General features: G+C 39.1%; 1 protein-coding gene and 1 pseudogene across 1 annotated transcript; both read right to left on the bottom strand.

Annotated features, from left to right (window-relative positions):
• Nucleotides 1–37077: 37077 nt before the first annotated feature.
• Nucleotides 37078–45354, bottom strand: VCF2 (VCP nuclear cofactor family member 2). The gene is made up of 4 exons (XM_064482838.1): nt 45235–45354; nt 43662–43761; nt 38633–38692; nt 37078–37353 (listed from the first exon to the last, which is right to left on the bottom strand). The coding sequence occupies exons 3-4, from the start codon at nt 38678–38680 to the stop codon at nt 37126–37128; spliced, it is 276 nt and encodes a 91-aa protein (XP_064338908.1). The 5' UTR covers nt 38681–38692; nt 43662–43761; nt 45235–45354; the 3' UTR covers nt 37078–37125.
• A 19053-nt stretch (nt 45355–64407) lies between these two features.
• Nucleotides 64408–70176, bottom strand: LOC116150690 (probable G-protein coupled receptor 160; annotated as a pseudogene).
• Between the last annotated feature and the right edge of the window lie 1913 nt (nt 70177–72089).

The following is a 72089-nucleotide window of genomic DNA, read 5'->3' as shown; positions in this document are numbered from 1 at the left end:
CAAATGGCGTTATGTTGTTGGTTTTTATGGCTGAATGGTATTCCATTGTATAAATATACCACCACTTCTTTATCCAGTCATCTGTCAATGGACATTTAGGCTCTTTCCATGTCTTGGATATTGGAAATAATTCTGCTATGAAAATTGGGGTGCAGATGTCATCCTGAAGTAGGGATATAAGCCCAGGAGTGGGATTCCTGGGTCATATGATAGGTCTATTCTGAGTCTTTTGAGGAATCTCCTTACTGTTTTCCGCAGTGGCTTCACCAAACTGAATTCCCACCAGCAGTGTAGGAAGGTTCCCCTTTCTCCACAGCTTCTCCAGCATTTGTCATTTGTGGACGTTTGAATGATGGCCATTCTGACTGGTGTGAGGTGATACCTCATTGTAGTTTTGATTTGCATTTCTCTGATAAAGAGTGATATTGAGCATTTTTTCATGTGCTTATTGATCATTTGTATGTCTTCCTTGGAGAATTGCTTGTTCAGGTCTTTTGCCCATCTTTGGATTGGGTTGTATGGTTGTTTCTTATTAAGTCGTATGTGCTGCTTATATATTTTGGGGATCAAGCCTTTGTCGGGTTCATTTGGAAAGATTTTCTCCCATTCCTTAGGCTGTCTTCTTGTTTTATTTATGGTTTCCTTTGCTATGCAGAAGCTTGTAAGTTTCATTAGGTCCCATTTGTTTATTCTTTCTTTTATTTCTTCAAGGAGAAAATTTTTGAGATGTATGTCAGATAATGTTTTGCCTATATTTTATTCTAGGAGGTTTATTGTATCTTGTCTTATGTTTAAGTCTTTGATCCATTTTGACTTGATTTTTGTGTATGGTCTAAGGGAGTGCTCTAGCTTCATTGCTTTACATGCTGCTGTCCAGTTTTCCCAACACCATTTGCTGAAGAGACTGTCTTTATTCCATTGTATATTCTTGCCTCCCTTGTCAAAGATTAGTTGACCCAAAGTTTGTGGGTTAATTTCTGGGCTCTCTATTCTTTTCCATTGGTCTATATTTCTGTTTTTGTACCAATGCCATGCTGTCTTGATAACTGTAGCTCTATAGTATTGTCTGAAGTCTAAGAGAGTTATTCCTCCAGCCTCTTTCTTTCTCTTCAGCAATGCTTTGGCAATTCTAGGTCTTTGATGGTTCCATATAAATTTTATTATGATTTGTTCTAGTTCTGTGAAATATGTCCAGAGTAATTGGATAGGGATTGCATTAAATCTGTAGATTGCCTTGGGCAGTGTGACCATTTTAACAATATTGATTCTTCCAATCCAGGAGCATAGGATATCTTTCCATTTTTTAAAGTCTTCTTTAATTTCCCTCATCAATGGTTTATAGTTTTCTGTGTATAAGTCTTTTACCTCCTTGGTTAGATTTATTCTTAGGTATTTTATTACTTTGGGTGCTATTTTAAAGGGGATTGTTTCTTTACTTTCTTTTTCTGATGATTCATTGTTAGTGTAAAGTAATGCCACTGATTTTTGAACATTAATCTTGTAACCTGCTAAATTGCTGAATTCTTCGATCAGTTTTAGTAGTTTCTGTGTGGACCTTTTAGGGTTTTCTATATATAGTAACATGTCATTGGCATATAGTGACACTTTTACCTCTTCTTTTCCAATTTGGATCCCTTTGATTTCTCTCTCTTGCCTGACTGCTGTGGCTAGGACTTCCAGGACTATGTTGAATAGGAGTGGTGATATTGGGCATCCTTGTCTTGTCCAGATTTTAGTGGGAACCCTTTGAGTGTTTCACCGTTGAGTACTATGCTGGCTGTAGGTTTGTCATATATAGCTTTTATTATGTTGAGCTATGTTTCCTCTATACCCACTTTGGTGAGAGTTTTTATCATAAATGGGTGTTGAATTTTATCAAATGCTTTTTCTGCATCTATTGAGATGATTATGTGGGTTTTGTCCTTTCTCTTGTTGATGTGATGTATTACATTGATTGATTTGTGTATGTTGAACCACCCTTGTGTCCCCACTTGGTCATGATGTGTAATCTTTTTTATCTGTTGTTGGATTCTATTTGCTAATTTTTTTTAGTGAGGATTTTGGAGTCTATGTCCATCAGAGGTATTGGCCTATAATTCTCTTTTTCAGTAGTGTCTTTGCCTGGTTTTGGTATCAGGGTGATGGTGGCTTCATAGAATGAGTTTGGTAGTATTCCCTCATTTTCAATCTTCTGGAAGAGTTTGAGAAGGACTGGTATGAGTTCTTCTTTGTATGTTTGGTAGAATTCCCCGGTGAAGCCATCCAGTCCTGTACTTTTATTTGCAGGGAGGTTTTTTATTGGTATTTTGATTTCATTTCTAGTGATCGGTTTGTTCAAGTGGTCAGTTTCTTCTTGATTCAGTCTTGGTGGACAGTATGTTTCCAGAAACTTCTTCAATGCCTCTAGGTTATCCACTTTGGTTCCATATAGTTTTTCATAATATTCTATTATGATATTCTGTATTTCTATTTTGTTTGTTGTAATTTCTCCATTTTCCTTTCTTATTTTGCTAATTTGTGCTCTCTCTTTTTTCTTCTTTGTGAGTTTGGCCAGAGGTTTATCGATTTTATTTACTTTTTCAAAAAAACAACTTTTGGTTTGATTGATTTTTTCTATGGTCTTTTTAATCTATACTTTATTTATTTCCTCCCTAATCTTTATAATTTTCTTCTTTCTGCTGACTTTAGGGGTTTTTTGTTTTTCTTTTTGTAGTTCTTTCAGCTGGTGGGTTAAATTGTTTATTTGAGTTTGTTCTTTTTTGGTGAAGGCCTGTATCACTATAAATTTTCCTCCTAACACTGCCTTTCCTGTGTCCAATAAATTTTGTGTTGTTGTGCTTTCATTGTCATTTGTCTCAAGGTATTTTTTAATTTCAGCTTTGATTTCCTCATTGACCCATTGGTTTTTTAATAACATATTGTTTGATCTCTATGCTTTCCTTTTGTTCTCCTTTGTTTCTCTGTTGTTGATTTCTAGTTTCATGGCATTGTGGTCAGTAAAGATGCTTGGGATAATTTCTATCTTCTTAAAAATTTTGAGGTTTCTTTTGCAACCAAGTACATTATTAATCCTGGAAAATGTTCCATGTGCACTTGAAAAGAATGTATATCCTATTTTTGGAGGGTGTAATGCTCTGAGAATATCCACCAAGTCTAATTTTTCTATTGTATTATTTAATATCTCTGTTGCCTTATTTATTTTCTGTCTGGAAGGTCTGTCTAGTGATGTTAATGCAGTGTTAAAGTCTCCAACTATGATTGTATTCCCATCAATATCCCCCTTTATCTTTGTTAGTAATAGTTTTATGTACTTAGGTGCTCCTATATTGGGTGTATATATAGTAACGAGTGTAAAATACTCATCTTGTATCACTCCTTTAATCATTATAAAATGTCCTTCTTTATCTTTCTTTATGGCCTTTGTTTTAAAGTCTATTTTGTCTGAAATCATTACTGAAACACCAGCTTTTTTGGCTTTTCCATTTGCATGGAATATCCTTTTCCATCCTTTCACTCTCAATCCATATGTGTCCTTCTCCTTAAAGTGGGTCTCTTGTATGCGGCATATTGAAGGTTCTTGCTGTATTATCCAGTCTGCCACTCTATGTCTTTTGACTGGAGCATTTAGTCCATTAGCATTTACAGTAATTAATGATAGATGTGTGTTTATTGCCATTTGGAACTTATCTTTGCAGTTCATTTGCTGTTTCCTCTTTGTTCCTTTCTTCTTCCTTTTGTGGTTTTGTAATCTTCCTTTGTATTATCATGGCTTTTATTTAGTTTCTGTGACTCCGTTGTAAGTTTTTGACTTGTGGTTACCCTTTTCTGTAAGTCTATTAGCCCATTACTATATCTCGAACCCATCCTACCGCAAACAAAAAATTTAAGAAAAAGAAAGAAGAAAAGAAAATACTCTATATTTTCTTGCTTCCCTCACCCACTCTTAATGATTTAAATGTCTTCTTTTACAATTTCGTGTTTATTTATTTGTAATTCATGAGTTATCACCTTTCCAGTTATGAGTTTCTCATTTCTGTAGCATCCTGCTTCTTTTCTATTTAGAGTAGACCTTTCAATATTTCTTTTAGCATGGGTTTAGTGTTACTGAACTCTTTTAGTTTTGCTTGTCTGTGAAATTCTTTATCTCTCCTTCTATCCTAAAGGGTAGCCTTGCTGGATAAAGTAACCTAGGTTGCATCTTTTTTTCATTCAGGACTTTAAATATATCTTGCCACTCCCTTCTGGCCTGTACTGTTTGTGTAGAGAAATCAGCTGAGAACCTTATGGGGGTTCCCTTGTAACTCACTCTTTGATTTTATCTTGCTACCCTTAGGATCATTTCTTTATCCTTGACTCTGGCCATCTTGATTATGATATGTCTTGGTGTAGGTCTGTTTGGTTTCTTCCTGTATTTGGATATCTGATTCCTTCTTTAAGTTTGGGAGGTTTTCAGTCATGATTTCTTCAAACACGTTTTCAATCCTCTTTGATCTTTCTTCCCCTTCTGGGACCCCTATTATGAGAAGATTTGCATGGTTTATTTTATCCCATAGGTCCGTTATGTTGCTTTCATTTGTTTTTATTTGTTTATCTTGCAGTTGTTCTGATTGGATGCTTTCTGTTGTCCTGTTTTATAGGTCACTAATTCATTCCTGTGCATTATCTACTCTGCTTTGCACAGCCTTTAGATCTATTCTCAACTCAGCCAATGAGTTTACCCATTCTACTTGGCTCTTCTTTATAGCTTTGATTTCATGTTTGATATATTTTATGTCTCTAAACACTATCTCTTTTAGTTCCTTAAATTCTTTGATCCCTCCTTTTTTGAAATCTTGATCTAGTAGGCTATCGATGTTTATTTCATTGATCATTCCTTCAGGGGATTTCTCTTGTTCTTTTAATTGGGAGTGGTTTCTCTGCTTCTTCATCTTGCTCATATGTCTCTGGTACTGTGGCTTCTGGAGTATCAGTTATCTATTTTGGTCCTTAAAGGGGTTTATTTATTGATCTATATAATGCCTATGTAGAAATAAAACTTAAAAGGTAAAAAAATAAAAAAGGAGAGAGAGAGAGAGAATTTTAAAAGAAGGGAGGAAAAAAGTTTTGAAAACAGTGTATAATCAATTATAGAAGCACAATTTGAATCGGACTAGCTTTTGAGTTGAGACTTTTTTTTTCCCTAAAAACCCTTAAAAAAAACAAGGAAAAAAGATCCAAAAATGATATTTGAAACCTATTTATAATCTATAACAGGAGATCAAAATTGAAAGAAATGAAAATGAAATCAGGTGAATTTTGTTTTTTTTTTAAAAATAATAATATAACTACTTTAACAGAAAAATTTAAAAAGGAATTAAAACTAGAATCATATACAATTGTTTAGAAAGTAGAAAGTAAAAAGGTAATAGAAAATTGAACAGATTAAAAAAAGGTAAAATAAAGGGATATTTTAAGAGAAGGGATGAAAAAAAAGGCCTGAAAATAGTGTATAGTCAATTATAGAAGAGCAATTTGAATTAGACTAGCATTCGAGTTAAGGTCTTTTTAAAAACCCTCAGAAAAAAAAAAGGAAAAAAAGATTAAAAAAAAAGACACCTGAAACCCATTTACAATCAACAACAGGTCAAACCCAAAAGAAGTGAAAATGCATCAAGTGGATTCTCTTTAAAAAACAACAATATAACTACTTTAAGAGAAAAACCCAAAAGGAATCAAAACTAGAAGCACACACAATTGTCTAGAAAGAAAAATTCAAAAAGGAACCAAAACTAGAACCATACACAACCGTCCAGAATTTAGAAATCAAAAAGGTAATAAAAAATAGAACAGACAAAAAAAAAGTTATGATAAAGAGAGAATTCCGAAAAAGGGGAGGAAAAAAAAAGGCCTGAAAACAGCGTACAACGAACAACTGAAGAGTAAGCTGAAGTAGAACAGCAATCGCGTTGAGACGTCTCCCAAAAAGCTCCAAAATAGGACAAAAGAGGAAAAAAACACATTTGATACCTGTGTACAATCAACAACAGGTGATCAAAACCAAGAGAGAGAAAAATGACACGATGTGGATCTTTCAAAATAACACCCATACCATTTTAAAAGAAAAATTCAAAAGGGACCAAAACTGGGAGGTTATACAACTGTTTAAAAAGCAAAAATTAAAAAGGTAACAGAAAATACAACAGGCAAAAACAGATCAAAAAAACTAAAAAGGGGAGGAAGTGTTCTCCTGGAGACTGTGTACTCTTAATGAGATGTCTTTCTGTCTTCGCCCTGTTTCGCGAGCTCGGCTTGTTGTTTCCCGAGGCCCTCTGTTGGCACCCTCATTTGTGTTGCTCCCAGTGCCTGTCCCCTTCCAGCACAGTGTTCTGGCCAGAAAGGCTAGGGGCCGCCCGCCATCTCCAGGCGCTAGTTGCTCTGCAGCTCCAAGCCATCGCGCTCCGCCCCGGGTCAGCACTCTGCAGGCGGGCCCCTGGAAGACTGCAGAACAGCCCTGCCCCTGCTCCGTGTCCAAACTCAGCTCCTTGTTTGTTCTGGTGGCGTGAACTTTGCGAGGCACCAGGGCAGAAGTATCCTATCTGACTCAGGCTGCAAACAAGTCACTGTCTGGCCTCCGAGGCTGCCAAGTCCCCAGGCTTGGGCTCAGGCTTCGCCCCCACCCCCACCTGGGTGCCAAGCGCCGGAGGATATGGCAGCTGTGCTTGAGCCCCGCCTCTCCTTTCCAAAAACCTTCCCTGTGTTTTCAGAGATGGGGGTATGCACCCTTCCCCCAGGGCACATCAGCCGTGCTGTTTCATGGAGGGCCCAGATGGTTCTGCCCTGTGCACGCACTCATCCATGGCACACAGCCCAGTGCAGTCCCCCAGGGCTGTCTCAGTGCAGGTGTCCCTGTCCTCCGTCCATCTCGGCCAGCCTGTCCTGGCCCCCAGCTCCCAGTTCGGGTCTCAGGCTGGGTGTTGCAGGGACCCTCTGTGCCCGTTTAACTTAGTTCTGTCAGTCAAGGGCTGCTCATACAGACCCGAGCCTCAGAGGCTCCCCCTCCGTCCCACTGGCCTCTCTGTTGGAGAGGGGAGACCCAGCGAACGAGCGCCAGTCCTCCTTTGCCGCTCCCTCCCCACGGGACTGGTCCTGCACTGTTTTGCCTTTTCATTTTCCTTTTTTTTTTTTCTTTTCCTACCAGATTTTTGGCATCTTTGTCTTTTGAAGAGGACAATATTCTGTTGGAGTTCCGCAGGTGCTCTGGTTGACTGAGTGGATCCATAGATGTGAGTCTTGGTGTATCTGTTGGAGAGGGTGAGCTACGTGTGTCCTACTACTCTGCCATTTGGCCTCCTCCAGAAATCAACATTTTGAATTGAATGAATGAGTCTCCATCTCCCAGAAGACTGTGAGACCCTTGAGGGCAAGAACCATATTTAATTGGTCTTTGCAGATCTAGCATCTAGTTGGCTGGCATAATCCAGCTAGGCAACACTGAGGGCTCATTGAATTAAGTAATTGATCAGTTGGAAGTGAGACCAACAGGAAAAAATATCCCTTTTCCAACCCAGAGTTTATTTAAGGCATCCTGCATATACTTCTAGTCAGCTGTGAGATTCAAGTACAAGGGTGAGAACCTAACCGATTTTTCTGTGAAATACACACCAAAGCTGGCACAATTCTCAGCAGAGAGCATGACTTAGGATGGCACTTCCCAGAAGCCAGTAATTCAAGGGTCCCTTTTGAGTTGTTGCTTTCCCTGACCCTCAGCTGCAGTGTTCTATGATATCATATTTAAATTAAAATAAAATCTCTTGGCATAAAATAAAATGATAGCATAAAATATTTTAAAATAAAGTGCAGAATAAATATTTTATAGGGCATATAGTTATTTGCATTATTTAAAACTTCTCATGTATTTTCTTTCAATATCCTCCAGACAAAGAAGAGGAGGAACACATGTGAAGTTAAATAAAGCTGCAATGAAGGAAAACACTCAAACTTTGGAGAACCTTGGGGTGTCTCATAAAGAGTGCTAGAAAGTACTTTTGTTAAGGTGATAGATTTCATGTTAAGTGTTGTTACCACCAGAGGTTGTGGGTGGGGTGTGGGGAACCAATCCCACACACAGAAGAAGACAAGGAAATGTTTGGAGATGATGCATATGCTTAATATCTTGATTGTGGTGATGGTATCAAGGGTGTATGCATATGTCCAAACTCATCAAGATGTATATATTAAAAGTGTGCAATTTGTTGCATTTCAATTATATGCCAATGAACTTAAAAACTTAAAATTAAATATCAAGAGGGGATCAAGATGGTGGAGTAGGAGGGCATGGAGCTCAACTCCCCCCTACAAACACATAAAAATACATCTACATGTGGAAAAATTCTCGTGGAAATCTAACTGGAAGCTGTCACAAGAACTCCCATACAACCAAAGCTGCAAGAAAGACCTCCAATTAACCCTGTAGGATGGAGAAAAGTCATCGGGTAGAGACTCTATCCATAGGAGGGATCTGAAAGGCCAAGACAAGGTCGGCACAGTTGGATCCTTACCCTGGGGAGTGAGCAGGTGTAGCTACAATCTGGACATCCCAGTCATGGGGTCCTGCGGAGAAGAGACTATCCCCCTTGCCTACTGGGAAATCCGCTGAGACAGACAGAAGGGCTGTAGAAGCCTAGACTCTTCTCACAAATAGTGCATGGGTGCTGGAGAGAGACTTGCATGGGCAGCTGCCACATTGCCACACTCCCCAGTCTGATGGAGTGAACATATCAGCCCTGCTCACTCCACACTACAGCCTGGCACAAAATCTGGGCCAGCTGGGCCCTCAGAAAATATTGGTCTATCTATGTAGAGAGATACTGGGGAGCATGGGGTGTGGTCCAGATGGGGCCCCAACAGCCATTGTCTGTGTACTCAGGAGTATCCAGTGGTTCATCTCCCAGTGAGATTCCCCAGCTCCACCTCCTCAACAACACAGCTTAGAGATAGATCTGGGGCAGGGAGGTTCTGGAAGAAGACTGCCACAGAGGCAGCCCAGATCACTGGTAGAAATGCGTCCACCTCAGTTCCTTCAGCCACAGTGCCCTGACCCCCAGCCCCAGCCTACACCATACCACAGCCTTGCACTAGATCTGGGACAAGCACAACAGAAGAAGGGACACAATCTTGGGCTACTTCTCAGTGGAACCATAAACATCTACACGGGTGGTGCATTGGTCCTCTTTGAGCTCACAGGCCTCACTTGTTTCACCAATCATCTCCTTTGGGGTAGGGTACACACACAAGGGCAATGGAGCCTTATCAAGCCCCAAATTCAGAGATTCTGCTCCAACAACTAGGGAGCAGATGGTGACTTGGCAGAAGCAGCCACTGAGCAGAGAGGAAGTCCTGCCTCATAACCTGCACTGGCTTTAGATGCTCCAACATGAACCACACCCTCCATCCAGGGAATAATGGTCAGCAAACTTGGAGGAAAGCTGTTCCTGGTGTCTATATCAAAACCAACCCTCACACCAAAGACATTGGATACACACAGTCTAAGCAGGAATACTCCTGCTTAAAAACACCCCTTCAAAATGAAGGTAGATAACTGTTCCTCCTGAGTGATCTGAAAGATGGAAAAATGGAATCGCCCAATCAGAACAATAAACAGAAAGACAAATAAAAAAAAATCACTTACAAGATCTACAGGATAATATAAAATGTGACAACCTATGCATAATATGGATTCCAGAAGGAGTAAAGAAATAGAACGGGATGAAAAAGTATTTAAGAAATTATGGCTGAAAACATTCCAAATTTAAAGGAGGAAATAGATATCCAGGTAGAGGAAGCATAGAGGATCCCAAATAAGATGAACCCAAACAGACACACACCAAGACATAGCATAATTAAAATGGCAAAAATGAAAGAGAAAGAGAGAATTCTAAAGGCAGCAAGAGAAAAATGAAGAGTCAGTTACAAGGGAACCCCCATAAAGAGATCAGTTGATTTCTTTGCAGAAATGTTGCAGGACAGAAGAGCATGAAACATATATTCAAAGTCTTGAATGGAAAAAGAAACCTGAAAACTTAGATACTATGCCCAGCAAGATGTGATCATTTAGAATAGAAGGAGAGATAAAGAATTTCTCAGACAAGCTAAAAGAATTCAGCAATACTAAACCTACCCTAAAAGAAATATTGGAGGCTATTCTTTAAATTGAAAAGAAATAAGAATCTATAAAAATGGGAAAAGCCCAATAGGAAAGGCAAATATGTAGAAACAATTGAAGACTGCTTAAAGAAGCCAATAGGTAGATTTAAAAAAAAATTAAAAATTGTAAAACTGATGATGACTAAAATAAACAGTAAAAAGATAACAATAAAATTAAAATCACAAAATGTGAGGGAGGGGAATATAAATGGGTAGATCTTTTAGAATGTGTTTGAACTTGAATGACTTTCAGTGTAAAGCAAGTAAATATAATTATGGACCAACATACTTGAGCCCCATGTGAACCACAAATCAAAAACATTGAAGGGCAGTGCCAAGATGGTAGAGTAGAAGGATGCTCTTAGCTCACCCTCTTGCATGAATACACCAAGAGATACATCTACAGACCCACCATTCACTCAAAACACCTGCTGAACTTAGGCAGAACATCTCTTACTTCAAAAGACAAGATTCCTCACAAAATCTGGTGGGAGAAAAAGCAAGGAAGAAAAAGGAAATCAGTGAGAGACTTGTTCCACCGGGAGGGATAAGTAAAGGAGGAGGAGCACTCTTACATTGGGACGTGCCCTCTCCAACAGGGAGGTCAGCAAGGATGGAGGGGAACCTCCGAGGCTCAGAGAAGTGCACAGAAGCTGCTTGCCTGACAGAACTGAGAGAAACCAGCACAAAGGGTCCCTGCAACCCTCAACCATAGGCTCAAGCTGGCAGGGGTGGACCGGGACTAGCTGCTGGAGCCCAGGGAGAGGGCTGGGGCCAACAGCTCAGAGGCAGCCTCAGGGGGCTGGAGTATGCTGTGGGCAGTGGCTGGGACTGTGTACAGAATAAAATAGAGAGGGACCTCCATTAAAAAAGCAACACTGCTAGTGCTTGGGGTTGGGGGATGAGCAACACAGCCAGACCATAGCCACTGTCTCCAAAGGACCATGACACCACTGTTGGCACCTTCTTGTGAGAGGAGAGGCAGGGCTTAATCATAGCCATCATACTTGGTGTGTGGCTCCCTGGCTGAGGTGGGTTTGAAACCTGAATACATACTCAGGGGCCCCACAACTTCATAGGTGTGACTGAGATTTGTCTATAGGCAGCAGGGCATATTTGCTCTGTGGGTGCCTTTGTTGACCTGTGCCTCTAGGACAAGAAAGCAAGGAGTAGAGTTCTGCAAGGAGCAGTGTTCTGGCACATAGTGGGGTGGGTGCAGCCTTTACAGCAGACCTGCCTACCATACTTGGACCTGGCGTTCAGGATGGCACTAACCTGGTAGCGCACCACGGATCCAAGTATGTGACTGCATGATCACTGTGGTGGGTCATAGTGCCTGATCTTAGTGGATCTGCACTGGGGGCTCTGTGAGAACATGCCTCTGGGACAAAAGACCAAGGAAGGGAGCTCTGGTTCATGGTGGGGGTGCGTGCAGGTGCAGCTTTTTCAGCAGACCTGTGTACCGAACATGGACAATGGGCAGGGGTCTAGTGATGACCCTGTGGCACATGAGGATCCAGGTGTATGACTGCAGGATCACTACAGCGGCTCCTAGTGCCTGACATTGGCAGATCTGCACTGGTGGCTCTCTGGGCGCAGAACAGAGTACTGACACTCCTGCAGCTAAAGAGGGGCCAAGGGCAGTGTCAACAAAGAGCACTTGAAGTGCTCCAACCCTGCCTACCACACACTGCAGCTCCAAAAAAGTCTGGAAGCCTCCATTCCAACAAAAGGGGAGCAGACTCTACCCCTGTCAATGTGACAACCACAGAATGAAAAGGAAGCCCCTATCAAAAAGAGGGCAGGCTCTGATCACTACAAAACTGACCACACCCCCAATCAAAGGGATAAGAGCCAACACACACAGGAGAAAGACTTGGCAACAATCCATATTAAAAACAGACCTTGTAAGAATATTATTAGATGTGCACAGTCAACACAGGAATGTTTCCACTTAAAAAAAATAAAACAACAACCAGCCCATCAAGACCAAAATAGAAAACTGATACTTCTTAATCCATAGAGCCAGAGAGTTATAAGTAAAATGAAGAAGCAGAGGAACCACTCCCAATTAAAAGAACAAGTGAAGTCCCCTGAAAGGATGATCAATAAAATAGACCTCAAAAACCAACAAGATAATGAATTCAAAAAAGGAGTGATAAAAGCGCTGAATGAAATAAGAGAGACTATGGATAAACATGCAGAATACTATAAAAAGTAAAAAGAAACTATAAACAGGAGCCAATTAGAAACAAAAAATTCTATGATGAGATAAGAGCTGAACTAAAGGCACTCAAGTCAGACTAGATAATGCAGAGGAATGAATAAGTGACTTAGAAGACAGGATAACAGAAATCATCCAATCAGAAGAACAGACAGAAAAGCAAATGAAAACCAATGAAAGCAATATAAGGGACCTATGGGATAATATAAAGCATGACAGTCTATACATGATAGGGGTCCCAGAAGGAGAAGAGAAAAGGGGATTGAAAAGGTATTTGAAGAAATCAAGACTGAAAACTTCTAAAACCTAAAGAAGAAATCAGATATCCAAGTACAGGAAGCACAGAGTGTCTAAAACAAGAAAAATCCAAATAGAACTATGCCAGACATATTATAATTTAGATGGCCAAACTTAAAGATAAAGAAATGATTCTAAAGGCAGCAAGAGAAAAACAAAAGTTAGTTACAAGGGAACCCCATATGGCTTTCAGCTGGTTTCTCATCAAAAACACTACAAGCCTGAAGGGAGTGGCAAGATAGATTCAAAGTCCTGAATGAGGAAAAGCTGTAACCTAGGGTACTCTACCCATCAAGACTATCCTTTAGAATAGCAAGAGAGAGAAAAAATTTCACAGACAAGCAGAAACTAAAATAATTCAGCATTACTAAACCTATTCTAAAGGAAATTTTGAAAGGTCTACACTACATAGAAAAATGGCAGGAAGCTATAGAAAGGAGAAAACCATAATCAGACATGTGCTAACTACAATAAGTTGCAAGAGAATAAACATGAAGATGTAAAAGAAGACATCAAAATAATCAAAGATGGGAGAGGGGAACAATGAAATATAGATTTTTTTCATTCTTTTTAAGGTGTGTTTGAGCTTATATGACTGTCAGTTTAAAGCAAACAGATATAGTAATGGATGAATATACTTGAAAAACAAGGTAACCAGAAATAAAAAGCATATAATAGAGTCACAAAAAAACAAAAATAAAACAAGATAATACTAAAGAAAATCATCAAACCACAAAAAGAAAAAAAAAGAAACTAAGAGGAAATTGCAAATCAATTGGAAAACTAAGTTTAAAACGGCAATAAACAAAGACCTATGAATAATTACCATAAATTCTAATGGACTAAATGCTCCAATAAAAACACATAGAATGGCAGATTGCATAATACAAGAGCCGACAATATGCTGCCTACAAGAGACCCACTTTATGGTGAAGGATAGACAAAGATTGAAAGTGAGAGGATGGAAAAAGATATTTCATGCAAATGGGAATGACAAGAAAGCTGGGGTGGCAATACTCATATCAGACACAATAGACTTTAAGTAAAGGCCATAAAGAAAGATAAAGAAGGACACTATATAATGATTAAAGGACCAATACAAGAAGATATTTCACTCATTACCATATATGCACCCAATATAGGATCACCTAAATATATAAAAAATATGAATAGACATAAAGGGAGAAATTGATGGGAACACAATCATAGTAGGAGACTTCAACAATCCACTGACATCATTGGACAGGTCTTCCAGACAGAAAACCAATAAGGCAATGGGGATATTAAAAGACACAATAGAACTGTTGGACTTGGTTGATATTTTTTAGCACATTACATTCCTGAAACAGAATATACATTCTTTTCAAGTGCACATGGAGCATTCTGTAGGGTAGACTACATACTTGGGCACAAAAGATGTCTCAATGAATTTAAGAGGATAGAAATTATTTCAAGCATCTTTTCTGGCCACAATGCCATGAAACTAGAAATCAACCACAGAGAAACAAATGAGGAAAAAAATTACCACATGGAGACTAAATATGCTATTAAAAAGCCAATGGGTCAATGATGAAATCAAAGAATAAATTAAAAAATACTTTGAGACAAATGACAATGAAAACACAACCACACAAAATCTATGGGATGCAGCAAAAGCAGGCCTAAGAGGGAAGTTCATAGCAATACAGACCTTCCTCAAAAAAGGAGAACAGTCTCAAATAAACAGCCTAACCTACCACCTAAAAGAATTAGAAAAAGAAGAGCAAACAAAACCAAAAGTCACTAGAAGGAAAGAAGTAGTAAAGATTAGGGAGGAAATAAATAAGAGATTAAAAAGCAATGGAAAATAAAATCTAACCTAGAACTGGTTTTTTGAAAGAGTAAACCAAATTGACAAATCTCTGGTCAGGCTTACCAAGAAGAAAAGAGAGAGGACATAAATAAACAAAATAAGAAATGAAAAGGCCGAAATAACAACCAATACCACAGATATGCTAGAAACTGCAAGGTTATAATATGAACAGCCATATGCAAACAAATTGAATAATCTAAAAGAAATGGACAAGTTTCTAGAAACCTACATCCTGCCAAGATAGAGTCAAGGAAAAACATAATTTGAACAGATTGATTACACAAAGTGAAATAAAATCTGTCATATTAAAAAAAAAGAAAGCAAAAAAACCCAAAAACCAAAAAACAACTCACTGCAAACAAATGTCCAGGATGAGATGGCTTCACTGGGAAATTCTACCAAACATACAAAAAAGTATGTGTGCCTATTATCAAACCATTTGAAAAAACTGAAGAAGAGGGAACCCTCCCAACTTCATTCTATGAGGCCACCATCGCCCTGATACCAAAACCAAAGACACTACAAAAAAAAAAAAAAGAGAAGAAAGAAAGAAATTACAAGCAAATATTGCTGATGAATATGAATGCAAAAATTCTCACCAAAATATTAGCAACTCAAATCAAACAACACATAAGAATCATATATCATGATCAAATTGGAGTCATTGCAGGGTCACAAGTATGCTTCAACATATGCAAATCAATCAGTGTGATAGACCACACTAACAACAACAACAACAACAGACAAAAACCACACGATTGCCTCAATAGATGCAGAAAAAGCATGTGACAAAATTCAACATCCATTCATAATAAAAACGCTCACCAAAAAACAAAAAACAAAAAAACTCTCACCAAAGTGGCTATAGAGGGAACATATCTCCACATAATAAAAGTCCATTTATGACAAACCCACAGCCAACATAAAACTGAACAGTGAAAAGCTGAAGGCTTTTCCACTAAATTCAGGAACAAGACAAGGAAGTCCACTCTCACTACTTCTCTTCAATGCAGTATTGGAAGCCTTAGCCACAGCAATCAGACAGGGAAAAGAAATTAAAAGTATCCAAACGGGCAAAAGCAAAAATAAACAAATTGGTTCTAATTAAACTTAAAAGCTTTTGCACAGCAAAGGAAACCATCAACAAAATAAAAAGAGAACCTACAGAATGGGAAAAATATTTGTAAGTGATGTGACCGAGATAGGATTAATTTCCAAAACATAGAAACAACTCATACAGCTAAAGAAAACAAATAAGCCAATCAAAAAAATGGCAGAAGACCTAAATAGATGTTTCTCCAAAGAATACATACAGATGACCAATCAGCACATGAGTAGACACTCAATATTGTTAAATATTAGAGAAATGTAAATGAAACCTTCAATGAGGCACCACCTCACACCAGTCAGAATGGCCATCATCAAAAAGTCTACATTTGTAAATAATAAATGTTGGAGAGAGTATGGAGGAAAGGGAACTCTCCTACACTGTCGGTGGGACTGTATATTGGTGCAATTACAATGGAGAGCAGTATGTAGGTTCCTTAAAAAAAACTAAAAATAGACTTACCCTATGATTCAGCAATGCCACTCCTGGGCATGTATCCAGAAAAGATGAAAACTCTAATTTAAAAGGATACATGTACCTCAATGTTCATAGCAGCACTATTTACAATAGCCACGACATGGAAGCAACCTAAATGTCCATTGACAGATGACCGGGTAAAGAAAATGCAGTACATATATACTTTGGAATATTAGCCATAAAAATGAATGAAATATTCCCACTTGCAGCAGCATGGGTGAACCTAGAGTATACTGTGCTAAGTAAAATATGTCTGACAGAGAAATACATATACTATATGATATCACTAGGATGTGGAACATAAAAACAATACAAATGAGTCTATATACAAAACAAAAACAGGCTCACAGATATAGAAAACAAACTTATGGTTAGCAGAGAAGAAGGGCAGGGTGGGACAAATTAGGAGTATGGGATTAACAGACAAAAACTACAATACATAAAATAGATAATCAACTAGGATTTACTATATAGCACAGCGAATTATATCCAATATCTTGTAATAATCTACAATGGAATATATTCTGCCAAAAAAACTGTATCATGATCCTGTACACCAGAAACTAAAGCAAAGTTGTAAGTCAACTATACTTCAATAAATTAAATTAAATTAAATTAAATTAAATTAAATTAAACTAAATTAAAAATCAGAAATTACCTCTTAAAGTATTTTTTATATGACTTGAGCGTCTGTTAAGTGATTTGAAGGAGGGCTCAAGAAGTGGAGTTTTTCTCTAATTGAACACTGTTAGAAAGTGGGAAATAATTCTATGATTAAGTATCATATTATTTTTTGGTCAACTAATCTTTCACAAAGGAGGCAAGAATATATAATGGAATAAAGACTGCCTCTTCAGCAAATGGTGTTGGGAAAACTGGACAGCAGCATGTAAATAAACGAAGCTAGAACACTCCCTTACACCATACACAAAAATAAACTCAAAATGGATCAAAGACTTAAACATAAGACAAGATACAAGAAACCTCCTAGAAGAAAATATAGGCAAAACACTATCTGACATACGTCTCAAAAATGTTCTCCTAGAACCATCTACACAAGCAATAGAAATAAAAGCAAGAATAAACAAATGGGACCTATTGAAACTTACAAGCTTCTGCACAGCAAAGGAAACCCTAAGTAAAACAAAACGACAACCTACGCAATGGGAGAAAATTTTTGCAAATGAAACTGACAAAGGCTTGATCTCCAGAATATATAAGCAGCACATAAGACTTAATAAGAAAAAAACAAACAACCCAATCCAAAAATGGGCAAAAGATCTAAACAAGCAATTCTCCAAGGAAGAAATACAAATGATCAATAGGCTTATTTATCATTAATTATTAGGGAAATGTAAATCAAAACTACAATGAGGTATCACCTCACACCAGTCAGAATGGCCGTCATTCAAAAGTCCACAAATGACAAATGCTGGAGAGACTATGGAGAAAAGGGAACCCTCCTACATTGCTGGTGGGAATGAAGTTTGGTGAAACCATTATTGAAAACAGTATGGAGATTCCTCAAAAGGCTAGGAATAGACTTACCATATGACCCAGTCATCCCACTCCTAGGCATATATCCAGAAGAAGCCTACTTCAAAAAGACACCTGCACCCCAATGTTCATAGCAGCACTATTTACAATAGCCAAGACATGGAAAGAGCCTAAATGTCCATCGACAGATGACTGGATAAAGAAGAAGCGGTATATTTATACAATGGAATACTACTCAGCCATAAAAACTGACAACATAACGCCATTTGCAGCAACATGGATGCTCCTGGAGAATGTCATTCTAAGTGAAGTAAGCCAGAAAGAGAAAGAAAAATACCATATGAGATCACTCATATGTGGAATCTAAAACAAACAAACAAACAAACAAAGAATCAAACAAACAAAGCATAAATACAAAACAGAAACAGACTCAGACATAGAATGCAAACTTGTGGTTGCCAAGGGGGTGGAGGGTGGGAAGGGATAGATGGGATTTCAAAATTGTAGAACAGATAAACAAGATTATACTGTATAGCACAGGGAAATATACACAAAGTCTTATGGTAGCTCACAGAGAAAAAAATGTGACAATGAATGTATATATGTTCATGTATAACTGAAAAATTGTGCTGAACACTGGAATTTGACACAACATTGTAAAATGATTATAAATCAATAAAAAATGTTTAAAAAAAATACAAACCTGTGCTTGCCGAGGGGGTGGCGGGTGGGAAGGGAGACTGGGAGTACAAAATTTGTAGATACTGACAGGCATATATAGAATAGATAAACAAGATTCTACTGTATAGCACAGGGAAATATGTACAAGATCTTGTGGTAGCTCACAGAGAAAAAAATGTGACATTGAAAATATGTATGTTCATGTATAACTGAAAAATTGTGCTCTACACTGGAATATGACACAAAATAGTAAAATGACTATAACTCAATAAAAAAAAGTTCAAAAAAATATATGTGCATTCAAGAAATAAAAAGATCTGTCAAGCCATGAAAGACATAGAAGAAACTTAAAAGACATTACTAAATGAAAGAAGCCAGTTTGAAAAGGCTACAAACTGTACGATTCCAACCAAATGACATTCTGGAAAAGGCACAGCTACAGAAACAATGAAAAGATCATAGCTTCTAGGGGTTTGGGGAGAAAGGAATGAATAGACGGAGCAGAAGGGTTTTTTAGGGTAATGAAATTACTTTGCATGATACTATAGTCGTGGCTACATGTCATTATGCATTTGTCAAAGCCGATAGAATGTACACCATCAAGAGTGAACCCTAATGTAAACTATGGACTTTGGTTGATAATAATGTGCCCATGTTGGCTCATCAATTGTACCAAATATGCCACACTGATGAGGGATGTTGAGGGTAGAAGAATATATACGTGTGAGTGTGGAGGGCTATGTGGGAACTCTGTATTTTCTGCTCAATTCTGTTGTGAACTTGAAACTGCTGTAAAATAATAAAATCTATTAAATGTTTTTAATTAAAAAAAGAGAAAAATAATATTCTTAGTCTATTAATGTTATGAAACACAGCCGTTTTTGAATGATAATCTATTCTTGTAGCCTTGGTATAATCCTCATATATAAATATTGTGTTTTCCTTTTCCTATAATGAGGAATTTGATTCTCTAATATTGTAATGACTTTTGCATCTGTTTTACTAATCCTACCATTCTATAATAAATAAATAAGAAAATAGATTAAAAAAAGAAAATTAATTTCAGTCTCATTGAATTTGATCTAATTATTTACATAAGTTCAGCAAGAATATTGATTGACCATATAGGCTCTTTTTAATATTTATTTATTTATTTATTTATTTATTTATTTATTTATTTATTTAGGCTCTTTTAACATCTGCTTCTGCTGGAACTTTGCAGCAGGAATCTTAGATTGAACTTTTAAAAGCCTCTCCAGGCTAAGTAGCCAAGAAAAGACTCACTTTGCTCAGACTTTGCCTGGAATACCTATAGATTTGGGTTAATTCCTCTTTTTTTGAGGTCCCCAAGATATTCTGAGGTTCCTGGGCTTGCATGGATGTGACATTCCTTACTCACCTGGTAAGACTGCCAGGGATCCTATAAATTAGGTACATGACTGCATTGTTCAATAAGCTTTAATTGGCTCCATAAAGTCAACATTAATCCCCTAAATCTGTCTGGCCATATCAGATTTTATGCATATGCTCAAATATGACATTTTGGTCAAAGCCTTGGTGGTATGACCACCGTTTCCCATTATGTCCTGTTATAAGGAGAACAGATTCTTATTGAACTTATGCAAATAACTACATTCCCATGAAAATAAGAATACTCAGTAAGTTTCTGAATTCTAGAAGGATCAGATAGGGAGAAAGAACAAATGTTTTGATACTGTTTACAAAGGTATACTTTACAAAATTGTTGAACATCATAGATCACTTAAGGGAAAAGAGAAAAGGATTTCCTTAATTCTGGGAATAAAATAAAACAAAACTATAAGGAATCAGCAATGTTTCAAAGAAAAACGTGTGAAAAATCATAATCATTCTCATCAGTTTATTTAATCCCATGTTATTAACTCTTGTTCTGCTTGAATGGTTTTTCCACTAGTTCTGGAAATTCTGACCCAGTTCAGTCATGTAATCTTAAAGTTTTCCGAAACCTATGTTCCAAAGTGTCAGAGTCCTTTCCATGAACCTCCCTGAAGATGAAGCATTTTGGCAAAAGCATCAGAGTAAAACAATGACTATCTAAAAATGACAAAAAGAGTTTAAAAATACCCTTGGTTAAAGATCTAATGAGAGTTCATTTTATAAGTAAATGTAGTTATTTCTGTGGCATACAATAATTTAGAATAGTAATTGGACAATAGGGGTATTTACAAATTTATAGAACCTTCAAACAATTTCTGGAATACTTATATTAGTTACATATATGCATGCACATATAACCTAAAAAGTTTATCATCACTCTTTATCAGACAATGCTTCCCATGTAATTTAACATACCAAATAAACCTAATTAGTTTAACTTCTCTATTTTACAAGATAAGAGACACAAAAAAAAAATCCTTTGAGATTCTTCCAGGGGCCAGGGAAATTTGAGGTCCATAAGTTACTTGAGGTCCAAAGTTACTTGCCAACCATTTAGAATTTGATTTGGGGAAGTTGTCAAAATGTCAAAATGTTCTAACTTTGAACTAAATAGGATCAGAGATCATATGAAATAACACATATTATCTATTTAACCAAAGTGACCATAGAAGATTTTAAAAGGAAATACAGAAGTTCACATAGTTGTGAACAAAACTTAGCTCTCCCAAAATAGGTATGAACTTATGATTAGTACACCCAGGTAGAATAAACTGTGTATGTCTGCATTTTGTTTAATGCTGATAACTCTGAAGACATGCCCTATTTTAATTAAACCAAAATTAATTAAAATTAAACTAGCTTTTATTTACTGAAGACTATTCCAGATGATGTGAATTTGAAAAACATTTGGATTAGTTTCTGTATTCCTGAGCTTATACTTACATAAGCACTTATTTTTCATTGAGCCAATTAAATAGAGCACTTTAATTTTAAAAAATATCATCTGGACATAGTAAATAGCACACATCTGGAACATACATATATAGATACATGTAAACATACAGACCAACAGAAACAGATATCATAGCTTTCGTGGTAAAATTTGCCATGAGACAAGTATGATCATGAAAAACCCACTAGTTTATGAAAGAACAGTTCAAACCAAACTGTATTTCTGGCAGATGGAATAATTTAATGTTACCTGCTCAGATGACTAAAGAATTTTACTAATATTGGTAGAAAAGTCTTAAATATTTGTTTTCATTTGCCTAATTTCCAAATTGCTTTTCTTCTTCATTTTAATTCTGATAATTACTTCCCTGAAGTCCACATTTCAAGATATGGCTCTGGTTTTCTGGAGAAGACCAGGTAGAATATCCCATAGGCACAGATACTTGTCTGCAAGGGCTTTTTTCCCCCAAGTCCAGATCTTCTGCAATATCTGTAAGCATTTTGAGATGAGTAGAGATCAGAGGATATGCAAAAGGACAGGTGGACTTTGAATTGTTTCTAGAACCTCATTTCTGTTCTTGTAAAGACTCAATTTGCAAGACAAATGCAGTTGCTTTTAATTCCTCAAAGAATTGGATTGCAACCTGAATGATACCTAGGGGCTGACCTACCGATGTGCTCAGGTTGCTTCCTTGTATCATGGGGAAGGTTTTCAACTAAGAAGGAAATCAAAAGATCCCTACTTCTAAAGAGGCTTAGAGCTGTGTGTCATTGGATGTTTTACTAAAGCCTTCCACAACAACTTCAGAGTGTTTTTCTTTCCCTATGGGTACACAGTTTCATTTTAGCTTAGGGGAGAAGGCTTAAAAAACAAATGTCTTCTGAACCTCAGCTTCCACTTTAGTCAACTAATGACCAGAGAGCAACTTTAAAAATACATTTTTGAATATCTTGTCAGATTTCAGCCAGGACAAACAGTAAATATTCCTGGCCATATTGAACAATCTCACTGATGCAGGAGGCATCCCCAAAGAGGGTGCAAAATATCCTACCTTCCCAAGATCCAGAGCCACTCTCAAGGATAACCAAAAGAAAGTCTTAGACAGTTCTCCTGAGAGCTAGAAATAGTCAGTTGGAGCCTAGCTGCAAAAGGAGTGCAACCCAGAGTGCAACCAGCCATATTTTGGGTGGCCCAAACTGACAGTTGAGCTATCTGCACACATAAGAACCTGCATACCTCAGAGAGGCAGAAAGCCAACCCAATTCCTCAGGACACAAAATGAACCCAACAAGAAGGCAATAGCTGTCCCTGGGAGAGAAAGAATTGATAACCAATTGCTACAGGAAAACAAATTCATGAGTTGCAATTCAAAGACATGACTCTTATACATGTTTTCTGTTTTTCCTGCCAATTGAAATTGGAAAGAAAGGACAATGTGAAATTCTACTTTCCTCTCTCGACCAGGCAGCACAGAGAGACGACTGGTAAGAATCCTCACCCTTGGCTGGCTTCTGCCAGTTTTCCCAGGACCCCATCTTCAGGCTCCTGAGCAAGTGAGGTGTCTCAGTTCATCTTGTCCTGGTCACCAGAAACTGCTGAGGACCAAGAATAATTTTCCCTCTACCGTTTACAGTGAGTGCTTGGCTGACACCCCCTTTATACTAGGGTACCTCATGAATGGATATGCTTACTTACATTAAAATTTCCTCACTGTGGATACTGTACATCAAGATTATCTTTGGGAAGTTTACCCTACTTGTTCATCCATAAAACAAAATTTTGTTCACCTGAGGCCTCACTCTGGACCCAGTATGGTTTCTGAGTTGAAACCAGTTGGACTCCAGCTGATTTCTGGATCCAGTTTAGAAAAAGAAATGCTCAGAATAAAGTCTGAAAGCTCATAACACAGTATCTGCCAAGCTAGGGTCTGAGAGGGACTTTCCCAGTGCCTCCAAGGCAGCAAGAAATTAGGATGCTCAAGGGGCTCAGCAGATACCTATGCCTATTGGCTCATTACTCCAGGGGTCATCAGAGTTGTCCTTCAGTTCCATCTTCTGACACCAGAACTTTTAAAAGATAAGCTGACTAAAACATTACTTCACACCATATACAAAAATAAACTCAAAATGGATTAAAGACCTAAATGCCTGAAACCATAGAACTCCTAGAAGAGCACATAGAACACTCTTTGACATAAATTGTAGCATTTTTTTTTGTATCTGTCCCCTAAAGCAAAAGAAAGAAAAGCAAATACAAACAGGACCTAATCAAACTTGAAAGCTTTGAACAGCAAAGGAAACCATTAACAAAATAAAGCAAAAAAACAACCTAGGGAATAGGAGTAAAATTTTGCAAATGATGGGACTGACAAGGGATTAATGTCCAAAACAGACAAAGAGATCATAAAAACCAATATCCAAAAAACAAACAATTGTATCAAAAATGGGCAGAAGACCTGAAGAGACATTTCTCCAAAGAAGGCATAATGATGGCCAACAGACATATGAAAAGATGCCCAGCATCACTAATTATCAGAGGAATGCAAATCAAAATGACAATAACATATCACCACACACCTGTCAGCATGGCTATCATCAAAATGTCTACAGATAAAAAATGTTGGTGAGGATGTGGAGGAAAGGGAACCCTAGAATACTGTTGGTGGGAATGTAAATTGATGAAGAAACTGTGGATAACAGTATGGAGGTTCCTCAAAAAAACAAAACCAAAAACTACTATATGATCCAAAAATACCACTCCTGGCTAGATACTCAAAGAAAATAAAAACACTAATTCAAAACAATGTATGCACCCCAAAGCTCATAGCAGCAGTATTTACACCAGCGAAGATATAAAAGCAACCTAAGTGTCCATCAATAGATGAATGGATAAAGAATATATGGTGCACATGCACACACACACACACACACACACACAAATTTTATTCAGCCATGAAAAAGAACCAAATTCTTCCACTTGCTACAACATGGATGGGCCTAGATAGTATTATGCTCAGGGAAATAAGTCAGACAGAGAGAGACAAATACTTGGTGTTATCACTTATATACAGAATCTAAAAAACAAAACAAACAAATATATATAATAAAAAAGAAACCGACTCACAGATATAAAGAACAAACCATTCTAAGTGAAGTAAGCAAGAAGGAGAAAGAAAAATACCATATGAGATCACTCATATGTGGAATCTAAAAAAAAAAAAAAAGAACATAAATACAAAACAGAAACAGACTCATAGACATAGAATACAAACTTGTGGTTGCCAAGGGGGAGGGCAGTGGGAAGGGACAGACTGGGAGTTTGAAGCTTGTAGATACTGACAGGCATATGTAGAATAGATAAATCAGATTATACTGTATAGCACAGGGAAATACATACAAGATCTTGTGGTAGCTCACAGTGAAAAAGAATGTGACAATGAATATATGTATGTTCATGTATAACTGAAAAATTGTGCTCTACACTGGAATTTGACACAGCATTGTAAATGATTATAACTCAATAAAAATATGTTTAAAAAACAGAACAAATTAGTGCATACCAGTGAGGAGAGGGAAGAGAGAAGTGGCAAGATAAGGGTATGGGAATAAGAGATATTACTATGTATAAAATAGATAAGCAACAAGGTTTCTTACCAGCAAGGATACTGTACAACATAGGCAAATGGAGCAACTGTTTTGTAATAACATTAAATGGAGTATAATCTATAAAAATACTTGAATCACTATGCTGAACACCTGGAACTAACATATATTATAAATTAACTTATGTTGCAATTTAAAAAGATAAAGTGAGGCATGTTAAGAGTTTATTTGAGGAAAAATCAATTTGAATCAGGTGGCACCAAACCAGAAGTGGTTAGTAATGCTCTGACAGTAGACAGGGAGAATACTTCTACAGAGAAAGTGTGGAAGTAAAAAACAAAAAACAAAAAAATATGGAAATTATTGATTGGCTATAGCTTAAAGCCAAGCTAGCTGTTCATGACTGGTTTCCCTTAGTGTTTTGATTTTGAAATCTTGGGACATTTACAGGCTTAGATTTTGATTTCATTGTCTGGGCAATAAGGACGTTAGAGCCACATCAGTCTAACGGTTTCCTTGTTTAATTAATTTAACATACTTCACAGATGCTTAGGACTTACATATTGCCTTCTTTTTTTATTGCTAATTCGATTTCATTTCTTGTGATCGGTTTGGTCAAGTGGTCAGCTTCTTCTTGGTTCAATCTTGGTGGACTGTATGTTTCCAGAAATTTGTCCATCTCCTCTATATTATTCATTTTGCTTCTGTATAGTTTTTCATAATATTCTTATATGACATTCTGTATTTCTATGTTACTTGTTGTAATTTCTCCACTTTCCATTCTTATTTTGCTTATTTGTGCTCTCTTTTTTTCTTCATTGTGGGTTTGGCCAGAGGTTTGTCGATTTTATTTACTTTTTCAGAAAAGCAGCTTTTGGTTTGATTGATTTTTTACTATTGTTTTTTAAATCTCTATTTTATTTATTTCCTCCCTGACATTTGTTATTTCCTTCCTTCTGCTGATTTTTAGGTACTTTTGTTCTTCTTTTTCTAATTCTTTTAGCTGGTGGCTTAGATTGTTTATTTGAGATTGTTCTCTTTTTTGTTTTTTGTTTTTGTTTGTTTTTTGTTTTGTTTGTTTGTTTGTTTTTGAGGAAGGCCTGTATCGCTATAAACTTCCCTCTTAGCACTGCCTTTGCTGCGTCCCATAAATTTTGTGTGGTGGAGTTTTCATTTTTATTTCTTCCAAGGTATTTTTTAATTTCAACTTTGATTTCATCATTGACCCATTGGTTTTATACTAGCATGTTGTTTAATCTCCATGCTTTCCTTTTTTCCTCCTGTGTTTCTCTGTAGTTGATTTCTAGTTTCATGGCACCGTGGTCAGTAAAGATGCCTGAGATAAGTTCTATCTTCTTCAAATTGTTGAGGCTTCTTTTGTGCCCAAGTACATGATCAATCCTAGAAAATGCTCCACGTGCACTTGAAAAGAATGTATATCCTATTTTGGGGGTGTGTGTAATGCTCTGAAAATATCCACCAAGTCTCATTTTTCTATTGTATCATTTAATTTCTCTGTCGCCTTATTTATTCTCTGTCTGGAAGATCTGTCTAGTGATGTTAATGCGGTGTTAAAATCTCCAACTATGATTGCATTCCCATCAATTTCCCTCTTTATCTCTGTCAGTAATTTTTTTTACGTACTTAGGTGCTCCTATATTGGGTGCATATATATTAACGAGTGTGATATCCTCATCTTGTATCACTCCTTTAATTGTTATAAAATGTCCATCTTTATCTTTCCTTATGGCCTTTGTCTTAAAGTCAATTTTGCCTGAAATCAGTATTGCTACACCTGCTTTCTTGGCTTTTCCATTTGCAAGGAATATCCTTTTCCATCCTTTCACTCTTAATCTACATGTGTCCTTCTCCCTAAAGTGGGTCTCTTGTATGCAGCATATTGAAGGTTCTTGCTTTATTATCCAGTCTGCCACTCTATGTCTTTTGACTGGAGCATTTAGTCCATTAGCATTTACAGTAATTAATGATAGATGTGTGTTTATTGCCATTTTGAACTTATTTTTGCAGTTGATTTGGTATTTCCTCTTTGTTCCTTTCTTCTTCCTCTTGTGGCTTGAAAACTTTCCTTTGTATTATCTTGGCTTTTATTTAGTTTCTGGGAACTCACTTATAAGTTTTTGGCTTGTGGTTACCCTTTTTTGTAAGTCTATTAACCCATTACTATAACTGTTTGTATTAAGCAGATAGTAATATAATCTCAAAACCATCCTACTGAGAACAAAAAAAAAATTTTTTTAAAGTAAAGAAATAAATACTCTCTATTTTCTTGCTTCCCTCACCCACTCTTAAAGATTTAGATGTCTTCTGTTACAATTTCATGTTTATTCTATTTGTAATTCATGGTAGTTATCACCTTTCCAGTTATGAGTTTCTCATTTCTGCAGCATCCTGCTTCTTTTCTATTTACAGTATACCTTTCAATATTTCTTTTAGCATGGGTTTAGTGTTGCTACAGTCTTCTAGTTTTTGCTTGTCTGTGAATGTCTTTATCTCTCCTTCTATTCTAAAGGATAACCTTGCTGGATAAAGTATCCTAGGCTACATCTTTTTTTCATTTAGGACTTTGAATATATCTTGCCACTCCCTTCTGGCCTGTACTGTTTCTGTAGAGAAATCAGCCGCAAGCCTTATGGGGGTTCCCTTGTAACTCACTCTTTGTTTTTCTCTTGCTGCCTTTAGGATCATTTCTGTATCCTTAAATCTGGCCATCTTGATTGTGATATGTCTTGGTGTGGGTCTGTTTGGGTTCTTCCTGTTTGGGACCCTCTGAACCTCCTGTCCTTGGATACCTGATTCCTTCTTTAGGTCTGGGAAGTTTTCAGTCATGATTTCTTCCAATACCTTTTCAATCCCCTTTGCTCTTTCTTCCCCTTCTGGAACCCCTATTATGCGTAGATTGGCATGCTTTTTATTATCTCATAGGTCCCTTATATTGTTTTCATTGGTTTTTATTTGTTTTTCTCTCAGCTGTTCTGATTGGGTGCTTTCTGTTTTCCTGTCTTCTAGGTCACTTATTTGTTTCTCTGCATTATCTAGCCTGCTTTGTACAGCCTTTACATCAGCTCTCATCTCAGCAAATGAGTTTGCCAATTTTTCTTGGCTCTTCTTCATAGCTTCAATTTCATTTTGACATATTTTATATCTCTAAGCACTATCTTTTTTAGTTGCTTTAGTACTTTCATCACTCCTTTTTTGAAATCTTGATCTGGTAGGCCATCAATGTCTATTTCATTGATTGTTCTTTCAGGGGGTTTCTCTTATTCTTTTAATTGGGGGTGGTTCCTCTGCTTCTTCATCTTGCTCGTATCTCTCTGGCACTGTTGCTTATAGAGCATCATTTATCTATTATGGTCCTTAAGGAGTTTATTTATTTATCTATCTAAAGCCTAAGCTGGAATAAAACTTGAAAAAGAGAGAGAGAGAGAGAATTTTAAAAGACCGGAGAGAAAAGAAAAGGTTTGGAAACAGTGTATAATCAATAATAGAAGAACAAGTTGAAGCAAAATAGCTATCGAGTTGAGACGTCTTTTGAAAACCTTAAAAAAATGTAGAAAAGAACAAAGAAATATTTGAAACCTGAGTATAATCAATAACAGGAGATCAAAACCAAGAGAAATAAAAATGAAATGAGGTGGATCTTAAAAATATATAATAATAAAAATATTTTAAAAGAAAAAATTTAAAGGGATTAAAACTGGAGACATATACGATTGTTTAAAAATTACAATTTAAAAAGGTAATAGGAAATATAGCAGATTAAAAAAAAAACGAAAAAAAAATGGGAATGTGTTCTCGTGGAGACCTTGCGCTCTTCATGATTTTATCGAGAGGTCTTTCTGTCCTCGCCCTGCTGCTGAACTCAGCTCGCTGCTTCCAGAGGCCGTCTGTTGGCGCCCCTGGTCTGTGCTGCTCCCTGTGCAGGTCGGCAAGCAGATCACATGCCCTCCCAACGCTGCGGTCAGGTGCTGTGCTCTTACTCAGTGGGCAGGTGGGTCACGCCCCCTTCCGACGCCACGATCCCACAGGGTAGGCGAGCAGGTCTCGCCCCCTCCCAACAGCATGGTAGGTGGCGGGCCACTCCCACTCCCGATGTCTCCGTCAGATGCTGCTCTTGGGCAAGATAGGGGGGCAGGTCGCGCCTTTTCCCAGCACCAAGGTCAGGTGCTGTGCTCCTGCTGGGAAGGCGGGTGGCCACCTGCCCTCTCCTGGCGCCAGTCGCTCCCCTGTTCTGTGCAGCTGCCCAATCTGTAGGCGAGCTCGGGGAAGACGCTGGAACCACCTTGCCCCTGCTCCGTGCCAGAACTGAGTTCCTTGTTCGTTCGTTTTGGAGGCGAGAGTTCTCAGAGGTACCAGGGCAGAATGATCCTATCTGCCTGGGGCTGTAAACAAGCCTCCATCTCACCTTTGAGGCTGCTAAGCCCTTAGGTATGGATTCAGGTTTCAACCCCGACCCCGCCTGGGTGCTAAGCACCGGAAGATATGGGGGCTGTGGCTGAGCCCCGCCTCTCTTCTCCCGAAAACTGATTCAGTGGGTTTTCAGAGATAGGGGTTATGGCACACTTCCCCCCCAGGGCACATCAGCCGTGTTGTTTTATGGAGGGCTCAGGTTGTTTTGCCCTGTGTACCCACTCATCCACGGCGTGCAGCAGCAGCACCCTGCAGTCCCCAGGGGTTGCCTCTGTGCAGCCTGTCCCATCCCCCACTGTCACTTTGCCTCTAGGGCTAGGGGTTGTGGAGACCCTCTGTGCCCATTTACCTTAGTTCTTTCGGTCAAGGGGTGCTCCATACAGATCTGAGCTTCAGAGGTTCCCCCTCCATCCTGCTGACCTCTCCGTTGGAGAGGGGGAGACCCAGCAAAAGAGTGCTATTCCCCCTTTGCCGCTCCCTCCCTGTGCGGCCAGTCCTGCACTGTTTTGCTTTTTCTTCCTTCTTTTTCCCTTTTCTCCTACCAGATTTGTGGCGTCTTTGTCTTTTGAAGAGGGTGATGTTCTGTCGGAGTTCAGCAGGTGCTCTGGCTGGCTGGGTGTGTCTGTGGATGTGAGTTTCGGTGTATTCGTGGGAGAGGGTGAGCTACCAGCGTCCTTCTACTCCACCCTCTTGGCCGATGACTCAACCCTGACCCTTTTGCTTACCCACTATGTGCCTTTTAGCAAATCATTAGCCCCTCTCAGTTTCTTCAGGGTCAGATGGTGTCATGTGGATAACTTGCTGCCAGCCTCCCTCTCCTTGCTTGTGAAGTGGAGAATCCACACCACACCTACCTCAGGATTATAGTGAGGAAACCACATTGTGTGTGGCACACAGTGGGTTCTCATTTAAGGGCAGCTTCTCACTCCCCAGGCTCCATTCCTACCTCACCTTCTATGAATCATTCTATTCTCACTTTATATTCCTATTTCTTTAGTGACATTTCTAAGAGAGGGTTCAATCTCACCTCCTGACTTAACCTGGCTCCTCTTCTTCATTCTCCTAATTTTGGATAAACTCCACAGACATCTCTTCTTCTTTCTCCTCATATTCGTTGAAATTTCTTCCCCTTCATAGCAGAGATATCTAGTTTTGAAGGGCTGGGTTCCCTCCCTGATGTTAAGTTTTGGGTTTTATTCTAAGACCAAAGGACAAAAACTGAACTTTTGTTAAGTACTTAAACCATTCATATGATTTTTCAAAGCCTTTGCTTCTGAGACATTAATCTCTACCCTGTGCAGAGTATGAAGATGTTTATTACACCCATAGAACAAGACACTCCTCATAATCAGTGGGGACAGAGAATTAAGTTCAGAAAGCAGGTGCATTTCCAATTATGCAGAATAAGGCAACGCACTCATTACTACTTAGTGATGTGCACCACCTCAACTTTGCTCTGACAATCTAGGGCACAGCTGTGAAAGTCAGTAAAGCAAACAGAACTCCAATTGTCATAGCCTCATGCTCCACATTGTTCTCCTGATGCAGACACTTCCAAATGCAAGGAGTCCTCTGGTCCAGTGAGCCTCAAAACAGTAAGCTCTGTGACTTGGGCAATACCGTGATGAGCATTTTAGTTTGCTCGGTTTCTTCTCTCCCATGTTCTGTTTGTATTGATGACTGGTTCAATGAACCAGTTCACTGTCTGGAGCAGTATATTTCCCTCCCAAAAGCTGCAATAATATACTACCACTGGCGTGCAGTCAGTTCATGTAAATGAATTAAAGGACATGTTGGCTGGACCCTGAAACTTCCTGTTCATGTTATTCATATTCCTTCACCCTATCATGGAGTTTTCACCCCCTTCTACTGAGCATAACAAGCACTCAAAAGGCTCGGTCAAACACTAGAAGTGCCCCCACAAAAAACCAGGCCAGCACAAACAGCAACAGGCTCACCCCTGTTCATTGTCCTCCGTCTTCCACCAAATGACTCAGTCAGCTCCCCTTTAAATCTTTGACTGATCACTGAATGACAAGATGTATTAACATTGCTTTAAAAGCAGGAATACACACACACACACACACACACACACGCAAGAACTTACTAGCTTCAGCTAACCAGTGTTTTAAAACGTGCTCATGTAACCAAACTCAGGTTTGACTACTCACTGCTCAAAAGCCAATATCAAGAGGCAAATGTTTGTAGGAAGGAAAGTTGCATTAATCAGACAGCTGGAAGTCACGGGAGAAGGTGGACACGTGTCCTGAGACCAATTCTGAATATTCTGCTCAGCCTTGACAGTTTTTAAAGGGAAAAGGGAAAACAATCTCAGTTAATCATTAAAGTAGGAGGTTAGATTTTTCATTATTTTTCCATTGCAAGCAGACCTGTTGACTTTTCCTGATCTTCCTTTTGAAGCTATCATGCCCACATGGTCTGCCTGCAATTGGATGCTACCTTGCCCTCCGTGGTCTGTCTGCAAATTTACTAAGGGGTAGCTAGCGGTAGAGAGTCATTCATTCTTTAATCACTTTAGTTACTACTTAATTCTTCATTCTTAGTCCTTTTAATCCAGGAAAGGAATCCACAGGTTAGGTAAGGCATTGTGAACCCTCAGTAAAGCAAAAATCAGAAGTTAGGGTATATGTGACCTAGAGATCTCATTTTTATGATTAAGGTTTAAGGGGAACAGAAATAGACAAACAGGAAGTGGCAACATGCTGTGTACAAATCCCCACTTGTCAGACATTTTTTTTTCCATTTCTATGGGAATTGGGGTGGGGAGGAAGGCCCACCTTCTGTAACTTCTTCATGCTGACATACGGTGTTGTATTCTTAGAGTGGAAGATGTCGACATGGGTCTGTAGCATCTCTTTGCTGACAATTTTAGTTACATGCTTACACATATGGGCAGAACAAGCTACAATGATTCTGATGCCCACAAAGATATAGATTATTATGAGCAGTGGTGCCAATCTCATTTTCTTAAGGCCAGTTTTTGGGAATTGTACTAGCCATAGATTTGGTAATGCTCAAGATGGAGAAGCTTATGTCATGGCTACAGTCTGATTATCATGCAGTTGGCTTTTTCTCTCTGGTGGCAGTTATAGTACCTGTAAAAAGCTCAGGAATATGCCTCATATCTGTGACTCTATTGTCCTAATCATTAACTGCTCAAGTCTGCTCTTTTGTGACTCTGGGAGGCCTGGGGGACTTCAGCTTTTCTACAAACAAGAGGCAGGGACCTAAAGGGGCTTTTGGACTTGGGGGGCCTTACAGGGTTCTGCTCAGTTCCACTCATTCTCTGACACTATCAAGTAACCTCATAATGAAAATATATTTTAGTTTGCCAAGGTTTAGATAACCTGAAGAAGACAGGGTAGAGGTTACATGTTGCATTTACTAGAAAAAATAGGTTTACACTGGCAACTGTTATACCAAGATTTTACTTACCATGAAAAAATACCAATGTTTTGTCACAGTGATAGCTTCGTCTCTCATATCATTAAATGGGCAGGAACTGAAAGGAAATTTGCCTTCTCAGATTTTTCAGTGGCACTGCACTTTTAGTTTTTGTTTTGTTTTGTTTTGTTTAACATTTTTTATTGATTTATAATCATTTTACAATGTTGTGTCAAATTCCAGTGTTCAGCACAATTTTTCAGTCGTTCATGGACATATACACACTCATTGTCACATTTTTTTCTCTGTGAGTTATCATAACATTTTGTGTATATTTCCCTGTGCTATACAGTGTAATCTTGTTTATCTATTCTACAATTTTGAAATCCCAGTCTTTCCCTTCCCACCCTCCACCCCCCTGGTAACCACAAGTCTGTATTCTCTGTCTGTGAGTCTATTTCTGTCCTGTATTTACGCTTTGTTTTTGTTTGTTTGTTTGTTTTTGTTTCTGTTTTCTAGATTCCACATATGAGCGATCTCATATGGTATTTTTCATTCTCTTTCTGGCTTACTTCACTTAGAATGACATTCTCCAGGAGCATCCATGTTGCTGCAAATGGCAGCATGTTGTCGGTTTTTATGGCTGAGTAGTATTCCATTGTATAAATATACCACCACTTCTTTATCCAGTCACCTGTTGATGGACATTTAGGCTGTTTCCATGTTTTGGCTATTGTAAATAGTGCTGCTATGAACATTGGGGTGCAGGTGTCATCCTGAAGTAGATTTCCTTCTGGATACAAGCCCAGGAGTGGGATTCCTGGGTCATATGGTAAGTCTATTCCTAGTCTTTTGAGGAATCTCCACACTGTCTTCCACAGTGGCTGCACCAAACTGCATTCCCACCAGCAGTGTAGGAGGGTTCCCCTTTCTCCACAGCCTCTCCAGCATTTGTCATTTGTGGATTTTTGAATGACGGCCATTCTGACTGGTGTGAGGTGATACCTCATTGTAGTTTTGATTTGCATTTCTCTGATAATTAGTGATATTGAGCATTTTTTCATGTGCTTTTTGATCATTTGTATGTCTTCTTTGGAGAATTGCTTGTTTAGGTCTTCTGCCCACTTTTGGATTGGGTTGTTTATTTTCTTTCTTATTGAGTCGTATGAGCTGCTTATATATTCTGGAGATCAAGCCTTTGTCGGTTTCACTTGCAAAAATTTTCTCCCATTCCGTAGGTTTTCTTCTTGTTTTACTTCTGGTTTCCTTTGCTGTGCAGAAGCTTGTAAGTTTCATTGGGTCCCATTTGTTTATTCTTGCTTTTATTTCTTCTAGGAGAAAATTTTTGAAATGTATGTCAGATAATGTTTTGCCTATGTTTTCCTCTAGGAGGTTTCTTGTATCTTCTCTTATGTTTAAGTCTTTAATCCATTTTGAGTTGATTTTTGTATATGGTGTAAGGGAGTGTTCTAGCTTCATAATAACAGCTATATATGACAAACCTACAGCCAGCATAGTACTCAACGGTGAAAAACTCAAAAGCTTCCCACTAAAATCTGGGACAAGACAAGGGTGCCCACTATCACCACTCCTATTCAACATAGTCCTGGAAGTCCTAGCCACAGCAGTCAGGCAAGAGAAAGAAATAAAAGGGATCCAAATTGGAAAAGAAGAGGTAGAAGTGTCATTATATGCTGACGACATGTTCCTATATATAGAAAACCCTAAAAGGTCCACACAAAAGCTACTAGAGCTGATTGAAGAATTCAGCATGGTAGCAGGTTACAAGATTAACGTTCAAAGATCAGTTGCATTTCTTTACACTAACGATAAATCAACAGAAGAAGAAAGTAAAGAAACAATCCCCTTTAAAATAGCACCCAAAGTAATAAAATACCTAGGAATAAATATAACCAAGGAGGTGAAAGAATTATACACGGAAAACTATAAACCATTGATGAAGGAAATTAAAGAAGACTTTAAAAAATGGAAAGATATTCCATGCTCTTGGATTGGAAGAATCAATATTGTTAAAATGGTCACACTGCCCAAGGCAATCTACAGATTTAATGCAATCCCTATCCAATTACCCAGGACATATTTCACAGAACTAGAACAAATCATAATAAAATTTATATGGAACCATCAAAGACTTAGAATTGCCAAAGCATTACTGAAGAGAAAGAAAGAGGCTGGAGGAATAACTCTCCCAGACTTCAGACAATGCTATAGAGCTACAGTCATCAAGACAGCATGGTATTGGTACCAAAACAGACATATAGACCAATGGAACAGAATAGAGCGCCCGGAAATGAACCCACAAACTTTTGGTCAACTCATCTTCGCAAAGGAGGCAAGAATTTACAATGGAATAAAGACAGTCTCTTCAGCAAATGGGGTTGGGAAACTTGGACAGCAGCATGTAAAACAATGCACTTTTAATATATGCTCTATTTTCATTCCATGCCACGTATTTCAGCCTGCAGAATTCTTCCTGGGTATTTTTTTTCCTTCCTCTCTCTCTTTTTTTTTTTTTTTTTTAACATTTTTTTACTGAGTTACAGTCATTTTACAACGTTGTGTCAAATTCCAGTGTAGAGTACAATTTTTCAATTATACATGAACATACATATATTCATCATCCCTCTTTTTTTTTCACTGTGAGCTACCACAAGATCTTGTATATATTTCCCTGTGCTATACAGTATAATCTTGTTTCTTAATCATGTGTGTACCTGTGGTTTGAGAGTTCCAACAGGCTGTCTCCTTTAGTATTTGGTTGTTTGCTTTTTGTTACAGTGAAAATGATAGCCAAAAAAGTCAAAATGCTTCTTGTTAAATACCTGGCTTTTTAACTTTGGGGACAGTAGTCACAGAAAAAAATACTCTTACACAAACTGTGTAACTGAGAAATAAATGGACCCATGCCTGCCCCACCAGTTTGAGGCCAATGGTGCTGTGACTTTTTCCCCAGTAACACTAAAACCCCATTACTTATATCAGACCTTAAAATCCTATCCATACTAAAGGAAACAACCATGGAAAGGAGAGGTGTGTGTGTGTGTGTGTGTGTGTGTGTGTGTGTGTGTGTGTGTGTGTTCTACTTTTCCTAGAACAGTTTTCCTTTTCAAATATTAACTCTGTGACTTCATCAAATCTCATTCTTCTTTTACTCAATCTGTTATTTTATGTCTTTTCCAAATCTTGACAAATGGCAAAGACCTCTCTCTAGAGCTACCTTTAATTCTCATGTCTGCTTGTTTCTGCTGTGTGGGCTTCCAAGTTTAGAGTGTAGAGAATGGTGTGAACATGCAAGAGGTTCTTATTAGACCAGAGGGCACTTTCCTTTCAATCTACCTCTGGCATTCTGCAGGGCACAAAACTGGATACATCCTAGTTCCTTGTTGACACAGTGCATTGCTGAAGAAGCATTGCTGAAGAAGCAGGCACATCCTTGTAACCAGTGGTCAATGTGATTAGCTCTCTAGGATAACCAAAGAACATGGGAACATATCCATCTCTGGCTAACTAAACACTACTACTGCCTATTTCTTCAATGGTGCCTTGCCACTGTCTGTAAGCCGCACCAACCTTTGCAGTTTCAATGACATTTGCTGGCCCCCTAGTCTTCATAAAGGGGTCTTTGAAACAGCAAGTAGAGGGTTGTCCAAACCAGTTTAACAATTCTTGTAACTTTAGACATTGAGTGAGGTAGCTTACACATTATCAGCTTTAGCTCTAGACATAACAGGTGGAATTGTAAATGAGATCACATAAACTACTAATAATTAAACAGGTTTGTTTTCAAGACAGAAAGCTGTTATGTACCTCTTGTCTGACAGAATTGTGCAACGCTTTCTACTAACTCTGAAATGCACACTCTGGAGGATTAATGATACAGAAGGTATCTGAGTACACAAGAGCCTTAGGAATATTCTTTCTAGAAACACAAAGAGTGGAGACAGTTACTAGAGGGGAGATTTCACTTATACAGTCTAAATTGGGTCTAACTGTCCCCTTGCAAGTTGAGAGTAATTTCAATAAGACATCTACCTTCTGAGAGGCAGTGTGGCAGTTCAGTTCACTACAAGACTGAATCCAGCTATTTCTGCTTTGGAACAGTAATTTTTTTTCTTCGTGAAAATTTCACACTCTTTACTAGCCTATTACATTTTTTCGACTGAAGATCTGTCATTTTAAAAGGACAATTGACTAGGGTTTCTAACTGACAGATTTGTAAAGCAATCTGAATTGGACATTCTATGGATTCAACCTGCATGTGAGGTTTCCTCATAAATTTGACATCCAACCTGAAAAGAATTCTATAAAAGTGCTTCCAGGTCCCCTTTGAAATAGCAAAAGTGCAGCAAAAACCCAAGTTAAAACAACTGTCCATCAACCTGTTATTTAAAAGACAGACTGAAAAGTCAACAGACGTCTTTGTTTTGTGTGCAATTGCCTTTATAAACAAATTTTAGGTTGGAATGAGGAGCTCCTAGTTCATCATGTTGGACACTGTCCTCGCTGCCGCAGGCTGTTGAAGTGTGCCTCCTTTAAGATCCGGTTAATGTGGGAGTAAGGACCTTGGTATAGTGCGTACTCCTCATATAAGGACTGAGGGGTACTCATGTTGGGGTCAGCAACCACCTGGTTTAAGCCACTTTCTGGTCCAGTTACTCTCTCTGGGATATTAACGCTGCTGCTGCTCCTGTCACTATCATTGCTTGACGACTGGGAGGATAAAAACAGGAAGAGAATGAGTATTATGCTATTACACTATTTTTCCTATTCATCTTGGAGAACAGCAGCATCAAAGCCTTAAGGGATTAGAAAACTACAGCCACTTAAAGTATTTCAATCTGTGCTCACAGCACAACCGCCCCAGAATTCAGCTGGGATTAATAGCCACCATTTTACAGAGGAGGAAACTGAGATCCACTGACTTGCCCGGCGTCACATAGCCAGGAAGTGACAGAGTGGGGATTCAAACACAGGCCTTCTGAGTTCAAATCCCTTCACAAATCCTTTGTCCCTGTGTGTTGCACTTATCAAGTTCTCACCCTCCAAGGGAAAGCATCAATCAATGCTACAGAATGCAGTAAATGTACGTCCATAAAGAATAAGATCGATTCTGGGCACAAGCTAAAATAAAAGAAATAAATTGGTACATACATACAGTTATGCATCCTTATATACATATATGCACACACATATACAGACCTCTGATGATTCTGTACATATCCCCTGATAGTAGGCATATGTGGTCCTCCTATATTAACACAAGGCTACACACAGATCCTGAAAGGCACTCGACATACTTTTTGTAAAAGTTACATGTTAATTATTGGCATTTTTAAGACTAGTACTTATCGTTGCTCTACATATACGGATTAGATATGGGGGTGTATGTGTGGGTGTCTGCACCTAAGAATTTTTTTTTAATTGAACTAACATGACTCAGAGTCATTATCATATTAGAGAAACTACTAGGGATTCCTGAAAACAATCATCGTCAAGAATTTCCTCCCTTCCAATGTTAGGATTCTCAAAGGAGAAGGTAATGAGAAGGAACCACATTTGAACTACAATACTTAACAATTTTGGTATTGCATTTCTTATATGCAAGCTTTACCAAAGGTAACCTTAATGAGACTTAAACCAAGAATGGTCATGGCCCATTGCTCTTTTGGAGCTTTTCAACATAGGTCATACACCTCACTGCCCACAGGTCCTAATAGACAACTTATGTCCATCTTTATGCAGTTAGAAACACACATTAAAAGAACTGTCCGAGAAAGAGTTAGGATGAGCCAATGGAACCAGATATGATGGTTATCACCAACAGCAGTGAAATTGACTTCAGGACTTAATGTAAAGGTCTATTCGAAAAAATTCCAAAAAGATGATTTTCCTAGCCTAAGGGTAAAAATCTGAAACCTCCACTGGCATAAAATAGTGCAGTTATGAATATTCAAAAATAAATAGGTTTTACATTGGATAAGACACCCACCACACACACTTTGGTTCCTCTTAGTTGGTCTTCCTTATTATTTATCATTACAGGTACTGTCTGAAAAACAAAGCAAGAACTGTAATTACTTTCTGGTGAATCAAATTTCATCTCAAATGACAACATATCCATTTTACAGTATACTGTAACACTAGGTGGCGCTAGGCTATGAAATAGTACATTAAAATTAACAAGCTAGAAGAGATTTATGCAGAATAATTGTTAAGAACAAAATAGATCTGCCTCCAATTTCTAGTTCATTTAAAATATTTTAAAACTCACTTGTATAGGGACATAAGTACCAATGTTCACTGTGACATTGTTTATAATATCAGCATTGTTGTTAATAGCTGAAAATCAGAAGCATGCCCCCAAACAGGAAAGCAGTTAAATTATAGTGCATCCATTCATACAATGCAATTTTGTCAGCCATTAACAATGATGATATAGTTGTATCTGTACTGATATGGGTGAATATCCTTGGCATCATTTGATTCGATGTCATGTTTTACATATACATATGTGTGTGTGTGTGTGTGTGTGTGTGTGTATATAATTTGAGACTTTAGATCCTTTTTTAATCTTTGTTTTTTAGTTTTTCAAATATATTTTCACTTTCTAAAGCATCCACAACAAATGTATTTATTTTGTGAAAAACATTTATTTTATTTGCAAGTAAGTGGCCTAGGGACTGCTACTACAAAACCAAGGGAAATCTCCTGCTTTTCGATTCAGTTACTTTTGACTTCAAAACAAAGAGTTAAGATGAACTGTGATGCCATAAATGAGATTTCCTTTACACTGCTAAAGAACACCTCAAACATCATGTCACATCCCACTAGCATTTTCTATGCCAATGGTGCTCATTATCTAATAAACATGGCCTATATTATACAACCCTGGGCCTTGTCACATCTTACCCTTTCGAATGTACTTCATGTGACATATCTCTCGCTTAATGAATTCTATTACTGCCAGAGTGCTTGGGATGAAAAGGTTTCTCCTTGATAGTGTACGGTTTTGACACTCAAAACTGCTACCTTAGCACAGAATCATTTTCCTTATTTCATTTGATTTTAGAAAGAGAGCAAATTCTTTTACCGGAAGAGAAATGAGATTTTAAATATTTCAAGATTGAGAAAGACCCATAAAACATAAATCCTTTTCACTATCTCCCCGATTCCTCAAAGAAACTTCTCATCAGAGTGCTTACCCTATTTTTCAGTTACAAAGCTCATTCTTTTTCCTCCGACCATTCAGTAGAAGCTTAGTGCTGAGATCTGTGCAAGGCAAATGAGAACAGGCCTATGTGCTGCAAAACCAAAACCCTTGTAAATGCAAGTACATCGCAAAACAAAATTACATTTATAAAGACCCTGACCAAGGGTTTCTCACTTAATGATGATATTCACAAAAGTGTCACATAAAAGTCCTGGGGTCTAGGTCTGTGTGAAAAGGCAGGATTTTAGATTAGTTTGGGTCGCAATGAAATCTGCCTGTTACCTCTGTAACCAAAGAAGCTTCCTTCAATTGAGTCCAGCAGAGATTTTTCCATAACACCTTATATTTGGGGATGAGCATCAGAACCACCCCCTGCCCGTGGGGCTTTTTATTTATTTTATTCACGTGCACATGCCAGGGCCTCATCTTTGAGAGGCTACCTCATGTAGGCACAGGTGGTTCTGATGCCCAACCACTATCCAAACAAATACCTGTGTGCCTACTATGTACAACCAGGTACTTTGCCGGGGATACTTGGGGACTCGAACAACGGCTAATTCCTGAGCCCAATCAAGAAGAACTCTTTGAGGATGACAGCGTCAAGCTACTGCAATGGCAGGGATGTAGCAACGAATACTGGCTGGGGAAACAGGAGAGACTCCTTGAAATGAATGGCATCTGAACTGGGCCTTGGAGGATGGGGAGAATATTAATAAGACGGATGTGACACATGGGGGGAACAATAAGAGCACAAGCAGGGTGAAGAGGAGATTTCGAGGAGACATGGCTAGTAATATGATGTGACTGGGGCTTCCCAGGGAGGAGTTTGTGGGAGATAAAATACGCAAGAGAAGAAAGGGCTAGGTTATCAAGAACCTTGAATGTCATGCTGAGAAGTCTGTCGGAACAGGTACTTGAGACCAAGAGATATGCTCAGATATACATTTAGGAAGAGGATTCTAGGGATGAACAGAGTAGAAAGAGAATGAGAGTACAGAGACCACCTAGGAAATTTTGCAATACATCAAGCAAGAGGCAAAGCAGGCCTGAACGAGGATGGAGGAAATGTGAAGGAAGGGATACACTTGATACACATCAAAAGTAGGCTAGGAGGAGTCACTGAGGAAATGACAGAGGCAGCTATGTTGACCCCAACCACCCAGGACAATGCTTGGCAAGTAGCAGGTGCTCCATAAATAGCTGCTGAACAATTTAGCAAGATCTTAGGCCACTCCTGGCACGTTAGAGAAGAGTAGTAGGTGGGGTTTGAGGAACCAACTTTTAGTGAGTAGTTGCATGAAGGGAATAAGAAGTAACAGGCAGTGAAAGCAGATTACAGCTGGGAGGTAAAGGGGAGAAGAGATCAATCATCTCCACAGAAAAGTAAGGTAGGCCCAAAATGAGTTAGGAACAGGAAAGAGCACCTTAGCGGGCAAATGAAAGAACCAGTGGATAAACTGAATCTGAAGAGACAAGGAGGAATATTAATTACAGAGCATCTTCATCAAAAGAGAACAGGAATACATGTGTATATTTACAACACAGAATTATGTAATTCTCCTTAATTGTAAAAGCAGATTAAGCCAGTATTTTATTTTCCTTTAAGCCCTAGCTTCCCTCTCAATTCCATCCCTCCATGCCTCAGAGCTTTTCATTTATGTGAACCCCAAGAACAAAAACGTTTTTCAACTGTACTGCATATTCCATACTTGCCATCATAATATGATGTTTATTCTAAGGCAGCTGCAGAAACTAGATTCAGCAAATCAGATGATCCTAACCAAGTCCATCCAAGCACTTAAAAGTACGTGCTTCCAAAGTTGCAACATACCAACAATGAAAAGTTCATGCTCACTCACACCAATGAGATACTGCAGAACTTTATGAACCATAAGATACCAAATCAATTTGGCTGCTGAATTACAACCACTTTCCAAATTAGTAAAGCGATGGTACTCATGTGTTAACTTCTCTGTGTCAATGGGATACAAAATTTATACTTTCTGTAGCTCAGTTTCCCTCATAAAATGAACTTGGACTAGATATTGAGTTTTAAGTTCCTTTCCAACTCAAAAATTATACTTATCATAGAATCTATATAAGTACAAAACAATTTAAACAACTTCACCTTGTTTCAACTCAGTAAATGGGATTTGAACAAACAAAACATCTATAGAAAAACATGTGTGTGTGTGTGTGTGTGTGTGTGTGTGTAGCTTTAATTCCTTAAAACAACTTCAATTTTAACATTCAGTTACAATATAAAACTGCTTGAGATTTCTTGGTATATACAACATGAACAAGGTTTCATAAAATGCATGTAACAGATTAGGCCATCTTTGGAAAGGGTGGTCCCTGCGTTTTGAATGTATCTTTTAAGTAGAGGTTAATTTCAGAAGTTACCATTTTGCCATAGGTTATAAAAACATACTAACAACCATTATTTTGTTCAATGACAGTTTCATCTGAAATAAGATCTCCCAAAGCAGTTCTGTGTCTCAGAATGTGTATAATTAAATTCGATGAGAATGACCCAAATGTACAAACAACCTAAGTGAAAACATTTTTCAAAAATTATGCCAAATGTTCCACGTGTCATATGAATTGACATTTAAACAAGACCTGACAAAGAGACAGCTCCCACCAGTTAAAAAAAAAAGGGGGGGGGCGTGGATGTATAGAATTCTAATTTTAAACATAGGCGGGGGCCCCCGGTTCTATTGTTCTCTCATTCATCTTCCTTCTGCTGCTCCCTTGGAATTCCTAGCATTAGGATATCAAATCTTTTCCAATTCAGGTAGGGAAGAAAAAAAGACAGATCTACACATTTTTTTCACTCTCGATTTCTTGCTACTACTTGGTAATCTGAAAACTAAAAAGGAATGGTCTTGGTAACTAGGACAGACAAAAAACATTAGTGTCCTTGTGTTTGCCCTTTCTAGGAGGCTTATACTTATGTACGAGGGGACAGATTTACAGGAAAAGTGGTGGTGTCATTTGTAAAGCTGTAAGGTTGGAAAAAAAAAAAAGAGCAATACTCCTATACAGGCAAGATATTCAACAAAAAAGGCCAGCATCAAAGAGAGCAAGTTATATGAGTTGTATCTAGCTAAAATTTACCCATCCAAATAGCTTCCCAGGATCTGGGACTATCACCACCTGCGTACAGGTTCCAGGAAGAGGACACAGACTGATAATCATTTCGCCTCTTGTTCACAAAAGGGACAAGTGAGCACTACTTACTCATTAACTAACAGGATTCATCCAGAAGGACTTAACAAGGTTCCTTTAATGCTCTCCTAGTAAACGATATCTCAGTTAAAACAATATCATGCTAATGACCACAAGTTATTAAAATTCAGGTTCTTCCATTCAAGCACCATTAAAGCTTTGCAAATCACCAGACTCCCCTAGCCTTAATTTCATTTTCACATTTCCCAGCTAGAAATCAAGAATCTCCTTCTAGCCAGTAACACACCATTATATATCTGAAAACTTATTTTCCATCTAAAAATAAGGGAGGGGGTAAGATTATTATTCCCTGCTCCTATGACAGGAGGAAAGTCTAAGACGTAGCTCTTCTTGATTATGTTTTAGCCAAGTCTTTCCTGTGCTTCCCCTCCATCATCTGTGAGATACTACACACCATGGCTAAGGGCTCCAGATCAAAAGCCACTGCAATCAAGCAAGAACACTTTTATGAAGGTTTCTTGGAATGAAGCACTTCTTTGAAGTGCAGGACACAAATTGGATAAGTTAAGTTCAGGAATGTTTGAAATAGACGTGGGCTATCCGATCATATTCCTACCTCTGCATCCTGAGACTCCTGAAACACAGGGTTTCTCCTGCTCCTTTTGGACTGGGGAGAATAGTGGTTGTCCTCTTTGCTGTCATTCCTTTTTCGTTTCCTGAAAATAAACCACAAGAGAGAGGAGAGAATATCATCCAACAGTCGACCTTTTGGACACTTAAATTGCAAGCCAGTGGCAACATGATATAGATATAGATATAGATGATATAGATATAGATATAGATTTGAAATCTTGTCTGAGAAAATACAAGTCATCATCTGCTACTCCGTTGATTTAAAGTCAGAAGAGTACATCACCAGGCACCAAGAGGGAAGATATAAAACAGGAACTCTAAGAAAAGTCAAGCTCTAAATTTCATTTTGAACCATTAGCTTCTTAATTTTAAATGACTCTTGGGAATAAAATAAGAACAGGAAGAATTTAACAGCTACGTTCTCAAAATCTACCTAATTACGTTCATTGTCTTCATTCCCTGAAATTATAATTCCAGCTTAAGTGATTTTTAAGCCCTTCCATATGATAACACTTAAGACAGGTATGGCTGCCAGTGCCTCTTTCCTGTTAACGTTCTTGTGAAAGTGGTATAGGTTCAAATAAATGCTGCAAAGAGTTTCCAGGTGTGCTGTTAGCCAGTCACTGTGGCCATTATGACATAATGCTTACTGCACTAGATAGTCATCATGAGACTGTGACTGATTACTAACTTGAAATATGGCCCCTCAAAAATATTGTTAATGGTTGGTAAGATTACATCTTCAGCCCAAGTCCCCTCTCAGTAAGTAATCAGATTACAGCACTTGACAATACACTTCTTGCTGTCACCCTATAGTTAAGCAGTCATTCTTCCAAGCCATCTCCTTAGAGAGTACTTGTAAGTTCATGATACCCCTAAGGATGGCTGAGTCTACTCATTTTTATAATTCCACTTCTCTCCAATCTTCCTCCTATCTCTGAGTATAAAGTAGTGATTTCAAACTCTTTGTTAAAGAAACTCTTTTCTTAACAACAACAAAAAATCAATAAATGAGGGAAAAAAGAGGAGTTACTGTATTGATAACACAGGCTCTTTCACCACACCCTCTCCTGTACCTCCTTCCCTGTACCACCCACTAACTTAGCCTGACTTTCTAAACACTGAGGAAACAGCAGGCCCAAAGAAGCAAAGTGACTCAGAGTAAGCTAAGTAAGGCTGGTAGACGTAGAACTGGAAGGGAAGTTCTCTTGAGCCCTGGCCCAAGACCCTCCAGGAAGCCCTACAGGAGGAAAACTTAACAGAAGAGCTGCATGTCCAATCAAATGATGTCTTTATGGTAAACAAGTTGTCAGTACAAATTAATTCAGATAATTTGTGCACAGTGTAGTTAAAAGAGAACTTTTTTTTTTTTTTGGAAGAAAATACGGGCTATTTTTTTTTTTCAAATATATGAGCCAAAGAAACTTCAGAAATATTAGCTGGACTTGGTAAGAAAAAGGCCACTGCAGTCAGATCAGACTCCATTTGTACACACTGCTTGCTGTCCAGTGACTGTGCTCCTAATTGCAATAGCATGTCGGTAATTGGGGCCTTACGTTTATATCTAGGACCAGAGAATACACTAATACAGGGCCAAGTGGCCCTGGCGATATTGGCCAAAGAAGTAAGGTGGGATAACGGTGAGGTCCGGAGACGGACCGGAAGGGGCCAAAATGGCCCTGAAAAACCGTCCCCAACACGCCAGCTTTCTCTATTCCCGCCCCCGGAACCATAGCAACAGCGGCAGGAAGTCCGGGCGCCCCGGAGACGCAGGCTCAGGGGGCGGGGCTACGCTCCGATGGGCGGGTTCTGGGCCTGCGCGCGGGAGCCGAGTGAGGTCCGTGCCAGTCTCCCTGCCCGGTTCCCCTGGAGGTTTCGTCTTGCACCCTGACTGAACTGTTGGCTAAGGGAACGGAACGGTGACGTCCTGGTCCTGTCGCCCGTTGCCCAGCACCCCCACGTGCAGGGCCCGTACCAATCCCCTGGTCATTGTCCTCCCACCCACCCCAGGCCTATGAAAGCGCTTGTCCCGTCGTGGCACACACACTGTCCTCCTCTCAGCCCTCACTCTTCGGATCCGTCCTGGCGATCCCGGTGCCCACTCACAGGGTCAACCAGCGGCCTCTCTGTCCTCAGCGATGTTCTCCTCTTCCCCACTCGAGCATCCCCCTGCCCACGGTCGCTCCCTGGGCATCAGCAAAGACTGCGAACCTCATGATGTCCGTTTCTAGCATTCCTGTCTCATCACCGCCAACACGGTGTCCCTGGGTCCAGCTCCCTCTCTCTAATGCCCCTGCACCGACAGCCTTCAACCTCCTGGAGGACCTCTAAGACTGGCCTCCAGTCCACCGAGCCCACCACCTTCCTCAGGATCCACCAGCCCCTCAGTACTCAGCTTACTCAAGGCTATAAATTCTCCCCTCAAACATACTTCATATGTTCCTTTCTCCCTCCTTCCTACTCCCCTGGCAAATGGACAACCTCTTTGCACCCTCCACACCTGTAGCTTCTCTCTCCTCTACCTACTATAGCCTTACACAAGCACCAGCATCCACTCTTCTCACGATGTTCAGTAGTAATTGAGAATACAAAAGTGATCGGACGGGAAGTCTCACCACTTGCCAACACTGGTTCTGCACTTGTATTCTCTGCTGCCCATCTGGAGGACGTGACCAGATCCCATTTGAAGCCAGGCCCTTCACCTGGATCCTGGACCCTTCCTCTTTCTCAAGGAGAAGGCTTTTGCAATGATCATTCCTTTTTCCTGAATCGTCCCATTCCCCATTTCTTCTGGATTATTCCATCGTCTATAAAGTGGGCAGAAGGATGCCTGGAGTTTAGGAATTTAGTTTTCTGGAACTGATCTTGGTTCCTGCTGTGGTGATGGGATCTCTAGAGGCTTCATTGCCTGAAGCGGGAATGTGGAATTTGGCTGAGTCCAGAGCCAGGGGTTCTGCCATGAGGGAAGTCTAAACTGTCTAGGGGCTTAGATGGTCCTGCAGCTGAGGCTGTGGAGTGGACGGCCTTGCCCAGGGGTGGGATGGAGGATGAGACCCAGATGCAGAGGATTCTGCAGGTGCCAGCAGAGTGGCTGAGGCTGAGTCAGCCAGGGAGCACCAGGTGTCCACCAAGAAGAGAGAAACGAAAGAAAGAAAGAAAGAAAGAAAGAAAGAAAGAAAGAAAGAAAGGAAGGAAGGAAGGAAGGAAGGAAGGAAGGAAGGAAGAAAGGAAGAAAGGAAGAAAGGAAGAAAGGAAGAAAGGAAGAAAGAAAGAAAAGTAATTTTAGCCAGCCTCACACGTGGGTGGTGCAGGTCAGCTTCATCAGCTGGACCTAAGAAATCATTCTTCCCTCAAAACCACCAAGGATACTGTGGGCAGTGTAAGAATTTCACAGAACCCCCTTCCCACATCACCCAGGAGACTTGTAAACTTTGCAATGCTTATGCCCCTTCCCCACCTTGGAAAGGAGCAGGGCAGTGGGGTGGAAATCTGAGAGACAGCATTTTCACCAAAACAGACAGCATTTATTTGAGTGAACCATTTATGTGATAACATCAGATTACATTTAACCAGATTAGCCATAAATTCAGTGGGGTTTTTTTGCCCCTTCATATTCACTCCAGAGAGTGGGCCATCATGATAAAGATCAGATCAGATCAGCCAGAGAGAATGAGTTAACCAAAGTGCCCATGTGGTCTGTGGAGTGGGAGTGAGTCTGAGATTTCAGCACACCATCCCCACCAGCTCCTCCTCTGCCCACCATCTCATCAGTCCGTGTTGGAGGAGGTTGGGGCATCCTTGCCTCGTCCTCTCCTTTACCCGAGGACAATGTTTCACATCCCATAAAGAGAACCACTCCCAAAAGGGAACACAGAAGGAAGAGGGGGGCCAGACACACAGACACACAGAGTGGAGTAACTGGTGAGAGTTGTCACTGAGGTGAGCGGGGCCTCCTCAAGGCCAACCTTGCCCGTCACAAGTGACACCAGGCTCCATTCTCCTCTAACAACTCAGAACCCTTTTTTCCAGGGTTGAGCCAGGGTCCAGGCTGAGCCACAGAGCTTGGCTTCAGAAAATGGCTGTAGCACTGTGTACTGCTGGAGAAAATCACAGAACTCCACGTTAGAGCCACTCTGCTTTCCTAGTCTTCATTGTCTCCTGGGATCTCAGTGCTGTACACAATGCTTTCTTTGTGACTCTGCTCCCCTCCCCTAGTGCTTTCTGAAGGCTCCCAAGATTTCACTTCTCTCCTGGGATCCTCTACCACACATCTATCCCTTCAGTCTTAGCCAAAGTGCATTCCCATTCTCACGTTAGATCCGAGCATACAGGGATGGGGAGGGACAAGGGCCTCAGTGCTGGACATGGGTGTGGGATTCTGTTGTCTTGGTGACATTCTTCTGCTCATCCTCCCTGGATCACCCAGCTCAGGCAACAGCCCAGCTGGAAGGGCCAGGACAGATGGGAAAGCACTTTTCTCCATCTCGCTCTCTTTCTGTGACCAGAGGCTGAGATAAAACACCAACATTGGTTACCAGGGAAACTGAAGCTTAATCCATCTGACTCAAGAGAAAAAGAAACAAAGGAGTGGAAACTACGACACAGGATGTATTGTGAGAGGCCACGCACAGACATGGAAGTGTGGTTCTCATTAATTGTGCTTGTCTTAATGGTCCTGTGCATGAACAGATGCACGCACACCTGTGTGCTCAAGAGCACTCCTTCCAGCCCCAGAGCAACACAGTGACTGCTTCGTAAGGTACACAAGGGGGAGTCAGTGAGACCGGAATGTAGGCAAAAGCCAGATCATGAAAGAAAGGAAGGCACCGCTTATCTTTTGAAATTTTTGCTTACCATTTATCTCAATGCTTATTTAAAAACTGAGAGACTTTATTTCTTTCAGTGCTTTTAGGATTACAGAAAAATGAGCAAGAAGTACAGATGATTCTCATATCTTCCCACCCCCACACCCAGTTTCCCCCCTTAGTATCATCTTGCATTATTAGTGTGGTACATCTGTTACAATGGATGAGCCAATATTGATACCTTATTATTAGCTAAAGTGTATTTTTTACGTTTAGTTTCACTCTTTGATTTGTATTCTGTGGGTTTTGACATATGTACAATGTATAATGACATGTATCCACCAGTACAGTATCATACAGTGTAGTTTCACTGCCCTGAAAATCCACTGGACTCCTATTCATCCCTCCCTCTTTCTTCCTGAACCCCTAGCAACCACTGATCTTTTCACTGTCTGCATAAAATTTTGCCTTTTCATGAATGGCATGTAGCTGGACCGATATGTTATATAACCTTTTAAGATTGGTGTCTTTATCATAGTAATATGCACTTACAGGCCCGCCATGTGTTTTTGTGTCTTGATAGTTCATTTATGTTTATCACTGAATAAAATACCATTGTCTGGTTGTATCACAGTGTCTATCCATTCACCTATTGAAGGACATCTTGGTTGCTTCCAAGTTTTGGAAATTATGACTAAACCTAGATAAATATGCATGTGCAGGTTTTTGTGAGGACAAAATTTTAAACTCATTTGGGTAAATTTGGAAGAGCACGATTTTTTGAATTTTATGGCAAGAGGATGTTTAATAGTGTAAGAGACTGCCAAACTGTCTTCCAAAGTGGCTGTACCATTTTCCACTGCCACCAGCAACAAACGAGAGTTCCTGTTGCCCCAGTCTCCAACCAACATTTGATATATTCAGTGTGTTGGATTTAGCCATTCGATTAGGTGTGTAGTGGTATCTCACTGTTGTCTTAGTTTTCAGCTTCCTAATGATGTATGATATTGAGCATCATTTCATAGGCTTATTTGCCTATGTATATCCTAGTAGGCGAGGTGTCTGTTCAGATGTTTTGCCTATTTTTAAATCGTGTTGTTTGTTTTCTCATTCTTGAGTTTTAAGAGTTCTTTCTATATTTCAGACAACAGTCCTTTATCACCATATTTTTTACAAATATTTTCTCTGAGTCTGTGGCTTGTCATTTCATTCTCTGAAGAGTGTCCTTCACGGAGCAGAAGTATTTAATTTTAGCAAAGTCCAATTTATCGATTTTTTTTTCTTTCATGGGTTGTGCCATTAGTGTTGTTTTTAAAAAGTCACTGTCAACCAAACATCAGCTAGATTTCCTCCTATGTTTTCTCCTAGGAGTTTTATAGATTTGCATTTTACATTTAGGACTGTGATCCATTTGGAATTAATTCTTGTGAAGTAAGTAAAGACTGTGTCTAGATTTTATTTTTGGCATGTGGATGTCCATCAAGTCTTATGTGGACATTGCATTATGTTTAGAGTCTTATCTACAATTATTTACAACTATTTATCTAGGAAAAAACAAAAACCTACACTAAACCATCTTCATCAAAATGAAGGTGCAGCCCTAATCCGAACACCTTAGGACCAGAAAAAACAAACATACCCTCTCTTCAGGTAAATCAGGCTGGAAATTTACCTAGTGATAAACCAAATGATCAAATAGATGGTAACGTGGTTCTTCAATACAGCGGGAGACTTAACTGACACTTAAAAAAAGAAAAAAAACTGACCCCCAGGTTGTACCTTTCTGAACAAGGCTTTAGATATTGCACTTCCTGCTCCATGATGCATGTGAGTTGAAAAGGACCACTTACATGGACATGTGGCCATTTGGTACCTGATAGTTTCTATTTATTTCCTCTTGGTCAGTAGGAGGAAGCCCAGTGATTTATCATCCGGAAAGATGTGTAAAAAGCCTGGTTGCATCTGAAATCTTTTGTTCATGAGCTGGAGATCAATACATCACAGAAAAGTCAAGGAGGCAATTGGGCCCAGAAGAGACCACAGAAGACCAGAATTTCAAAATTAGGGAAAAAGTTCCTTTCAGAGTGCTCCTTGGCCTGCCTCATAGGATGATGCCAAAGATTTTTTAGTGTGATGTGGATTGTAGTTCAGTTCATGGCCTATGGAGGATCTCAAAGCATATTTTTTGGATGGGAAGATGGATGGAGTCACAATATCATGCATGCAGGGATGGACAGCCGGACACTTAACTCCTAGTTTCTCTGATGAGGTCATGAGGGTGCTTTCCAGTCCCCGATAACTTACATGTTTTATAATTGCTTTTAGGATTAAAGCAATAGACACTGTTATTCACCAGGAAGTAGTTCTGCAGTTACATTAGAAGAAAATAATGACTCTGTGCCAATCTTTTTGTCCATCAGAAGAATACTGCGATCTGGGCTGAGTGCCTGTCAGAGGACGCTACAGAAAACCAGTTAATTTGTATAAACCCCTATGCATCATGCAAAGTAGAGATACAACATCTGTAAGCCAATGTACATGCCCATGTGCTCTAGTTCCTATGGAACAAGTGTGAGAATTCTATTCATATCATCCCACAAGGAACACCCAGGCACAAGGACTAGCACCTGAATTATCTCAGCTGAGGGCAGAAGCAACAACATGCCAGCCTTCACTATTGTAGGGAGGAACCTCTGATTCCCACTGCAGGGAGACTGTGCCACCTGCCTGCCTTTGAAAGCACTTCTGTCCCATGTCTGGTTTTAGGTTTGGTTTAGTCGTTCACTTGGATTATATCTTTTTTTCCACGTTTCAGTCACTGCTCCTACGTTTTGACCTTCGGTGGAACCCAGGAGGATTTTAGTGTGTTTTAGGACACACTCATTTAAAATAATCCACTCACCATTTTAGTATCTTATAAGTTCACACAGAATCTAGACTCCAAATGTGAATTCAGACCACCAGCTTAATTCAACTTAAAAGTTGGACTTTATCCTCCATAAACTCTGGTGAGGACATTCTGTTTCTGGCCGCCGTGGAGTAAGCCCACTACTCCCTATTTCTCCGGCTGATTACAACTAAAGACTCTAGACAAAACACACAAAGCAGGTACCTGAGGAGTCAGAAAAGTGGCTAAAAGGAGATGAACTGTGGCAAAGCATCAAAACATGGAATACATCCAAATTTCCATCTTGAGCACTGTCCTCTCCTCTAGGACCCAGACTTGTCTAACCTACCTGACTTCCCTGTTTGGATGACTCAACATGTCTGAAACAGAAATCTTGGGTTTGTTGTATGTTGTTTGTTTATTGCTAATATCCATCAGCAAGTCCTCCTTATTCTATATTCAAAATATATCCTGAGGGCAACTGCCTTATCTATTACTACCACTCTAAAAACCAGTGTCACTCATCATCTCTTGCCTTAATTACTATAACGTCTTATTTTTCCGTCCCTCATGCAACTCTTGTCCCTCTAAAATCTGTTGTCCACAAGGTAGCCACCACCATGATTTTTAAGCATGTTAAACAACTTATGTCAGGACCTGTTCAAATTCTACCGGGAATTCCCATTGTACTTTGAGTGAAATCCATTCTCCTTAGCCTGGCCTGCCAAACCCTATGCTTTCTGACTTCTGTCTACCTCTCCCCTCACTCAGTACAATCTACCCACACTCGTCTTTGTCTATTCCTTGATCATACCAGACTTGGTTCCTTTATAAGACTTTAAAAATTTCTGTTTCTCTGATGTGTTATTTTTCTACTCATGCATTAAAATTTTCCTTTCTGACATTGGCTTTCAGCTTGTGCTCTTCTTTGTGTCTCTCCTGCTTAGAGTTCATTTAGCTTCTTTGATCCTTTTACCAAATTTGGGCATTTTTGGCCACTTTCGGTCAAAGAATCACTTTCTGATTCTCCTGTCCTTCCTGTGTTACAATCACACATATGTTGGGATGCTTGAAATTTCCCACAGGTCTCTGAGGCTTTCTTCATTTTTGTTCACTCCATAATCTCTGGTCTTCAGATAGAAAAATTTCTATTGATCTAGCTGCAAGTTTTGTGATTGCTTCTTTTGCCATCTCAGTTACGCTCCTGAGCAAATCTAGTGATTTTTTTTCACTCCAGTTATTACACTCTACAGTTCTAGAATTTCAATTGTTTTTCTCTCATGTATATATATTTTTATTTCTCTGTTGATTGTCCCTATTTTTGACTCAGATCGATCCACCACTATTTTCTTTTAATTTTTAAACAGTTATTGCTTAAGTTCTTTTGACATATTTATAACAGCTTCATTGAAGACTCTATCTGCTAAATTCAAAATCCAGCCTTGCATAGAGTCAGATTCTATTGACTCGTTTATCTTCTTGAGAACGGGTTATACTTTCCAGTTTCTTCCCTATTCTAGGTAATTTTTATTGAAAGATGAACTTTATAGGTAATATGTTCTAGTGACTTTGATTTTGTTTCGTTTTTCTGAATGTTGTTGTCTTTTTTGTTTTGTATCAGTTGATAATCATCTTGTCTTCAGCTGGACTCAAATTGCTAAAACTGTCTCCCACGTTGGGTGTAAGCAATGATGTCTCTACTCAGCATTTGTTTTCCCACCTAGAACTTTGACACTCTCCCCTTCGCTTGTATAGTTTTGTATTCAGCCAGTGATTCAGGTAGTGTTTATGTTCAAACACCTCAATTCGTGTAGGGTTGCCAGGTAAAATACCGGATGCCCTAGGAAATTTGAACTTCAGATAGCAATGAATAATACTTTTACTTTACTTAAAATCCAGTTTTAACTTGGCTTTCTCTATTTTATTTGCTAAATCTTGCAAGCCTACTCAAGCCATAAGGCCACCTCTCTCTGCCAAGCAAGTGGCATGTGGATCGAGGAATGCATTCCAATGTACAGCAACATCCGTCTCTCTCAAGCTGTCCCAGACTTTCCATTTTTGCCTGGCTCCCTGGAGTCTCCCGCATGCATACATACTTTAACAGTTAGAGGGGTGGAGTATTAACATCTGGGCCTTTTTATAACTCTTCATTCCCAAACTCTCCCCGTAAAATGGCTGGCTGGCCTGCCAATATCCCCAGATTGAGTCCATCACCTACACATAGCAAAGGTGTGGATTTTTACCTTTGGGGCTGGAGACTGAGGATGGAAACACCCCCAGGTTAAAAGGCCACAAAATCACCTTCCTACCCAAGCAGTAGCAGTATTTCATAAAGAAACACTTCTCAGGTTATTGTCTGTCAGTGCTATGAAATAGTCGTTTTCAATAATTTTGCCCAGGTTTTTGACTGTGTTGTGTGGACATGAATTGCCCAAACTCTTCTCACCACCGTCACTGCATGGAGAATCCCCACAAGATCGATTTTGAAAGACAAACAGAAAGCCGAATAAGTGAGTCACTCGGTGCTACCTGAGTAGTTGCAATGTGCTTGCCACTTAACTGGATGTCAGAGGTCCACAAGAGTGATGTATTGTGGTCACTGTCCTCAACAAGCCTACGGTGAAGCTGGGAAGTTGTCTGTAATGACACCGTGCATTGCTGAAACTGAGCACAACTTGTCTGAGCAGAAAGGTTTTCCAGTTGCTTATGAGTGAAGGTGGATTTTAAATTACTGAAGCCTAGCATATGTGGCCCTAAGACATTCTGGGTACTGAAAACTGATTCCCCCTTGTGAGGTGGCAAAAAAAAAAAATCAAAGTTGTAAACATGTAACATATTCACAACTCAATAACAGGAGCTTGTCTAGCACCTGGTACCTACACAGATAATATCTGCATTAGAATTTACAGAACCAAGGAGGTGCTCTTTCTGTCAGAGTCATCACAGAGATAAGTCTGCCTTTGTCATGTATACAAACAGTTATGCCCACCACATTTCCAGAGTATTCTGGAAGTGAGAAATGAAAGGAGAATGGAGCATGGTGCTTGGCATCTGGGGTCTCACAAACACTTGGCACAGACAGACATATAAACAGAAAAGTAGTGAAGTGCAAGGATAGGACACGGGAAAGGGGACAAACTGAACATATAATAACAGCTATCGCTTTTGGGGGGTGGGTAGCATGTGTCATCATCACTCATCTGCTGGGTACCAGGCTCCAGACACAGGGTCAGCCAGGCTCTGGAGACACAGGGATGTAAAAGTGTTTGAATAGCTCATAGTCCAGTAAAGCAGACAGCCACAAATTAAAGAGCTGAATGTGATGTGATGAGACCCATGTGATGAGACCCACGGCAGGAGTGAGTTTGGGATACGTGGAACACAGAGAGGAGGCATGTATTCCAGCTGGTTGGGAACAGCTTCACAGAGTGGGTAGTATAATAATATTATTACTCACATTTATAGATGAGATGACTGAGGAACAGAGAAGTTAAGTCATTCACTCAACGTTATACACCCAGACAGTGATGGAGACAGTTACCAATCTAAGTCTGTTTAAATGCAAAGTCCTGTGAAAATGCACCATACATTACAAGAATCCCTCTCTCTTACTATTATCCTCTTTTTCAATTCACATTTACCACCTCTAGTTCAACTTGGTCCTGCCCTTCCTTTGGTCCTTGCCTTTCTTATTTTTATTTAAAAGAAAAATTTTGCAACAATTGTAGACTCACATGGAGTTGTAAGAAACAATACTGATAAGATCTTGCAAAACTATAGTATAATATCACAAATTGACATGGGTATGCTCCACTGATCTTATTCAGAATTCCCAGTTGTATCCGTGTGTGTGTGTGTGTGTGTGTGTGTGTGTGTGTGTGTGTGTGTGTGTAGTGCCATACAATTTTATAAGTTGTGTAGGTTTGTGTATCCAACACCACAGGAAAGATACTGAAGTGTTCCTTCATCACGAGGATGGCAAATGTAGTCCTTTTATAATGACACATTGTTTCCCACCCTACCATCCCTATCGCCGATAACCTGGCAACTACTAATACGGCCTACATTTCTAAAATTTGTGATTTCAAAAATGATACAATAATGAAATCATACAGTACGTAACCTTTTGGAATTGTCTTTTTTTTTTCCTCAACATAATTCCCTGAAGATTCATCCAGGTTGTTGAGTGTATCAAAAGTCTGTTTTTATTGCTGAGTAGTACACTGAGCAAGAGACGCATCACAGTTTGTTTAACCATTCACCTGCTGAAGGCTGTTTCTAGTTTTGGACTATTACAAATAACACTGCTATGAACATTTGTATACAGGGGTTTGTGTAAATATGAACTTTCATTTCTCTGGGATAAATGCCCAAGAATACAATTGCTAGGACCTCTGGAAATTGCACATTTAGTTTTGATTAAACAGCCAACCTGTATCGCAGAGTGGCAGTATCAGTTTACACTGCCATGGAAGATGTACGAGAATGAGTGATCCAGATTATCCACATCTTTACCAGCATTTGGTATTCTCACTGCTTTTCATTTTGGCCAGTCTGACCAGTGTGTAGGGCTAACTCATTGTCATTTTAATTTGTTCTTCTGGTGGCTAATGGTGTTTAATATCTTTGTATATGCTTTTTTGTGCCATTTTATGTCCTCTACAGTGAAATGGTCATTCATATCTTTTGTTCATTTTCTAATTGGCTTATTTTTTAACCTTGTCCTTTGAGAATTCTTTGTATATTCTAAATACTAATCTTATGTCTAATATGTAGTTTGAAAATATTTTCTCCCAGCTGATAGCCTGTCTTTTCATCACATTCACATGAGCTTTCACAGAGCACAAGTTTTTAATCTTGATGTGGTTCAGTTTATCATCTTTTCCTTTTATGGATCATACTTCTGGTGTCAAGCCTAAGAACACTTTTCCTAGCCCTAGATCTCAAAGATTTTTCTATGTATTTCAGATGTTTTTACTGTTTTATGTTTTACTTTTATGTCCACAATCTATTATGAATTAACTTTAAATGATGTGTGAAGTTTAGGTGCAGATTCATTTCTTGGATAGTCTGAAGTTCAGTTTCTCTAGAACTACTAGTTGAAAAGGCTATCCTTCTTCCATTGAATTGCTTCTGTAGCCTTCTCAAAATTCAATCCAGTATCTTTGTGTGGGTCTATTTCTGGATTCCCTATCTGTTCCACTTGCATATGTGTCTATCCCTCAGCCAATAACACACTGTCTGGGTTACTGTAGTTAAAAAACAAGTCTTAATATTCCTCCCACATTACTCTTAATGAAGACTGTTTTCACTATCCTTGGGCCTCTGAATTTCCATATAAATTTTAGAATAGGCTCATCTGTACCTACAAAACATCCTTGCTTGTATTTTTAATAGAAATTGCATTAAGCCTGGGATTTTGATAGGAGTCTATTTGGAGAGCATTTACCTCTTTTCTGGTTGTATCTTCCAATCCACAAGCACGGGAGGTCTCTCTATTTATTTAGGTCTTCTTTAGTTTCATTCATCAATATGTTGTAATTGTCAACATGTGGATCCTGTATATGTGCTATTAAGTGTATAGGTACATGTTTCATTTTTCTAGAGTGACTTTAAATGGTAATTTTTTTTAATTCTGAAGTGGTTTTTTAATTTTTTTAATAAATGGATGTTGGGGATTGAACCCATGACCTTATGCACACTAAGCAGGCACTCTACCACTGAGCTAATTACCCTCTCCCCTGAAGTGTTTTCTTAAATTTTCTTTTTTTTTTTTTTAACATTTTTATTGATTTACAATCATTTTAAAATGTTGTATCAAATTCCAGTGTAGAGCACAATTTTTCAGTTATACATGAACATATATATATTCATTGTCACATTTTTTTCTCTGTGAGCCACCATAAGATCTTGTATATAATTCCGTGTGCTATACAGTATAATCTTGTTTATCTATTCTACAATTTTGAAACCCCAGTCTATCCCTTCCTACACTCTGCCCCCTTGGCCACCACAAGTTTGAAGTCTATGTCTATCAGTCTATTTCTGTTTTATATTTATGCTTTGTTTTTGTTTTTTTTTCAGATTCCACATATGAGTGATCTCATATGGTATTTTTCTTTCTCTTTCTGGCTTACTTCACTTAGAATGACATTCTCCAGGAGCATCCATGTTGCTACAAGAGGCGTTATGTTGTCCGTTTTTATGGCTGAATAGTATTCCATTGTATAAATATACCACCACTTCTTTATCCAGTCACCCATTGATGGACATTTAGACTGTCTCCATGTCTTGGCTATTGTAAATAGTGCTGCTATGAGCATTGGGGTGCAGGTGTCATCCTGAAGTAGGGTTCCTTCTGGATATATGCTTAGGAGAGGGATAACTGGTTCATATGGTAAGTCTATTTCTAGTCTTTTGAGGAATCTCCATACTGTTTTCCACAGTGGCTGCACCAAACTGCATTCCCACCAGTAGTGTAGGAGGGTTCCCCTTTCTCCACAGCCTCTCCAGCATTTGTCGTTTGTGGATTTTTGAACGATGGCCATTCTGACTGGTGTGAGGTGATACTTCATGTAGTTTTTATTTGCATTTCTCTGATAATTAGTGATATGGAGCATTTTTTGACGTGCCTATTGATCATTTGTATGTCTTCCTTGGAGAATTGTTTGTTTAGGTCTTTTGCCCATTTTTGGATTGGGTTGTTTCGTTGTTTCTTATTATGTCGAATGAGCTGCTTATAAATTCTGGAGATCAATCCTTTGTTGGTTTCATTTGCAAAAATTTTCTCCCATTCGTAGGTTGTCATTTTGTTTTACTTATAGTTTCCTTTGCTGTGCAGAAGCTTGTAAGCTTCATTAGGTTCCATTTGTTTATTCTTGCTTTTATTTCTATTGCTTGAGTAGACTGTTCTAGTAGAACATTTTTGAGATGTATGTGAGATAATATTTTGCCTATGTTTTCCTCTAGGAGGTTTCTTGTATCTTGTCTTATGTTTAAGTCTTTGATCCATTTTGAGTTTATTTTTGTGTATGGTGTAAGGCAGTGTTCTAGCTTCATTGCTTTACTTGCTAATGTCCAGTTTTTCCAACACCATTTGCTGAAGAGACTGTCTTTATTTCATTGTATAGTCTTGCCTCCTTTGTCGAAGATTAGTTGACCAAAGTTTGTGGCTTCATTTCTGGGCTCTCTATTCTGTTCCATTGGTCTATATGTCTGTTTTTGTACCAGTACCATGCTGTCTTGATGACTGTAGCTCTATAGCATTGTCTGAAGTCTGGGAGAGTTAATTCTCCAGCCTCTTTCTTTCTCTTCAGTAATGCTTTGGCGATTTTAAGTCTTTGATGGTTCCATATAAATTTTATTATGATTTGTTCTAGTTCTGTGAAGTATGTCCTGGGTCATTTGATAGGGGTTGCATTAAATCTGTAGATTGCCTTGGGCATTGTGACCATTTTAACAATACTGATTCTTCCAATACAGGAGCATGGGATATCTTTCCATTTTTTTAAGTCTTCTTTAATTTCCTTCATCAATGGTTTATAGGTTTCTGTGTATAATTCTTTCATCTCCTTGGTTAGATTTATTCCTAGGTATTTTATTACCTTGGGTGCTATTTTACAGGGGATTTTTTGTTTACTTTCTTTTTCTGTTGATTCATCGTTAGTGTAAAGAAATGCAACTGATTTTTGAACGTTAATCTTGTAACCTGCTACCTTGCTGAATTCTTCGATCAGCTCTATTAGTTTTTGTGTGGACCTTTTAGGGTTTTCTATATATAATAACATGTTGTCAGCATATAGTGACACTTTTACTTCTTCCTTTCCAATATGGATCCCTTTTATTTCTCTCTCTTGCCTAATTGCTGTGGCTAGGACTTCAAAGACTATGCTGAATAAGAGTGCTGATAGTGGGCATCCTTGTCTTGTCCCAGATTTTAGTGGGAAGCTTTTGAGTTTTTCACCGTTGAGTACTATGCTGGCTATAGGTTTGTCATATATAGCTTTTATGATGTTGAGATATGTTCCCTCTATACCCACTTTGGTGAGAGTTTTTATCATAAATGGGTGTTGAATTTTATCAACTGCTTTTTCTGCATCTATTGAGATGATCATGTGGTTTGTGTCCTTTCTCTTGTTGATTTGATGTATTACATTGATTGATTTGTGTATGTTGAACCTCCCTTGTGTCCCTAGGGTGAACCCTACTTGGTCATGGTGTATAATCTTTTTATCTTTTGTTGGATTCTATTTGCCAATATTTTGGTAAGGATTTTTGCACCTATGTTCATCAGTGATTTTGGCCTATAATTCTCTTTTTTTGTAGTGTCTTTGCCTGGTTTTGGTATCAGGGTGATGGTGGCTTCATAGAATGAGTTTGGGAGTATTCCCTCCTTTCAATCTTCTGGAAGAGTTTGAGAAGGACTGGTATGAGTTCTTCTTTGTATGTTTGGTAGAATTCCCTGGTGAACCGTCCAGTCCTGGACTTTTATTTGTAGGGAGGTTTTTTATTGGTATTTTGATTTCATTTCTAGTGATCGGTTTGTTCAAGTGGTCAGTTTCTTTCATTCTGTCTTGGTGGACAGTATGTTTTCAGAAACTTGCTCATCGCCTCTAGGTTATCCAGTTTGGTTCCATATAGTTTTTCATAATACTCTCTTACGACATTCTGTATTTCTATTTTATTTGTTGTAATTTCTCCATTATCCTTTCCTATTTTGCTGATTTGTGCTCTCTCTTTTTTCTTCTTTGTGAGTTTGGCCAGAGGTTTGTCGATTTTATTTACTCTTTCAAAAAACCAGCTTTTGGTTTGATTGATTTCTTCTACAGTTTTTTTAATCTCTATTTTATTTGTCTCCTCTCTAAGCTTTATAATTTCCTTCCTTCTGCTGCCTTTTGGGGTTTTTTTGTTCTTCTTTTTCTAGTTCTTTCAGCTGGTGGGTTAAATTGTTTATTTGAGATTGTTCTTCTTTTCTAGGAAGGCCTGTATCACTATAAACTTTCCTCTTAGCACTGCCTTTGCTGTGTCCCATAAATTTTGTGTGGTTGTGCTTTCATTGTCACTTGTCTCAAGGTATTTTTTTAATTTCAGCTTTGATTTCCTCATTGACCCATTGGTTTTTTAATAACATATCATTTAATCTCCATCTTTTCCTTTTTTTCTCCTATGTTTCTCTGTTGTTGATTTCTAGTATCATGGCATTGTGGTCAGTAAAGATGATAGAAATAATTTGTATCTTATTAATATTTTTGAGGTTTCTTTTGTGCCCAAGTAGATGATCAATCCTAGAAAATGTTCCATGTGCACTTGAAAAGAATGTATATCCTATTTTTGGGGGGGCGTAATGCTCTGAAAATATCCACCAAGTCTCATTTCTATATCGTCTTATTTAATTTCTCTGTTGCTATATTTATTTTCTGCCTGGAAGATCTGTCTAGTGATGTTAATGCGGTGTTAAAATCTCCAACCATGATTATATTCCCATCAATATCCCCCTTTAGTTCTGTTAGTAATTGTTTTATGTACTTAGGTGCTCCTATATTGGGTACATATATATTAATGAGTGTAAAATCCTCATCTTGTATCACTCCTTTAATCATTATAAAATGTCCTTCTTTATCTTTCTTTATGGCCTTTGTTTTAAAGTCTATTTTGTCTGAAATCAGTACGCAACACCTGCTTTTTTGGCTTTTCCATTTGCAAGGAGTATCCTTTTCCATCCTTTCACTCTCAATCCATATGTGTCCTTCTCCCTAAAGTGGGTCTCTTGTATGCAGCATGTTGAAGGTTCTTGCTGTATTATCCAGTCTGCCACTCTATGTCTTTTGACTGGAGCACTTAGTCCATTAACATTTACGGTAATTAATGATAGATGTGTGTTTATTGCCATTTGGAACTTATCTTTGCAGTTGATTTGCTATTTCCTCTTTGTTCCTTTCTTCTTCTTTTTGTGGTTCGGTAATTTTCCTTTGTATTATCATGGATTTTATTTAGTTTTTGTGACTCCTTTGTAAGTTTTTGGCTTGTCGTTACCCTTTTTTGTAAGTCTATTAGCCCATTAGTATACCTGGTTTTATTAAACTGATAGTAACATGATCTCAAACCTACCATACTGAGAACAAAAAATTTTTAAAGAAAGAAAAAAATTCTATATTTTCCTGCCTCCTTCTCCCAAAGATTTAGATGTCTTCTTTTACAATTTCGTGTTTATTTGTAATTCATGAGTTATCACCTTTCCAGTTGTGAGTTTCTCATTTCTGTAGCATCCTGCTGCTTTTCTATTTAGAGTAGACCTTTCAATCTTTCTTTTAGCACGAGTTTAGTGTTGCTAAACTCTTGTAGTTTTTTCTTGTCTGTGAAATTCTTTATCTCTCCTTCTGTCCTAAAGGATAGCCTTGCTGGATAAAGTATCCTAGGCTGCACCATTTTTTTTTAATTCAGGACTTTGAATATATCTTGCCACTCCCTCTGGCCTGTAGTGATTGTGTAGAGAAATCAACTGAGAGCCCTATGGGGGTTCCCTTGTAACTCACTCTTTGCTTTTCTCTTGCTGCCTTTAGGATCATTTCTTTATCCTTGACTCTGGGACTCTGGCCATCTTTATTATGATATGTCTTGGTGTGGGTCTATTTGGGTTCTTCTTGTTTGGGACCCTCTGAGCTTCCTGTACTTGGATATCTGATTCCTTCTTTAAGTTTGGGAAGTTTTCAGTCACAGTTCCTTCCAATACCTTTTCAATCCCCTTTGATCTTTCTTCCCCTTCAGGGACCCCTATTATGCAAAGATTGGCATGCTTTATGTCATCCCATAGGTCCCTTATGCTATTGTCATTTGCTTATCCTGTAGCTGTTCAGATTGGGTGCTTTCTGTTGTCCTGTCTTCTAGGTCACTTATTCATTCCTCTACATTATCTAGTCTGCTTTGCACAGCCTTTAGATCATTTCTCATTTCAGCCAATGAGTTTACCAATTCTACTTGGCTCTTCTTTATAGCTTCAGTTTGATTTTTGACATATTTTATATTTCTAAACACTATCTCTTCTAGTTCTTTCAGTACTTTGATCACTCCTTTTTTGAAATCTTGATCTAGTAGGCTATCGATGTCTATTTCATTGATCATTCTTCCAGGGGATTTCTCTTGTTCTTTTAATTGGAAATGGTTTGTCTGCTTCTTCATCTTGCTCATACCTCTCTGGCACTGTGGTTTATGGAGTATCAGTTATCTGTTGTGGTCCTTACGGAGTCTATTTATTTATCTATCTAACGCCTATGTAGGAATAACACTTAAAAAAACAGAGAGAGAGAGAGAAACAGAATTTTAAAAGAAGGGAGAAAAAATGGTTTGAAAACAGTGTATAATGAATAATATAAAAGCAAATTGAAGTAGAATAGGAAATCCGGTTGAGACGTCTTTTAAAAACCTTTAAAAAAGGAGAAAAGAGGGGAAAAGTGTATTTTAAGCCTGTGTATAATCAATAATAGGACATCAAAACCAAGAGAAATAAAAATGAAATGATGTGGATTTTTAAAAATAAATAATAAAAATATTTTTCCAAATTTAAAAGTGATTAAAACTGGGAGTATATATAATTGTTTAAGAAGTAAAAATTAAAAGGGTAATACAAAATAGAACAGGTAAAAGCAGATTTAAAAAAGAAAAAAGAGAAAAAAAAGGGGAGGGGTGTTCTCATGGAGTCTGTGTGCCCTTAATGCGAACTCTTTCTGTCTTCGTCCTGTTTTGGAAGCTCAGCTTGCTGTTTCCAGAGGCCCTCCGTTGGCGCCTTCATCTGTGCTGCTCCCAGTGCCTGTCGGCAAGCAGGTGGCGCCCCCTCCCAACACTGGGTCAGGTGCAGCTCTCCTTTGCTGTGGGCGGGCGGGTCACTGCCCCTCCTGATGCCGCAGTCAGATGTTGCAGACTGGCCGGGTAGGAGGGCGGGTCGCACCCTCTCCCAGCACTTCTGTCAGGTGCAGCGTTCCTGCCGGAAAGGCGGGAGGCTGCCCGCCCTGTCCCGGCGCTGGTCGCTCCGCTGCTCTGTGCCGCTGCGGGCTCGGGGAAAACCAAGAAACAGCCCTGTCCCTGCTCCGGGCCAAAACCCAGTTCCTTGTTTGTCTTGGCGGAGCAAGTTCTCTGAGGGATCAGGACGGAAGGAACCTATCTGCCTCAGGCTGTAGGCAAGTCTCCGTCTGGCCTTTGAGGCTGCTAAGTCCTCAGGTGCGGATGCAGGTTTCGCCCCCTCCCCCACCTGGGTGCTCAGTGCCAGAGGATACATATGGCAGCTGTGCCTGAGCCCCGCCTCTCTTCCCCCGAAAACTTTCTGCGGGTTTTCAGAGATGGGGGTATGCACCCTTCCCCCCAGGGCACATCAGCCGTGTTGTTTTATGGAGGGCCCAGACTGTTCTGCCCTGCACACCCACAGCCATGGCGCGCAGCCCCCTGCAGTCCCCCTGGGCTGCCTCAGTGCAGCCGCCCCCGTCTTCCGCCTGTCTCCGGCAGCCTGGCCCGGGCAGCCTGGCCCAGACCCCAGGTGCTGGGCCGCATCTCAGGCTGGGTGTCGCGGTAACCCTCTGTGCCCATTTAACTTAGTTCTGTCAGTCAAGGGCTGCTCTGTACAGATCCGAGCCTTGGAGGCTCCCCCTCAGTCCTATTGGCCTCTCGGTTGGAGAGGGGAGACCCAGCGAACGAGCACCAGTCCTCCTTTGCCGTGCCCTCCCCGCTGGACCCATCCGCACTGTTTTGCCTTTTCTGCTTTCTTTTTTCCTTTTCTCCTACCAGATTTTTGGCGTCTTTGTCTTTTGAAGAGGATGATGTTCTGTCGGGGTTCCGCAGGTGCTCTGGTTGGCTGAGTGGGTCTGTGGATGTGAGTCTTGGTGTATTTGTGGGAGAGGGTGAGCTACAAGCGTCCTTCTACTCCACCATCTTGGCCTCCTCCGGTAATGTCTTTTTCATTTTGGTTTCCACTAATCATTTTTAGTGTCTAGAAATGCAATTTATTTTTTAACCTTGATAAAAATGTTTATTTAAGGTCATATTTTAAAGTTGGCAGTGAACCTCAGAATTACAGAACAGTTTGCATCCAGCAGCTTTTTGGGTAACAGAAACATCAATATGGCCAAAATATTGACTCTTTTCACCATTGTGTTAATAACAAATTTACATTTGTAATATACAGTATTACTGAGCAGGTATAAACTCATTTTGTTCTGTTTTTCTTTAAAAATAACTATTTAATAAATAAGAGCATAGCCCCAAAGATACATTCTGAAGAGTTATAAAAATGAGTGGAGGGGAAGCTTCAGTTCCTTTTTTGTCCTGTGTCCTCAGTCATCATTCCTTCCTATTTGTAGAAGTATGACAAAGTATGATTCTTATTGTAGTTGTAAGTTTTGATTAATGACATGACGATATATTAACAAACTAATTTTTCCACTTTTATTGAAATACAAACAGCATATAATAAATTACTTTGGGTATAGGCCTTTCAGTTTGCTCAAGATTGTGAATCATAAATGGAATGAAGCAGCATTTCCATTTGATAAGTGGATCCACAGGTAATGTGATGTCTCTTAAATTAAGCCTGTGGCAATTAAACCAATAAACTTTAGCAATGAGAAATCTACTGAGAAAGTCCAACCAGGGAATGTTCATCTCAATACAGGCTGGAATATGTACTTTAAGTGAAAAGGATGATTACTTGAGTACAAATGGCAACCAAGTACCAAGAAAACAATAGTTTGGGCAGGAATACTTTTTTAGAGCTCACCGTATAACTAGCAGGATGAAAGGGGAAATATAGGGTAGTCTCACTGATATAGGAAGTTACCCTAATAGCCTGTACCAAGGTAATAACTTCTGACCAAGAGGTTATAAAAGCTATAGATAAAATCATCACCGTGGAAAATGACAGACAGTAACTCTTAATACTGAAGTAGAAAGGATGTTGAAAAGAATAAACATTCTGTGCCTTCAGGCTTTGGCAGACAGCTGGATCCTCTAAACTGTAAACAAGAACTGAAATATAAATTAAAATTACCATGAAGAAATAAAATGATTTTTGATGCTTAAATGGAAGCTTGTGGTTTTAGAGAGATTCAGGTAATAATTTGGACAACTTATCAGGAAAACTGGACAATAGGAAAAGCCAAAGCTAAAGGAAATAATTTGAGTAAATAGGCAGATGTGGTATTTAGTAAGCCTATTAACTAAAAGTACAAGACTCCATGATATAGGATATAATGGAAAAGTTTACAAGACATGAAAGATCGATGAATGCTAGTAAAATGTAAAACAAAAAAATCTATAAAATTCTGAGAGGTGTTTTGTCTTCCCATTTCTAGCATGAGGATATTTAATAATGTGTTCCAAAGTATAATCAAGAATAGCAAACAGCTGACATCTAGGGGCTGGTTGGTTTGATGGACCCGGCACTGAAAAGAGCAGTCCTCTGAAGAAAAACTAGTCATGTTTTTAAATTTCAAAAGGCCTCTTGTAATAATATGATAAAACACTGCTTTCATTTTCTTTTTCATCCTCTGCTTTCACCAGTGGGTCTTTCTGATGATGTTATGGTCTATTTCAGTTTCACTGCCTTGAATTATCTTACTCTGAGTCGTTTGCACAAGTGTGGAGGAAGGCAGGGCATTTCCTCCTAGCTAGGCTTTCCTCAGCAGGCCAGCCCCACCCGGCCACCTCCCAAATTCAGAGGGCTGACCCTGTCACCACATCTGGACACCACCTGAGACATGGCTGTTCTGGCTGGTGCTCAGTGGCCTGGGTGCTGGGGGCCTGACTAGGCCTGCTGTGCTGTGAGGTCACTGCCCCAGCACCACAACCCTGGGTTCCAGGTGACTGCCCCAGGGAGAGGCAGAAAACCCCTGGCAACCTCTTGGATCTGCCCCTTGCACTGAGGGGAGGAGAAAGGAAGGTGTGGCTGGGGGGACATAGAGCACGGCCACCTGGGACCACACTGTGATCCTGCCAAGGCTCTGAGGGTTCTGAGGGCTCCCCATCAGGAAGTGCTGGCCTAAGATTTAAAACACAGTTCACTTTTGACAGATGATTTTGCGGCCTCAGACCTGATTTAACTCAATTTTGGTTTTTGCTTTTTGCTTTGGGAGTTTGTGGATGGTTGGTGGTGTTTTTTTGTTTGTTTGTTTGTTTGTTTGTTTTTGGTAGCTTTCTTGGTATTTCCTATGGAGACAACGTCATCTGCAGAGAGGGGCACTTTTATTTCTTCCTTTCCCATCTATATGCTTTTCATTTCTTTTCCTTATCTTACTTATGTTAAGTGCTAGAACTTCCAGTCCCTTTTTGAATAAGAGTGGAGAGTTTGACTGTCCTTTCCTTGTCCCCAGTCTTAGTGGTAAACTTTCAGTCTCTCACTGTTTTAAGCCTGAAGTTAGCTGTAGGTTATTTGTAGACGTTCTTCATCATGTTTAGGTAATTCATCCCTATTCCTAACTTTTCTGAAAATTTGTATCATGACTTGGTGTTGGATTTTGTCCATAATCTTGTGTGATCCTAGATGTAATCATAGTAATGTTCTTTAGTGTTTGTGGACTACATTCATTTTTGAATGTTGAAACAACACTGCTTACCTGGAAAAACTCTCACTTGTTCATGATGTATAATTTGTTTTTATGCAGTATTGGATTTGGCTTGGTAATATTTTGTAACAATTTTTGTGCCTATGTTCACGAGGCATTTGATACGTAGTGGCTTTTTTTGGTGTTGTCTGTGTCTGCTTTTGGTATGAGGTTAACATTGGCCTCATCAAATGAGTTGGGAAGTTTTTCCTCCTCTTAATTTTTGAAAGAGGTTGTGTAGATTGGTGACTTCTTTAACTGATTCACATAATTTTCTATTTAAATCATCAGGGCCTGGAAATTTATTTTCAAATGTTTTTTATTACAAATTCAATTCCTTTAATAGTTTTAATACTATTCAGATGTCTATTTATTTAATCTTATTTCAGTTCTGATAATTTTTGGTTTTCAAGGAATTGGTCCCTTTCTTCTAAATTGTTGGGTTTATGAGCATATAGTTGTTTAGGGTATTCCCATATTATACTTATTAATAGCTGCAGACTCTAGAATGATATCCCCTGTTTAACTCTTGGTATTGGTGATTTGTGTCATCTCTCTTTGGTATTTTTGTCAGTCTTGCTAGACGGTTGTCTATTTCAGTAATAGTTTTGAAAGAATAACCTTTAATTTCTTTGATTTTTTTCTGTTGTTTTCCTATTTTCAATTTGATTTACATTCTGGTGTTTATTATTCCCTCTCTTGTGATTTCACTTCTTTTTTTCTCTCTTTTCTTTTCTAGTTTCTTAGGATAGAAGCTCAGTTTATTTACTTGAGAATTTTTTTTCTTTTGTATTGTAAGTATTTAGTGCCATAAATTTTCCTGTCAGCACTGCTTCTGTGGCTTCATTCTCATTCTGTTCCAGGTATATTTCATGTCCTTCATGATTTTTTTTTTTGACCCATGGATTATTTAGAAATATGTTGTATCATTTCAATGTGTTCAGAGATATTTCCTGTTGTCTTTCTGTTATTGATTTTCTGTTTTCTTCCATTATGGTCAAAGAACACACTGTGTATGATATCACATCTTTTCAACTTGTTGGGGATTGTTTTATGACCCAGGATAAAGGTGTATGTTAGTGAATGTTCCATGGGTGCTTGAAGAAAAATATCCTGCTGCTGTTGACTGGAATGGTCTATATACATTAATTAGATCCTATTTTGGTTGACTGTTTTTTCAGATCTTCAGCATTCCTACTGATATTCTTATTTAGTTGTTCTATCAGTTGCTAAGAGTGTTTTACTGAATCCCCTAGCTATAACTGTGGATTTCTCTAATTCTCTTTTGATGACTCTTCTTTCTTTTCTGCTCTTGGGGAAGCTGTCAGGGAGATGGCAGGTCTTGATTGTACCAGGACTGAGGGTCAATTTGCTAGGTCTAATTACTTCATACCTACTTAGCTTCAATAGTACAAAATACAGCTCCTATACAGTTATTTCCTTCTCCTTTATATTGTTATAGTCACACATTACAGCTTTATGCATCATGTGCCCATTGTATAGATTGTCTTATAAATCATACAGAAATAAACAAAATAAAATAATTTTGGCTATTATATTTTTCAATGAATATTACTTCAGTGGTGTTCTTTATTTCTTAGGATGGCTTCATGTCCCCATCTAGATTTTTTTCTTTTAACTTGTACAACTCCCTTGATCCCTTTTGCAGGGCAGTTATGCTAGCAATGAACTTCCTTGCTTTTGTTTATCTGGAAATGTTTTTGAAGGATAGATTTTCTACATACAGAAATCTTGTATGACTGTTTTGTTGTTGTTGTTGTTGTTATTGTTCCTTCAGCACTTTAAATCTATCATTCCACAGCCTTCTGGCTTACCTGTCTTGTGATGAAATAAGCTGATAATAATTTTGAGGATTATATGTGATGAATCATGTGTCTCTCACTGCTTTCAAAACTCGCTCTTTCAACAGTTGGATTACAAAATTTTTGAGTTTATCTACTTTGAGTTTTCTGTCTTCCTGGAAGTGTATACTCATGTCTTTCATGAAATTTGGGGACATTTTTGGCCATTGTTTCTTCAAATATTCTTTCTGCCACTTTCTCTATTCTCCTGGGATTTCTATAATGCATTCATTGATACTAATGATGGTACCCCCATAGCTCTCTTTGTCTCTTTTCATTTTGCTTCATTGTTTTCTCCTTCTGGTAGTCAGAATGGATGATCTCAAGTGCCTGACCTTCAAATTCACTGATTATCTTGCTATTTCAAATCTGCTATTGAAACTCTCTACTGAATTTCTAAAAACTATTTTCACCTATTTTAAATTTTTTTAATTTGGCCACTAGAACATTTGAAATTATCTGTGTATCTTGTGTGATATATACATCTGTGTGTGTTTGTGTTGTATGTGGTGTGTTTATTTTTAAGAGCAATTTTAGATTCATGGCAAATTAAGAGGAAGGTACAGAAATTTCCCTATTATTCCCTGCCTTTACATAGGCTTCTCCTGCTATCACTATCCCTCACTAGAGTGGTACATTTTATAATTGATGAATCTACATTGACATAACATAAGTACTAAAAGCCCATAGTTTATATGAGGGTTCATTCTTGGCACTGTACATTCCATAGGTTTGGACAAATGTCTACATGACATGCATCCATAATTATAGAACCACATACAGCATTTTCACCACCCTAAAAGTCCTCTGTGCTACACCTATTCATGACTCCCCATCCCAAACCCGGGCAACCACTGATTTTTTTATTATCTCCATAGACTTGCCTTTTCCAAAAGTCATATAGCTGGGAACTTACAGTATGTAGCTTTTTCAGATTGGTTTCATTCACTTAGTAATATGCACTTAAGCTACCTCTGTTTTTTCATGGCCTGGCAGCTCATTTCTTTTAAGCACTGAATAATATTCCATTGTCTGGATGTATCACAGTTTATGTATCCATTATACCTACTGAAGGACATCTTGGTTGCCTCCAAGTTTTGGAAATCATGAATAAAGCTGCTATAAACATATGTGTGCAGGTTTCTGTGTGGACATAATTTTTAAAATTCTGTGGGTAAATATCAAGAAGTGCAATTGCTGGATTATATGTTAGAGTGTGTTCAGTTTTCTAAGAGATTGCCAAATTGTTTAACTTGGCCATATTACTTGCACTCCCACCAGCAATGAAGGGAGTATAACCTTTAAAAATTGTGAATCATCATATTGTATACCTGTAACATATAATATTGTACATCAACTATCCTTCAATTAAAAAAATTAGGAAAGAAAGAATAGATAAGATTCAAATAAACAAAATTATAACTGAAAGAGGAGACATTACAACTGATACTACCAAAACACAAAAGATCATAAGCTATTACAATGAAAAAATATTCACCAATAAATTAGATAACCTAGAAGAAATGGATATATTCCTTAAAACATACAATCTATGAAGATGGAATCATAAAGAAATATAAAATTTGAACAGGCCATAATGAGTAAGGAGAATTAATTAGTAATCAAAAATCTCTGAAGGAAGTTTGCCAAGATGGCGGACTAGAAGGACAATCAGCTCATCCTCTCCCAGGAATACACCAAAAACTACATCTACATATATAACAATTCACACAGAATACCTACTGAACTTTGGCAGAATACCTCTTACTTCAAAAATACAACAAGAATCTTCACCAAAAAAGATAGAAAAAAAGAAAAAAGAAAAAGGAAATCAGTTCGGGGCCTGTCCCCTGAGGAAGGAGCAGCAAAGGAGGAATACCACCTGGGATGCCACCTCTTCAGAGAGGAGGTCAGCAGGGATAGAAAGGGAGCTTCAGAGGCTAGGAGGAGAAAACAGCAGTCACTTTGCAGACAGAACTGAGAGAAACCAGCACAGAGGGCACTCGTGACCCCTAGCCCAAGACACAGGCCAGGGTGGGTGGGCCAGAACTGGCTGCTGGAGCTTCAGCTTCCACAGATGAGCCCAAGGAGAGGACTGGAGCAGACTACACAGATGCAGCCTCAGGTGGCTGGAGTGTGGTGTAGGCTGAGGCTGGAAAAGAGCGCAAACCAGAATGGGTCCCTCCATAGAGAGCACCACTGCTAGGGTGCATGGGAGGAGGAATGTAACATAACCCAGCCATAGCAGCCATCACTAGCCCAGAAGGCATTGCTCGGGACAATTGTTGGCATGCATTCTCACGAGAAGAGAGGCAGGGTTCAGACAAAGCCATCTTCTTAGCTTGCTCTGGATGGGGCATAATCACTGGTACGTGGCTCTTGAGCAGAGGTGGGGCTGAAACCTGAATCCATACCCAGGGGTCCTGCAACTTCACAGGAAAACCTGAAATTTGATTCTAGCCATAGGCAGCAGTGGTAGATTTGCTCTGCTCGTGCCTTTGTGGACTCTCACCTTTGAGACAAACAAGTGCGGTTCTGGCACACTGCGGGGGTTGATTTGGCGTTAACAGTAGGCCTTCATAATATACAGGGACATGGGTTGGAGTCTAGGTTAGCCCTGTGGTGCACGGTGGATGCAGGTATGTGACTGCACAGGCACTATGGCAGGTCCCAGTACCTGACATTGGTGAATCTGCCCTGCTGGCTCTGTGGGCCCAGAACCTGGGTGACACCAGAGCAGGTTATTGACATTCTCATTGCTGAGGCAGGGACAAGGGCAGCATCAACAAAGTGTACTTTGTAAGTTCTCATAACAAGTGGCAGAAAACACCACAGAGGGCATTCCCAATGGACATCTCCTGCAGAGGAATACTCAGACACTCCTCTTCAAGTGGAAGTGCTCCAATCCTGCCTACCACGTACCACAGCTCAGAAATGGGTCTGGAAGCCTCTATTCCAACAACAGGGGAGCAGGCTAGGCCCCATCAGGACTGTGGGGTCCATAGACCAAAGAAGAGGCCCTGCTTAACAACCAGGGCAGGCTCTGGTCATCACAACATCAACCACACCCCCAGTCAAGGGAATAATATCCAGCACACATGGATGAAAAACATGGCAACCATCCACACTAAAAACGGCCTTTCCAAGAAAATTATTAGAAATGAACAATCTACACAGGAATACTCACACTTAAAAAAAAATGCATCCAGACCACAGTAGATAACTGTTACTCCTAAATTCATGGAGTCAGAGAGTAAACTAAAATGAAGAAGCAGA

This window comes from Camelus dromedarius, chromosome X (genome assembly GCF_036321535.1).
Source record: "Camelus dromedarius isolate mCamDro1 chromosome X, mCamDro1.pat, whole genome shotgun sequence".
Taxonomy (NCBI): domain Eukaryota; kingdom Metazoa; phylum Chordata; class Mammalia; order Artiodactyla; family Camelidae; genus Camelus; species Camelus dromedarius.
The sequence above is the reverse complement of the archived record's forward strand: the minus strand, read 5'-3'. Positions and strand labels throughout refer to the sequence as shown.

Excerpts from the sequence above, each read along its gene's own strand:
- VCF2 (XM_064482838.1), bottom strand. The coding sequence starts at position 38,680 with ATGATAAATAATAAGGAAGACCAACTAAGAGGAACCAAAGTGTGTGTG. Across the intron at positions 37,354-38,632 it reads GAGGAACCAAAGTGTGTGTG|TCGTCAAGCAATGATAGTGA; the intron begins GTGGGTGTCTTA and ends TTATCCTCCCAG.